We start from the raw sequence: 56,065 nt of genomic DNA on the forward strand, positions 1-56,065 counted from the left end.
CTAATAAAAAAATATTATATATATAATATTATTTATTTCCAAGTCATAGGGTTTATTTGAACCCCGAGGCCTATGTGCCGCAGCCCTGATTAAGCCATTAATTTGAATTATGCATTTGAGGTTTTATTATTAATTCTGATTTAAAATTAAAGATTCAAATGAATGTGTATAAAATAAATTATATAACCGGTGTGCAAATAATATTTTCCTTAAAAGTAAGAATGGAAAGGAGCACTTAATATGAGTAGTTTTGGTCCTTTTGGATATTATTGATGCTTCTTTTTCAATTTCTTTTTCTTATTCACTAACAATTTCCTAACAAATTAGAAGAGATGACCTATATATACCGTCAACATGTGAGTAATGCCATGATTGTGTAAGTTTTGTGACATCACTCTCATGCCACTTGTATAAACTTGCATCCACACTATGATGTTTATGTTGAAAATGATAGAATTTGGAAACTAGTGGCATTCACTAACTTCCCACTAGTCTAAGACACCTGTGATTAGAGGGGAAAAAAATGAAGGGGTGGGGAAGGTTTTTTTGTTTGTTTTCTTCAATTTTTGAAGTTATCTTATGGTCCAAATAAGTAATTTTCCTAAAATTAATGGCATACATGACCACAATTGATCATGGCTATGACACAAATTAACTATATGCTATTAAAAGTGTAAGACATAAAGTTTTGGTAAGCATAGGGAAAATGTTGATAAGTTTGTTATGGACAGCGTTTTTTACAATTTGTTGAAATAGTTAGTTGTGAGTGATAAACAATTACTTTCCCATTAACTCGTTACTAGCAACACTTTTATTTTCCACAACTCACAAACTATCACTTCACTATATGTATTATTTGGACAAGTATTAGAATATCAACAGTTCAATCGAGGGCCCTTGCTTTAAATGGATTTCATGCATCAATTTTTCAACTGTTCAAACACTATTTTTACTGCATTAGTGATTTTTTTTATATAATAATAATCCCCTCATTAGTGAATTGGTTGATGTTGACAAGATTTTTGTAGCTTAATTGACACTTGCTAGTGTCTCCAATTGAGATATGCAAGGTTCAATTCCTCCTTCCTCTAACTATAAAATTATAAAAAATTATAACTTTATCAAGAAGATAGAATAAGAAAAATTCTATCTTGATCAGGAAAAAAAATAAAGAAGTTTTAACACACAAACAAGTGGCCTAAAGAAATTGGTGAACACTGAACACTATGCTTCTAGAGCTACTATATTTGTAATTCGAAACCAAAAATTGACAAGGCTTGATGGGGATGGAAACCTACTGGCCAAATATGAGGACTTTTGGATAAAAGTCATAAAACTTAACCAAGAAGAAGGAAATAAGAGAACAAACATGGTTTGGTTAAGAAATTGGATAAATATGGACTCAGTTAACTAATTAAATAGTTTAAAATTATTGTCAAAGTTTGTCACCGACAATAGGTGCTTAAAATTCATGTAGTTTGAAAACCATGTCCTGAGTTCGATACGCAGCAATTGTCACAAAGACAAGTAGCACATTTGTCGTGTTTTTTTTTTTTTTTTTTTTTTTTTTTTGAGAAGGGTCTTAAAGTTTATTTGGTAGACAATAATGTACCACAAAAATTTACCTTTTTCTATTCTTTTATAATTCCAACATTCTTTTATAATAGTTGGAATTATAAAAGAATAGACAAAGGTAAAAGAGAACATAATTGGCTCTGAATTAGAGGGTGGCTAAAAAGTTTCAAGATTCTTCATTGAAGGTTCTACATCTTGGGGAATGATTAATACTCATGTTGCCTACATTGATTATATTAAGGAAGCAAAGATAAAGAAAAAATTAAACACTTTTTCTTTGTCTCTCTTTTTCTCTCCAAAAGAAAGGAAATGAAAAAGCAAAATACTTTAGTAAATTCAACTTTTTTGGGCTATAATAGTCTTCTTTTTCATATTAAATTGAATACCAAGAAAATGGTAAAATAGTGAACAAGCTTAAAAAGTTGGGTTGGGGTTTGATTAGGCTTAAGTGTTCTATAGGGGTTTGGGCTTCCATAATCTTAAATCTTGACCAAATAATGCATGTGATGATGGTTCGTGAACCAAACAAAAGAAAAGGAAAGGTCCTAAAAACAATGCGTTTGGAATCATCGGCAGCTATAACCACCACTCCCAAGTCAAAGTAGGTGCTTATATTATTGAAAGTTTAAATCAGCTAAATGGTCGACCTTAATTTCCACCGACACAATGATATTTAGGAAAAAGAATCTTCCAACTAATTTTAACTTTTCCAATTCCCAATTCAGATATACGGATATCATAAGAAGAGGAGAGTTCCTGGATTTGCTGTTGGATTCAATATTCATTAAATGAAGGTTTTATTTTTCATTTAAAAAAAACATTTAAAAAATTCACAAAAAATTCATTTTAAATTTTAATGTGCAAACCAATAAATTAATAATAATAAGTGTTCTTAAAAAAAAAAAACAGATCATAATAAAATAATACTACAACAAAAAAATCAAGAAAAAAAAAAACTTATACAACTAATGGTTTGTCCACACAATTTATTTTGATCATATGATTCTTTTGAAATATTTGTACAATTTAACTGTATCTTTTGAAAAATGTCTAAAATATTATTTAACAGACTATCAAATACATTTCAATTTGTGTAGTTAGAGCACTCGTTAACAAAAATTATAAAAAAAAAATATTATTTTTAATAGATATTAAGTAAACCTTAACTTGTGTACTTAGAGTGTGTTTGGATACTGCTTATTTTGTTGAAAACTGAAAACTAAAAATATTGTAGCAAAATAATTTTTAAATGTGTGAATAATACAATACAGCTCATAAATCAAAATCTCTTATATTAAGGTGGACTTCAAGTGTGTGTGTTTCTCAAAAAAAAAAAAAAGTAGACTTCACGTGTGGATCATACATATGAGATCCATATTTATGTGAGAAAAAGATGTATACGAAGTACGTATACCAAAATATTCTCCTCAATAATAGTACTTGTTTTGAAATATGATATTTTCAAATTTTACATCATTTATTTTTAATGTCCGTTTTATAAAATTCATTTTTGTAAAAAAATATCATTTAATTTATTGTCTTTCAAATCTATCCTTCTTAATCTAAACTCACATAAAAGATATTGAAAAAGAAGTATTGAAGTTTTAAATATAAAGTCAGAGTAAATTATGAATTCTTTTCGTAAATAGTTAAAAGTAAGGTTTTTTTACAAGCTTATTAGTTTTAAAAACTTTAATAGAAAAAGAGCTACAGTTGTTCTTTTTTATTAAAAGCTCTAAATAAAGCAGAAAAAAAAAGAAAAAAAAAAGAACAACTGTAGCTCTTTTTCTATTAAAGTTTTTAAAACCAATAAGCTTTGTGCAATATAGTGAACTTGGGCTGGGGTTTTGGTCTACACGTAGAAATCACTCCAAACCTCGCTTTTCTAGCTGTGGCCTCAATTGTTTCCTTGCTTGTGGAATGGGTTTTTAGGATTGCCCACTTTTCCAAAGTCAGCAAAGCAAGTAATGAATTCGGACGCTTCAATAGCAAAATTTCCACAACTCTCTCTCTTTCTCTCTTTCTCTCTCTCCATATTTTAATTCCCAAAAACCTAAAGGCTATGGTTAGGTGTAGAATTTTAAGTCCAGTACTTGACCATACTTAACCAAAGCCACATGCACACAGACAAAAAAATAAAAGCCCTCTGGAATATAAAATGCAACTAATTGTAATTGGTACGACCTTTATTGAGATGTGGAAGATGCTTATGGTTATCGTTTAAGGGCATTGTAGTATTTAATTCTTCTTTTTGACAGGTGTAGTATTTAATTCTCTGACTTTGAAGGGATCCAAATGATGAAACATTTTACATTGCATTAATTGGTAGGTAGTATATTCAGAGTAATACTAAAGCAAATATATAAAAATTAAGGGAAATACTAACGGGTACCTTTAGGGTAATATATGACTAACAACCTATTTAAAGAAAGTTCTTATAAAAAAAAAAAATAATAATATTAATGTTTTGACAGTGTTTTTCATTTTTCATAAAAGTTGTGTCAAAACTTTCTTAAAATAGATTGTTAACCATTGTTCTAAGGACACTCGTTAGCATGACCCATTAATGCGACATCAATCATTTTTTATTTATGTTATTGACTTGACATCAATCTTATTAATTATTACATTATTTCATAAACTTTGTGTAGTAAAAATTAATATTAATTTTAGCATTTTACAGATAGTTCTCCTGCTCTTTTCATGGAGCTTAGTAGCCTAATAATTTTGACTCAGCAGTGTATAATGTAAATTCATAGACGAAATATAGGGCTGCCTAATGAGAAAACAAGTAGTGGATTTATTGAGTCTTTCAAAATGCATTTGATGGGGTATGCAAAACAGTTGTCAAGATCCAAGACAGCATTGTTACACATTGACTTCCAACTAATGTAGGGCTGCTTGAAAGAGAAGTAATTAGCATTCTCTTTCTTTTACGCATTTGTTTTAAGGATGGGACAGAAGTATAATCGAAGAGTTAATCAACTAAAATTGGGCCAACTTTTGTCACTTTAGAAGATAATTCATGAAAACTTGTTGCAATAATGATCATTATTATTTATTAGGTTCTTATAATTATCAAAGGAAATCATCATTAGGATTCATATTTGTTCCTCATAAAGGAACATCACCTGTGAAAATGAAAGGGGAACCAAGTTCCATAAATATGCGATATTCTAAGCATCAAGATCATGGTTGCACTTAGCCACTTACAAATTGTCATGATCTAGTTCATTCTAGCTTGACACTACAATTACCAGTGAATCGAGTTATGAAGTCCAAGTTACAAAAAATAAAAGTATTTAACTATGATTGTGGACATACAAAAGCATCAAATTGTGTAAGAGCTCCCCACCTCACATATAGATATAATCCATAAGAAATCAAATTCAAATCTCTGTTTTTGGAAGGAGGAGACATAAACCAATGAGTTACGCTATACAGGAACAATACAATCACAAATTCAATTTAAGAGTGAGGATTTCAAGTGAAAAACTTGTATTTCGAATTAGACCTATGTAATGTTATTTGCCATGATTTTACCAATAATTCAGGTTCAATGAAGTAAAAATTTGTCAATGATTTCTAGTTTCAACTCCAAAACTTTACATAGCTAATTTAGGCATTTGATAGTCTCTTAAGTCTTTAGCTTTAGATGGACCTGTAACTTTTTTTTTTTTTATAAAAAAAAAAATCTTTTTTGTCACAAGAGTAAGGTTCAGCAGAGTAGGGTTCACGTTTGTCCTATTTGTTTTCTTTGTATGACTCGGTATATGCACCACAACCACAGTATGTGCAATTACTGTAATGCTCCCTTATACATACACATTATTACAATAAGTTTAGCCAAAGTATATACTTATTCTAGTGAGACTTCAGGACCAAGTTTCAATACGCATGTTGGACAAATGTGCCCACTTGGAGATCGCAATTAAGTCGTTTAAAAGTTCATTAGTAGATAGGACTTTATTTTCCTATCCTTCCTATATCACTTGGCCCTTGGTTCTTACTTTGAGTAAGGACAGAACACCTAATAAAAGTCTTATAATATCAACTCTCCCACTCTACTTACCCACTTCATTTGCTCTCTCACCCCTCCTTTCCCTTCATGCCATGGCAACAAACTCAAACCAAGTTCTACTCTCCACCCTCTTCTTGGCCTTAATCTTTCTCAATTTTCCGGCAGCCATAAGGCCCGACAACGCGTGCCCGTATCCGTGTTATCCCCCGCCCACCGGCCCTGGCAACACCCCGACAACTCCGGTGGCCACAACAGCGCCGCCACCCCCATCACAAATAGAGTCGTACCCACCTCCAGCTGGATACAACCCTACTACACCACCAGGGAATTTTCCATATTACACTCCACCACCACCTTCCGGTTCTAATTTACTTGGTGCCCCTCCCCCTCCTGACCCTATATTGCCCTACTTCCCATTCTATTTCAAAGAACCTCTTCATGGGGAGGCTCAGTCATCAGCTACTACACTTGGAAGACCAATATGGGTTATGATGGCCATGGCCAATCTTCTTGTTTTTATTTTTCTTTTATCTTCCTATGTATAACTCATTAAAAATTTGGATGTAACTAGTTAAGTTAGCTATTGTTGCCTATGAGTAAGAACTATTTGGCAAAAGTGCACTGGTTACGACTTTTTCATATGAAAAAGAATTGGCTAGAAATAGTTATGTTATATTTTTAGTTGCAGAAATGTGAAGCAATGGTTAAAAACTCAGAGAAGAGCTTTTGATAAAGAGGATGATGGCCCAAGAGCTTGACTTTATTGTTTGGTAATGTAAAGGAATCTAGTGTTTCTTTTATGTGTCTTTCCTACACTTTCTTTTTCTTTTGTCTTAATACTTTTCATTGCGATTTTCTAACCACTCCATCAACTTTTTTGGACCACAATAGGGATTGAATTGTAGCTGGAAACTCCTTGATTCCAGCTCTTGGTATTCTTTATTTTTTTTCCCCTGCCATGGAGGGAACTAAGACAATAAAATTTGGGTACAATTAGAAACTATTTTATTTATAATTAAAAGGGAAAATTACAATTTACCCATTTGTGGTTTTAGTTGAAATTTAAGTTTCTTAAATGTGGTTTAAAATTTGACACTTTGTCCACCTGAGATTTAACCAAAAATTAAGTTGCTTACGCAATTCGAAATTTCATGATGCAAATGTTCCAATGGATAGTTTTTTATCTTATTTGATATTATATTTTGTATGTTTTTTTTGTGTTTTTAGAGGAGAGAGACATAAAAATGGAGCAAAAATACATATTTAGTTCTGCTTTTAATAGAGATGTGTCATAAAAATTTAACTGAGCTAACTTCAAGTAGATAAAATGTCGAATTTCAAACTATAGATAAACAACTTAAATTTTAGGCAAACTTCATATGAGAAAATTGTAATTTACCCTAATTAAAAAGTATTAGGTTGTAAATAACATTTTGTTAATAGTATCGATATAGTTCACTAGAAATTGTCCTTAAATGTAAGAGAGATATAAAGGGTTTCAAGAAGTTTAATGTAGCTCTGCCTTTGTGAACTCTGCACCTTTTCTTCCTACTTTTCAAAAAGAAAAAGTAAATTTCAAATTCAAATTAATTAAGTAGTCTCTCTTGTCTAATAGTTGTGGGGAATGGAGTAGCACGGCGCCAGGGCCCCAAGTTTTCATGTAAAAAGGACCTGCAATAGATATATTTTACTTGATTTTTAGTATATTTTATATATGAAGCATGATTTTTGTGTTGTATTTTTAAATGAATGTCAAGCATGCTTCACATGATTGATACTTTTGAGTTAATGCTCATATCAGCGTGATTTTATTATTGTCATATAAAAATTAGTTTGCAAAGAAATGAGTACAATATTTTATTTATTTTAAAATTTTAAAACAAACTTTGAACTGCTTTAAAGAAAAACAATTATGTTTCTTTACCAATTGGTACTGCAAGATTGTAATTTTACTTTGAAGAGTATAAATTTGGGTACTTAGGTGTTAAAAATAGCCCCTTTGAGAAGTCTATGCTTGAAATGTTGAAACAAAATGATAATTTGTATCTTCCTTTTTAGTTTGCAATAAGAATTGATAAAAAAATGGCCACAAATTTTCATTAGTCTTCTTGAACAAATTAGTTTTTGACTTCTATTATAAACTTTGGCAAATTAAATTATGTAACCCTCCCAACAATGGAGATAGTTATCAATAAAATCCTAAAGAAACGAAAAATTATATCTACACCCTGGTTTTGGACATGTTTTGCAAGTAATTGCTTTGGAAAACCATAGATCTTCCCTTAGCCTCAAGGAACCTTTCTCCTTAGTCCTCACCATTAGTTTACTCCATGCTCAATATGGATTGGATTGGTGTCAATCAAGGCCTTTAGAAAACTAGTATTTTCTTAAGAATCTTCCTTTAATAACTTTTTTGACTAAATTGTTAGAAGCCTCCACCCCAATTTAGCCAACAAAGGAAAGATTAAGACTTTCCAACTCCCTATATTTATTCCAACCAATCCAACCTTTAACTTGAAATAGCAAAGAAAGAAAGCAAGGATTGAAGTAATTGCCTTGATAACAACCTCTTTACCTACTTGTGATAGGAGTTTTCCTTTCCGTTGCTTATTATTAATTCAATCTAGTCTCTAATAAATGCAAAACAGCTTCAATATACATCTTCTAATAACTAAAGCAACCTCAAATGTTTGTTTTCGCTAATCTGAGCTATCTATTCAAAACATTTTATGTGAAAAAGCTTTTGGAATGTTCTTCCTTCAGCAATTGTAGATTTTTTTCGATTGAGGAGGGATCAATGCATCATTTACTATGGTATTGTTTCTTTACAGAACAAGTATGGATTCATTCACAAAATTTGTTCCAAGACTGGAGAAACATAATGAAAAATAAATAAATAAGGATACCGCATAAATACATTACAAAATGTGTTATCTTCCTTAAAAATAATTGAATTCAACATATGGCTCGTTATCATGCAATCATAATTTTGAATTAATTTAAGATTTTAATGTGTAACAACACTTAAGGAACTATATTTGTGCTTTGAGACAAAAGAGGGAAACCACAAAAGAAAGAATTTGGATTTAAAGTCCATTAACAAGAGCATGGGAGCCTTATCTGTCTGCCTTCCAACCCAAACAAAATGGGCCTATAGTACTAGCAGAAACATTCAGCCTTCTTTGGAGTCAGTCTCGACAATTCTGTTGAAACATTCAGCCTTAGCAATCTGGATAGCCCATTGAATGGCATTTGCCTTGGCTACTATTTGTGAATTGTGGTCAAGGTTGAACAATTTTCGATGCACAGTAAGTTCACATTAGCTTTAATTTTTTAACTTTTATGTACAGTTTTTAAAAACTTCAATTTTCTCTTTATTTATTTTCTTCACATTTTCAAATTTTTTCAAGTACAAATATACTTTGTTGTACTTTTATTAAAAAAAAATTCAGCAAAAAGGTAAATAAGCTATTCCTAAACAGATATATTCTAGAGGCTTTTCCTCTTAGTTTCTAATCATGAATGCCAAGCAAGCTGCTTTTGTATTCATTTCTAGTACTCCGTTATCAAGTTTGCCCCAGTGGTGAGTCTGGAGATGATTGTGCTATTGATGCTACTGCTGCCTTCTATTCGAGTGGCTTTCAAATTTGACACTCAGCCTCTACACAAAAACCCCAGTGATAGCTAATCACATTGCTTTTGCCCAAACATACCACTGAAACAAGTGTAGGCTTAATTCCTTCTCTAAACCACAACAAGAAATACACTTCCTTAGTCTTTAGACTTTAGTCTTTTGTTTTCACAGCTTCCTCTACAAATCACTCGTATTGTGATCAAACCCGTCTGCTTGACTATACCAGTATGCTGACTTTAAAGTGACAACCATTTTTTGAGCCAATCCACACTAATTTATCAGGTCTGGGGGACTGATCTTAATGGAATTTTAGAATAGCTTTGCAAGATTCATCATTGGAATATGGTTCTTTATTCTGTTTACATAATCACATCACATCCAAGGCTTGGCATTGAGACTTTATTATACTCGCTAACAAGATTGGATCAGCACTAACACGGCTGTCCATGGGCTTGGGTAACAGGCACAAGCATTTTGAAATTCGCAAGCAGATAGTACCATGAAGATATTAGAGAAATTGTTAACGTGGTTTGGCGCTGTGGCCTACATGTATAGGACAAGTACAAAGGACCACATTTTATACACCGTTCTTAATTAATTGTACATTAAAATGGAATTAAAATTATAATGGAGATGACACATAAAAGTCATAATTTAAATTTGAATTAGAATTGATTGCCACAATCCCAAAACTTTCCCTAACAATCAACCGTTGATTTGTTAAACAATCCCATAATTTTTTATGGCAATCAATGTCTTCATTTACGCTCCGTTTGTTTCAATGGAAAACCTTGTGTAAAGATAGTTTTCCTTGTTTTCCAGTGTTTGGTAGCATAAAAAAATATGAGTCAAAGGAAAATTATCTTTGGTCAACATAAAATGTATGGCTTATTTTTGGAGATTGTTTTCCATTAAATTTTTTTGGAAAACAACTCTATCTCACAGCAAGCTAAATAAGGGAAGTTATGATATTGTTTTTCAACTCATTTAAAGTTGCTACCAAACATTGAAAAATGAGATAGTTTTATAGAAAATGTTTTTTAGAAAATAACTCATTTTCTAGAAAACATCATTGCTGAAACAAACAGAGCGTTAGTCTTCACTTTCATGGAAAGAGAATTGTATTTTGCGACAGGAGAGGTGCTACGTCCACAATATTTTTACAACAAATCATAGGTGGTTAGTTGTTATTGGTTCAAATTTGAACCTAACACTAAGATTACTTTTTTGCCCCAACAATAACAACCAGTAACATCCTGCCACTTAGGATTTGTTGTAAAAATGTTGTAAAAATGTTGTGGACATATCATTTCTCTTTGCGACAGATATGGATACCAGGTGGTTGATGCCTTGATGGTATGGATACCACCAATACTAATGGTCTGTTTGGAAGTTTAAAGAAGGAGGTTTCTACCTTGTTTGGATGTTTTTAAAATTAGTAAGGGGGAAGATGGTAATTAACTCTTCCTCTTGTTTGGATGTTTTAAAAATTAGGATGGAAATGAGAGGAAATGATTTAAATAGACCAATTTATCCCTATTTAAAAATGGACTTGCAACATTGGTTTATGATTAATTTATTAGATTAATTAATTATTTAATCAACATTCTCATTCCATCAAATACCACTAATAAAAGTATAAAACTACTATTAACTATTATAAAATAATTTTTATTACCTCAAAAATAAATTATAACAAAAATAAAAATAAATTATGTGTCCAACTCTTCCAGTAACAAAGAAACACACACACACACACACACACAAACTCTGTTCAAATCAAATCTCACTCCATTTTCCATTTCCTTCTTCAACATATTATCGAAGTCTTTATCATCACCATTGTCGTCGTCATTGAAATCGGAGGCATGTTGCTTCGGGGTGCGGAGGGAGAAGAAGTAATGCGAGCGGTCAAGCTTGACGGCAGCTTCGTCTTTCACCAGAGGCCATTGGATCTCATCAGTGACACGGGTGAGGACGGCGACTACGTCATTGCCCTGGCGGAGATGGACGACAATGAGATCGCCACAAGCGAGCTTGACACTATAGTGCTTGTCGATGAGGTTGAGAATGGCGCCAGGGATCTTGATGAGGACCTCTTCGATGGCCTTTTGTGGCTCGATCTGGCCTCACCAGTCTCTCCCCTGAGAACTCGTGGCTCAGTGGCCAATGGTGCACTCACTTCAAGCTCAAGCTCTAGCTCTTCTAGCTCAACTTCGGCCAAGAATAGCAACAACACCCAGTTGGCAAGTAGATCCAAAACCAAATCAAACAACCACTTTGGAGAGCTCTCAGGCTTGTCCGAAACCAGCCCAATTGCCCAAGACCCTCATCGATCCAGTAATTCTAAACTGGGTCATATTACTTGTTTGGTTGCCTAGAAAGTTGTGAGCAATAAAATTCAAAAATTTCAAGTTATTTAGTTGATTTTTTATTATTTATTTTTCATTTTCGTGGTCTTTCAATGGTTTTCAGCGAAAATGTCAGGATTGTTTAGCTTCAGTGTCAGTGAAATAGTGAGATTCAAATTTTTTTTTCATTCACCTTAAATTTCTCTCAGGACACAAACAGAGATTATTTCTATAATTGGTTTGTAATTTTGTTAATTTAGAAAGGGTAAATTGGAGAATTCATTTGGTTAATAATTTATACACTCTACTCTCCCTCCAAATCTCTCCAATTTGAGGAAATTAAAAATGAGGGGTTAGAGGTAGTAGAAACTCCTTCAAACCCCTCCAAACCCCTCTCCCTCCTTTCTTAAAAAACTTCCAAACAAGGTAATTGAATTACTCTCCCTCCCTTTACTCTACTCCCCCTCCTTTTTTAAACTTCCAAATATGCCATAAGAGATGATAAAAGTATGCATTGGCTAAAAAACATTTCCTTTGATGGCAAGAGCCTAGGTGGTTGAGGGTATGGCTTTTAGTGAGTCTTTTCTTTCACAAAAGCAATTTCTTTGTAGGGGAAGATGCTCAAGTCATTGTAGTGGCTATCATTGAAAGAGAGATCTTCCTATTAATATAAGTTATTATTCATCACATTTTCCACTGCATCAAGTCTCCATTATATGTCTACGGAGTCTCACTGAGGCTACTCAATTAGTTGCACTAAATATGCATTTAGGATTGAAGATTTGCAAATTTGGTTAGATGGGCCACCAGTATGATTGGAAATCACAGCTAATCAGTCTGAGGATCACGTGAAAAAAATATAATTAAAATTTAAAGGACCAATTTCAAGAAATGGGCTCCGCATCTCTAATCAAGAGCCTCTGCATTTTCATTGCAAACAAATTAATACCCTCTTATTGTTTGCCTCAAAATATGACTTTGATTCTGCAGCAGTTCTATTAACTTTTTTGTTACTTACTAGTTACTACAACCTGATTAATAAAGATTTCCTTGAACTTCACGATGGTGTGAAATGTGAATACTTCTGAAGTTCTAACTAAGAAACATAAAACTAATCGTATAAGTATTGGTCAAAATTCATGTTTTTTCTTTCTCTACATTTTCTCCTAGTCTTTCCAATAGTAATTCATAAACATTTCAGACAGCCTTTTTTTAATTTTAGATGGCTCTATGCCTGTTTCAGTTCATAATTCATAAACATTTCATCAGTTGTCGTGTCATCTGCTGTTAATTTTTGGACGAGTTTGATATCTATATTTTTTTTAATTAATTTGGATTTAGAATAAGTACTCTCAACTCAAAATTGTCTTTTACCATTAGTAAGTGCCTCGAAATGGACCAAAGTGGATTGAAATAGACTGAAGTTGACCAAACAGACCAAAGTGGACCAAAATAGAGCGAAGTGGAAGGAAAAGACCGAACTAGACCGAGTGGACCAAAATGATATGCTTATGTGGCTCAATTAGTATAGCAATAATGAATGCTACGTTTCAGCTTTTAGATATAACTAGCGTTTAACCAGCGCAATGCGCGGGGTCATTTTATGTAATAGAAAACAATCAACACAACATAAAATTCGTCAAATGCATGTTGTACAACCCCTTATTTGTCCTATACTTGCAATAATTCTATCTATAAAATACAATACAAAATATCATTCCCTTCATATGTTACAATAGTTTTCATCTAGAAACAAAATATCAAGCACATGATATATATATCAAGCAAACTAACCACAAACTAAAGTTTTTTTTTTTTTTCTTTTCTTTTAATAAGCCTTGGGTTTATAGAGACAAAACATAACCTTAATTCACGGCACATACTTTGAAAACATTTTTTTTTTTTACTCTTCATTCTCCAATGACAATTGCTCTTTTGGTTTCCACGTTAATATGTGAAGCTTATCACACCAATACTTGTGTGATCCAAGCTCATTTAAGTAAATCAACTTCAAATTGTTAATTACAATGGACAGAGTTAGAACCAATCAATCAATAAATAAACAAAACCAGTAATAAGATTTTTGATGAAAAATATGGAACAATTCTCACAAAATCTAAAGTTATATATTACAATGTCCTCAAATAAAATTTTAAAAAAATAATAATAATTTAAAAAAACATACACAAAATAAAATAATAGTTGCAAGAAACCATTGTTTGCAAGGGACTAAACTTAATTTTGTGGTGGGTATATATTACAAAGCAATTTGTTGGGAATTTTCTTGCATTCAACTCTACATACCTACAAATAAAAATACAGCCTAAATAAAATCACATATTTTCATGCAACAATAATTGCACAGTTCCAATGCTACTTTTTTTTTTTCTTATATATAAAAAAAACACACACCAAATAGAAAGGAGGAAACCAAAAAATTAAAACAATAATAAATAAAAAACAAATAGACATTCTCTCGCTTCCCCACTCCGTATGTACTGAATCTAATTTAAGGAGATGAGAGACATCATCAACTAATTTGCCACCAACAACAATTGTTTCAAAGGGGAACCCAATCTAGAATTCTTTGAAATTATTTTTAGCATTGCCAGTAATTAGCTAATATCAGTCAATTACTTTCAAACTAACTAAATTCATACATGTACTAAAAAATTAAACCTAGTATGTAAACATTATAAACTTAAAAATCAATGTGTATATAAATAATCTCAACGGGAAATACTTGTGAACTAAAGTATCTCTTAATTAGGACAGACAATTCAAAGAACTCAAAATTCCATTTATACACTTCTTTGATTATGGGAGTAAACATAGGGCATGAAAAAAAAAAAAAACACTTGTTTTGAAAATGACAAACTTGGCATCAACACATGATTTAGAAAAAATGACATTTGAAATCTCATAAGTTATAACCAATGCAGATTTGGTTCAAGGTTTTTTTGAAGGTTGTGGTTTGAAAGAATATAGTTATTGATCTTCAAGAAGCTTACATGATAGTAACGATTACATTGTCCTTATCAGCTTTAATATGAATATCAAGATCAACATACTATTGTAAAAGCTCAAGCTCATCAACTTTGAGAACCGACAGCTTGTCTAAAGGCATTGCTTGCGTTGTTGTGACATAATAAACCACATTTTGGAATGATCAAAATCATCTAACTCAAAATTAACTTTAACATTCTAGATTATTGATTTTTTTCCCTCAATTTATGACAAAGTTCAATGCTAGGGGATAACCATAAGCACCAGCCCCTTTTAAACCCAAGCAGTTTTTAATAATGCCTGGCCTTTGCTCTACCAGTTGCACTATTTGGACTATAACCACAATAGCCAAGTATCAAAATAATCTGGAAAAATACATCTAGGCAAATATCATTCATCCACCAATCTTAAAAAAAAATGACAGATATATACATGCCTGATAAGCTCCAAAACGAACGGCTCGTCCTTTGTTTCTGCACAAATAAATAACCCAATTTCTATTATATGAAGAAATAAATTCCGTTTTGCAATCAGCCATTGTACAACCTTGGTCTATCCTACGTAAAAATTAGAGAAAGACAACTACAATATAAGCAGCATGTTTCAACAAATAGTAATATAATATAAGAGCTTGTGCCTTTTTAAATAGGCAAACAATGTCTCAAAAATAAGGCAATCGAAATGCAATACTATTAACCTTTTTTTCCTAGAAGAACACCCACCTTTATTTGTGTGATATACGTTACATAATAAAGACAAAATTGGCTATATATTTACTATCTTAGGCATTGCAAATCTGATCAGTGCTTTCAATATAAAAAACATAACAATCTCAATTTAAAAAAAAAAAAAAACAAATACTAATCGCAATGAATTTCATAAACAATCAGTCAAAACCAAATCTAACTCAAATAACTAAATCTGAATCTAAACCAATCCAACCAACAAATTCAAACCTAAATCATATTCAATCCCCAAATTTGAAAACGAAAAAGAAAAAGAAGACAATAACCAAAACAATAACTTTACTGATTATGGGGTAATGGGTATGCAGCCTATCTCTCTGTGCCTTCCAAACTATATCTTTGCGTATGAAGATTTAAACAATTCTTTGTTTCTTTCTCTTTAATTGTACATTAGGATTTCAATCTTAGGAATTCCTATTCTTCATAGGAAATATTACATTAGTAAATGTAAAATATCAATTAAATTAAATTAAAATTAAAATAGAATTCCAATCCTTAACATCTCAGATATCTAATAAATGTTAAAATATCAATTTCTAACAAATGAAGGACATCTGCCTTCAGGTTCTCCATATATCAATATCTGATAGTTCTGCGAAGAAGCATCCAACCTGATAAAACATAAGATCCTAACTTCAGGGACCATTCCAATAAAGAGAAGAAAGAAATTAATAAAATTAAGGACAGAAAAAATCATTAGAATGATAAGAAATGAAATGGAACATCACCCCAGTTCATCAACCACCTAAAAGAACAAAAGATACACCTAAGCCACTCCATATAACTACCTTTTCAAAAGACATAAGAAAGACGTGGAGAATAACATCCCTTAACTGAAATAATTACTTTCTCAACCTCTGAATATTTGGAAAATGGGTTAATCTGCCAGGTTCACCATTTTGTAAAATAAAACCAAAGACAATCTTTTCTGTTATTGAGTTTTAGGTCCAGTTCAGGTTATGTCTAAGCAGTAGTCCACCAAAGTACTTAAGTCATACTATTAAATTTTGCAGAACAGAGACATTATCAGCTGCAATAAGTTTTGCTACCTGACATGGACCATTAATTACAGGGGACACACATGATGTAAAGTCCACTTACATGGAAGATCCAGGTTCATGCAATCTCCACAGTAATTGTAGAAAAATATGCACTATGCAGAGCTAATGTTAAACTGAACTGTTGAACAAACTTTACCTATTTTTTACTTCAAATATTTTGAGTACAGATTTAGTTCTGCCAATTTTAAAGCAACTATACCTTTTGTAGGCACAGTCACGGTTGCACATATATATATGCATCTTTATGTAGGAATAATAGTAAGATATTCACGTACACATACATAATATAGTCAAAGAAAATCTTGTACCAGAGACATTCCTTTTCTGAAATCAGTACACATCCCATACTCACGTTAAGGTATTAGATTCACTTAACAACAACAACCAAGCTTGAGACCTAAAATTTTGGCATCAACTATGGATGCTTGAGTCCATTTAGATTACCATGTTACTTAGAAATAATTAATTGGTCAAGAAAAAAAAAATTTACAAAGTTTAATAATGACCCCAGCTATCTAACAATACATTAAAATTCAAAATTCGTCAAGGGCATGTTGTACAGCCCCTCATTTGTCCTACTTTCAGGAATGCTATCTATAAAATGCAGTATCACTCCATTTAAAATCAACTCCAATTATCTTTTATAGAATTTAAAAAATATATATCATATGTTACAATGGTGTCCATCTAGAAACAAAATACCAAGCACATAGTGAGCATCATATGTCGTTGAAAACACACAGGCACCAACCCAAAGCAAATTAACCACAAACTAAAGCCCTTTCATGTTGGGGTGATTTTTTTTTTTAAATGATAAGTTTTGGGTTTATAGAGATAAAACGTAGCCTTAACTCACAACACATTGAAAACAATTTGTTTTTTCACTCTTCAATTTCCAATGACAATTACTCTGTTGGTTTCCCATGTTAATATCTCAAGCTTACCACACCAATGAGCCAAGCTCATCTAAGTAAAAAAACTTCAAATTGTTAACTGCATGCTAGATCCAAACGCAATGGACAGAGTCAGAACTTAGATTTAGTGGAGTCAACGCCAAAAGTGAACTCTAGAACAAATGTAAACTACTTATGCAAATTGAATCAAGATGTAACTAAGCAAATGAATTAATAAGTGGTTTGAAACTGAAGCATTAGCAACAATTAACTTTAAAAACCAACCCCAAATAGCAAGCCCACCCAAAAACTGAATGCACAATTCAATATACTTGTATAAAATTAAAAATACAAAAATAAAAATCTATAAACATTCCTAACACCAGCCTCACCAATTACATCAATTGGCATACCAATCAAAATGTGCATAACCAAGCATTCTAGCCATAACAACTGGGACAATGCACTTCATCTTCATTTCAGGCCTCATCATACCCATCAACACCACACCAATACCATTATTGATTGTCCCATAAGTAGCTCTCATACCTAAAAAGCCCAAAAATTTAACCCAAAACAGGCTAAAAAATAACACAATCCCTTCCAAAAACAAAGCAGCTACTTCTTTTTTCTCTCCCTAACTCTTGCATTTTTGTGGTTCTATTAGTCTAACTTAAACAACCTAAGATTGAAAATTGCATTAAGATTGAAAATAGTATGACACAAAACATAGAAATTAGCAGAGATCAAAATACTTGCAGCAAGTATGCTATTTAATAGAATTTGCAAATTAAAAAATTTCTCAAATGAGCATTAAAACCAAATTATGCTCAAGTAGAAATTGTCCATCAAAAGAATAATGCCTGCTACAAAAAAGCTTACCATAGATATAGGATGGCAAAATGCAAAGAAATAAGTTTCAAAGAACAAAATGCCCATTGTTCCTAATTTACTTGTCCCTGCAATACAGGAAAATAGAAGAGATTATCAGCATAAGAAAGAAGCAGATTTCAATGATACTAAGCAAGGAGGTAAAGGGAAAAAAAAAAAAAATAAAAGGCAAGAAGATAGGTAAGCACCATGTTTCTGGACCATTAAACTTGTTATATCAAGAACTTTCTGCTCTTTTGAGATTATATACAGGATAGGGGGGATTAACAAAAATGACGACATACAATAAGTTGTGTAAAGAAGCATCAAAAATAGGGGGTGAAAAAGAACTAATTAAGCATATTAATAAAAAAAAATTCAAATGGGGTCTACCAAGTACTCCAACCAACCACAAAAATCAGTAATAGCTCGCTAGGTGTCTCTTATTAAAGAAAGAATTTAATTCTGTTTTAGGGGAAAAAATACTGATCAAGCACCAAAAAAGAAAAAAAGAAACTTGAGGAATATTAAGAGGAACAAACTACTTCCCATTCTTCTTAAATAGCATTTAAATTTACATATCCATAAATTGGGTTTTATGAAAATACTCCAGAATATGTATAAAAAAATACACAAATTCAATAATTAATTATTTCACTCAAACAGCAAAACGCAACAATACCCATTTGGGACATACTTATACCTGTTGGAGAATAAGTCATGGGAAACCTAGTAAGCATTCCGTTTCTTTATAGTGAAATCCCAATTTTTTTTTTAATTGTAGTAATCTATAAAACATAACAAAAGCAAATATAATTTAATAGACTTATTGTAAATTAAATCGAGAAAGACAGATTTAGAGAGATGAAAAAATCAAATCATATTTCATACCCAGATTTAAGAAAGAAAGGGGAAACAAAATAAAAAAATAAAAAACCCTTTACCCGTGGTAGCTCAAATTCACACTCCCTCTCACTTTGTCATCACACCACTAACCAATACTCACACCGAAATGAAAACAACACAGCAATGTCAAATTCCAATGTATAAAATGAAAGGTTTTCATAGAAGCATACACTGATACACAGCTCTAGGAACTATATTAAATCTTTCATGCTATGACTAATTATGTATCTTTAATAATAAAAAGAAAGAAGAGTAGAATTGATTTTTTTTTTTTTGAATACTCATTTGATTTTTCTTCTTTTGTTCCCATACAGATAAATCTTCTGTTGTGGAGCTTTTAATGCTATAAACTAATAAAAGAGAATCGCAAGCAGCTTATGCAGTTAGAACAAATCAAAAAAACCCAATATGGTTAGTGACAATTATTTTTAAAAGAGAACATACCAGTTTGACAGGTTAGTTGAATACAGTATAAGAATCAATTGAATGCAAATATTTATTTTTTTGAAGAGAAAGCTGGCTAAAATATGCAAATCAAAGCCAATTCAAACACAAATGCACTAATGGACAAAATCTAATACAAAGTATGAGATAGACAAAGAGAAAATCAGGTTGTCCTTGCCTATCAGTTTGTTCCAGCAACTCTTCTTGTAAATTACCCAAGTGTTGTGCTTGGCAAAGAACTAAGCAAACCTATATTTCAACAAAATGATAGGGTCAGAATTTTTTTCAAATTACAGGAGAGAAAGATGAAAGAGAGACTACAAAAGAAAAGTTTGATTCATCAAAAATTACAATAAATTACACTTGTGAACTAAAGAGACATTGGAATTTCAAGAGCACTCTCAAAGAAAAATCTTGCAAGGATCTTAGTTAAAAACTAAGTTTTGAACTTTACTCTAAAAAATCCTTCACAAATTCAATGCCTTGCTTTTAGTAAGTTAGCTCCATACAAAGCACCATGTACCTCAAGCAGCAGATATAAGTTAGTCACAACTTCACCTTATAAAAATTAAGTATAAGCATTCCTTCTAAACCAAGCTTGCTAAAGCCATCTATTAGAACCTTTGTCACAATACAGGAGAGAAAGATGAGAGAGAGACAACAGAAGAAGCTAAAGAAAATATTGTAAATGGTATGGATATTGTAAATATGTGAAAGTGTGTTTCCATATAAAAGGTAGTTCAACAATTCAACAAAATCTGAATCTACGAATTAAAGTGTAAACCATACAACCATATTTCAGAATTATCCCTTAATATTCAATGACACAGTATTCGTGGTTAATTATTTGTTTATTTCTATTTAAAAAACACAACAAATAATCCAGGAAACCATAATTTCACTCTTAAAAAATTATAAATTATCCTTACACTGTAATCTGTGAAATTTAAAAGCAGCAAAGGTGAACAATGACAATTAAAATCAGGAATGGAAATCCCTAATGTTACCCAAACCAAAATACAGAGACCATAAACTATCAGATTTAAAAGCAGCAAAAGGTGAAAGTTAACTATTTATATCAAGAGCGAAAATCCCTAATTCAAAAACATAGCACATAATCCAAGAAACCATAATTCCACTTAGAAAAAATTATAAATTATCCTACACTGTAAAGTGTCAAATTTAAAAGCAGCAAAGGTGAAAATCCCAAAAGCGAAAATCCCTAAAGTTACCCAAACCAAAATACATAGATGATAATTTGATACAAAACATCCAAAGAAAGAGAATAAACCCATCTATCCTTCAATAGGGATCAAAGGAAAACCCTAGACAATTCAACAGGAGGGAGGGAAAATTTTTAGATAAAGAAATTCAAATAGGAAAACACCGGTGAGAATAAATTCAACTGACTCATGACTATTCTTGGAATTCATCATCTTATTCTTTATAGGACCTAGATTAAGGAAATATCAAAGCCTGATCAAAATTTCAAACTGAAAAGCGAAAAGAAAAACTTAATTTGAATACCAAAATCGAAACCAATCCAAACAAACTTAAATTGAAGATTAAAATAAAAATAAAAATAAAAAAAACTCACTGGTAGCGGTTTCGGCCTCTCTATCTTCCCCTGCGTGAGAGAGCGGCGATGGGGTAAGGTTTAGGTGGTTTTGATAATTGAGAGAGGCAGAGAAAATGGCTTCAATCGATGCAGAATCGTGTTAAGAGTTCATTACCTTTCTCTATTTCTTTCTCCGTGTCCCAGTCTCATCCTCTATTTCATCGTCTCTCTCTTTCTCTGCTTCTCTCCCCGTTTCCTCGTTGCCTCTCTCCGTCTTTCATCGCCTCTCTCTCTTTCATTGCCTCTATTTCTATTTCCGTGTATTATTTTATTTTAACATGGGGCAAACTGCAAAGCAAATCGGCAAGGAAGGATTTGCTTGTGTTTGACGAATGGAAACAGCGAATGCTTTTTTTTGTCTAACGTTTGGTTTGAGCCCATTATTTTTTTTATTTACAGTGGGATGCTTTCAAACAGTGTTGTAGAAGTAAAAGTTAAAATTTTAAGGTTATTGAAATGATGCAACGTGGTAGGGTTTAAAAAGCCAAGCATTGTAACGTACGACTATTTTTTTTAAAACCGTATACATGTCTAAATTTTAAATAGGCAGTTATTCTATTTGTCAACACATCCTTAAATGCAGGAACCAACTTTCTCTCAGCTTTGTCTATTATATATATATATATATATATATATATATATATAGATATATGAAAGCTCGAATTTGTGCTAAAACATAAGAGCTTATTCAGGCCCTCAATTAAAAATTACGGCTAGATAGCTTTTACTCTAACTTATACAAAGTGCGAAACAAGAGTAAATGAGCTCAATGAACTGATAACACTACCCTAGTGCATAAAAATGAATAACAAACAATAAATGTAAAGTACAAGAGTAAGGGAAGAGATGCAACCACAAGATAACACTAAGGCGTGTTATCGAAGAGGAAACCGAAGAATTCGGCGACAAACCTCTCTGCGACTCTCCAAGTCGAAATCAATCCACTAATGAATAAGTTGGAGTATATGAATAACAAAAGACCCTTCAAGCCCAATCTACCCAATGTACTCGAGCCCTCCAAACTCCTGCTACCAACGGACTTCTCGGAGTCTTATTTTCACTAGCTTTTCAGATCCAGCAATACACCCGATTGCATTCATCAATCCTCACTGGATTTTTTTGGCAAATTCCTAAAGCTTCCCAAGCTCCAAAATACTTTCTATACTCTAAATAGGTGTGAGTTGTGTTTGGGTATAAATCTTCTCTCAAGGTATGACAATGGGAGAGGGAAGAAGAAGAGGCTACAATGATTTCTCAGTAAGGATGAGTAGCCCTCTCTCTAAAAGATGGGTGTGTGTGTGTGTATTGTAGAAAACCTATCTAAAGTTTTTCTCTTTAAATAGCCTCTCTTGCTTTTGTGGGTAATTAGAGTATATATAGTATGGGTGAAGAATAAGAAAGTCATACTAAAAATCCTCTAGGCAAAAGTGTTTTGCGGGTATCTCGCAGGTTGGCCCTTCTTAACTCGCGAAACTGAAAGTCTGACATGACTCTTTAGCTTCCAGCATGTGCTTCTCACGTGGCCTTTTCGCAGGTTACTCTTCTCGCAAACTTCTTGTGAGCTAGTTGTGAAACTGCACTGATTCTTCAATTCATGCTTGATTTTTCACCAATTTAATACTAAACCCAATACAATAAAATCCCACAAAATACAAGAAACAAAATTAATGTAATTACAACACTTTTTGTCATAAAATAAAGTCAACATAAAATACAGTTGTAAATTACAACTTTACAATATAGATATAAATTCCAAAAGACAAATGGTGTTTGGATTGATGAATACTGAATTATATAACTTAGTTTTCAATGGAGGCCCCATTCATTTAATGCACAGATTTGAGTTTTAAACATGAGATGTGCATCCAAGATATAAAACCAAACAAATATTTTCTGGAGTTAGTGAAAAAGTAGGGTTAGAGATAAATATGAGTTAAGAAAATTAAGTTTGAGTTATGAGTGATGCTCAAACCAAAGATAGCTTCCAATGAATAAAATCAGTATATGGTTATTTTTGCCAACCCACTACTTGACTATTTATAAGATATTTTTCTTTGGCTTGATCACTAGGCTAAGAATAATTTTAGTGAATCAAAGATACCTTTCAGAAAACAAGGATTTATAAAGAAATTCTTAGATTTTTGTCAAAATGAAAAGCAAAGTAAACATGTGCGTAGTGGTAGCTTGGGACAATGGAGAATAAGCTTGTTTTTGGCAGGATCACTAGGCTAAGCACAATTTTAGTGAATCAAATATAGCATTCAGCAAACAGTGATTTAAAGAAACGCTTACATATTTATCACATTGAAAAGCATGGCCAATCCCAGAAAAAGTTTTTCTTTCCAAACTAATTTAAAGAGAAACTCTTCAAATTCATAGTAAAAAATTAACATGGTTATATATTTTGAAAATCGTTGAATTGCATGTTTTTTATGTTCAAAACATGTATGTTAAATTTTGTTTGAATCGGATGTTAATTAATATTCCATCCATAAACGTATATTTTATGCATAATTTAAGACTACAAAAACTTAACATTTAAATATTTAATTGATGATATAATAAGAAAATGCAATTTAATGGTAGATTTTTCAAAATTCCATCCGATAAAAATATATAAGAGAGATTTGAAGCATTCCAATTTGTCCTTCAATCCTAGGACTAGAGAAAAGGCTAGAACAGACTAATGGCAAAATCTTAAATAAATCGAAACCATTTCAAAAATGATATGAATCATACATGATAAGTCTTCTATTGCTCTTTCTTGCCCTAACAATTCAAATTTTGATCCAACTGCCTTTCTCTCTCTGCTATGTGCAGCAATCGCTAGTGTTAGCATCGCCTCGTTTGCATTGGTCATCAACTACAGGTAAGCTGAACCTGAACCCAACTCCAAGAGTGAGTTTCTATGTATTTCGTAATTTCGCACTTTGGGTTATCAGATTTTTGGTGAATAATGGAGTTTGTTATTTGGGAATACTTCCATTGGATTTTAAAATTGATTAGTTGTTCCTAAAAGTTTTTACTTTTGTTGGAATCTCATGCATTTGGCTAATATGTTGGGGATATTACACAAAGTAATATGGAAGAACAAGGTTAACACATAAGACAAATAAAAAATAGATAACTTAGAGGAACTATATCGCTTTCCTTAGACAATATTTGCCCCCCCCCCCCACACTATTGTTGCTAAAGGATTGTCGCAAATTTGTTCCTAGGATACAACCAAGATGTTGGGTTTTACAGATAGTAATTCTAGAGAATGACCACAGGATTTCTTGTGTTTCTCTTTAACTTACTATTTTGTGAAGTTATATTTCATCAAAAGGCACGTATAGAGAGTTAAAATGTTTCATAGAAAATTCTGCAAAAAATCCTGTTTCACGATTTTCGATCTATCGAATAGGAATAGAACAACAATTGAGACATCCAGAAACTCCAGAATTATTTTCTTACCATTTTCGATCGACAGAGCCAAAGCTTCAACCGATCAAAAATGTTGTATTTCAAATTTTTACTTAGAAAATTTTAGAACATGAATTTTCACTTTATGAAACCATATTCTTTAAACTCAAACATCATTATTACAACCTATTCTTGTATATACCTCTATATACAACATGATAGTTCCTTCAAATTTCCTACTCTATCTTTTCAGAAACTTGTAATGGCATAGTAACGTTGAGCAATAGAGAAACCTCTCGTTACAGTGTCACTATTAATTTGATAAAGTGCAAAATGAAAGCAAGATCTATGAAACCTTTTTTCATATGTTCTGTTATTATTATGGCTGGTTAGTAAATTGAGGATTGTTTGATTCACACAGGTTGAGGTTGGGCAAGAATGTGGGGGTGTTTACATGTGTGTATAAATAACAAGATAAAATTCATACATTTACTGCATCTTTATTTCTTGAGCGCGCATTTGGATTAGTTTTTTTTGCTTATTTACTAATTTACTGATAGTTGGTAATGTTGTACCTAGAAAAAGTGAGTTTTTAAAATTTCCGACTCACTTTTCAGGAACTTGCATTTCCGTGAGTTTAATATTTAGATTGAGATCGAGATCTTTGGATATCAAGCTTATTGCGAGATTGAGATCAAGATCTTAGGATATCAAGCTTATGTACTACCTACTTGCTCAGAACATGTTTCTTCTCATTCATTGATTGAAAATTATGCTTGTGACTGGAGGACTTTGGCAATGTCTTGAATGAGCAGTAAAGGGGTTTATGTTACAGCTGCTGTATGTAGGCTGGTTTCTATTGGATTTAAGTCTGTTTGAAATCCAAGCGGTGATTTACAAATAAATTGTAGTGGATTTAAGTTTGTTTGTAGTTGGAATCTACAGAGTTTGCTAGATGACTTAATTTCTAACTTTTGTTGGTTGCAATGATTCTACGTTGTGCTGTCAAGTTAGTTTAGTGAAACTTAACATATTGCATGAATAGCAAACATGATTTGAAATGCTAGTCATTGATGTCAAATTTTTATAACGTAAATTTTTTATGCACCTTATCTTACATTACGTTATGTTTGTTTTGAAGTAAAATATATTTTGAAAAATGTTTTTACATTTTTAGGTGTTTGTTTGCAAGTAAATTATAGTCAAACTTATAAAATATTTTCCCCATAAAATCCTTAATAAAAAGTTGTAGAATGTTTTATATTTGAAAATTTGGTAAAATATTTTCCAAAAACACACAGTGGCTGGAGCAGTGGCCTGGCAACTAGATAGGGAGGAGCTGCATCAGGGCAACTTAGTATAATTGTAATTATAGCAACTGATAGGGATACAATTTTTTTTCACAACTTTTTTTTTTACTATTATTGCCTTAATTTATTGTGATCAAAGCAACATAATTTTTACATAGGTCAAACATTGACAATACTTTTTTGTACTACTCAATCATAATGGATCACGTCAGCAGTTATATCAAATGTTATGTTTACAGACTCTTATAATGACTCATAGACAATCAAATGAAATAATGTGATAGGAAAAGCGGTAATAGTGGTGTTACAAAAGGGTCAATGGAATGACAATTATAATGGCACTAAGAAAACTAATGGGCTAGGAGGGCTGTGATAGGGGTAGTTGGTAAAGTGGTAGTGATGTTGGTACTATTAACAATAGGGGTGGGGTAAGTAATGCTGGTTGGGGGGACTATATATATTTGGTACCTCTACAAATGTTGGTTGGGGAGCTAGTGGTGCCATTTTTGGCAAAAAGGGTGTACGGAATGAAAATTGGGGCAATAAGAAAACAATTGGCTGGGAGGGCTGTACTATAGTGATGCTGGTGTGGTTGGGGTAAGTAATGCTGGATGGGGTGCTAATTCTGGATGGAAGTAAAATAGTTTTGGGGTGGTGAAATCATGTGCACAGAGAGTTAACAGTACTGAGATCCTCTTTAATTGTTTTTACCCTCGTGACCAAATATCATTTGTTGATTTGTTTAATTTTTGTTTTCCATTTTCAAGATTGTAATATTTGTTTGTCTTAGCTGTATAATTCCTGCTTCAATTACAAATTCTATTGACGGAGTGCATTCGTATTGCATGTCATATTGAACACTTAAGATTAACGTCATTCGTATAGAAATAGTAGAAGGAATAATTGATAAGTTGTGTTGGAAACTTGTGATAGCAAGGATAAATCTATTCAGTTGTGATAACAGGGAAAAAAGAAAGAAAAAAAACAGGGAAGAGGAAAAAAAAAAAAAAAGACGCTATAGCCGCGTTTTTTATAAACGCGGCTATAGTTCTAGGCTTCTCAGCTGACAAAGTGCTATAGCCGCATTTTTTATAAACGCGGCTATAGTCCGCAGCCTATAACCGCGTTAATAACCGCGGCTCCATCGGGTCTATAGCCGCGTTTTTTAAAAACGCGGCTATAGACCTGAAGCCTATAGCCGTGGTTCAAAAACGCGGCTTCAGGCTTGAGCTGTAGCCGCGGTTATAAAAACGCGGCTACAGACCCGCAGGGTCTATTGCTGCGCCGCTTAGGCCTGGGTTGTAAACGCGGCCATAGAAAACAAGGCTAGAGGTTATAGTCGCGTTTTCGGGGTCTATAGCCGCGTTTTTGAAACACGGCTATAGACCCCTTTTTTGTAGTGATATAATAGATTTTCTCCTCCCTACCAGTTCCTAGCTATGGTAAATTTGGTATGTTTCTTCAGACAAAGCAACCATTAAGTCGTCTCTCAAAAACAAGAAAAATAGCAACCATTATATAGGGTTTCATATATAATTTGGTGTGCAGTATGTGCCAAAAATGATGATTTTTATTGTATCTTCATTATGAGAAATATTAATCCAGGTTTATATACATCATCATTGTCTTCCATAGTCATTAGAAGAGAAATGATCATCTCTTGTTAATATATGAGGATGAATTTTTTGATTCACAATAGTAAACAACAATAGGCAACCATATGAAAATCATTTCAAGATGCTAGACACAAATCTTGCTTACGAAATTATAAAAAATTAAGAACAAATGCGGTTATTACAAATAATTATTTCATTAAACTAATCATTCGTGTTGTTATACCTCATACATGATGGTAAAAGGGTTTTCTGATTTTAAGAGATCCCTCGTTCAATTTCACCATCATTATCTATTTCAGCTACATGTTATTTTACACGTTGCATACATTAAAATATAAAATAACGCTAAGGGAAAGTGATAGTCAAATGCTAACCTCAAAATTCAGCTTTCATGATACATCTGTGCTATGGAGAGAAGCATGACGTCGCACATGCTTCTTACCTGGTAACTTAAGATCACTTTATGCTTTTTTATTCATCATGCATGGTGATGAACATGTGATTACAAACGAGAAATTTCAGTGCTATAAACTTTTCCATAATTTTGCCACAACTTTATTACATGACGAATTGTAAGAAAATAGTAGGTATATGATTTTACCACTTACGAATTGCCACGTAGCAAAGTTGTAATAAAGTTATGGAAAATTTGGTGGCACTAGACCTACTCAATTTCAAACATGTGATGGTTGCATAGGGAAAAGGAGAATATATGGGGAGAAGGGTCTTTTTTTTGTTCAAGAGGCAACACCAACTGTTAGATGACCCATTCCAGAACTGCTACCAATGCCAATGCTTTTCATGTCCTTCCTTGCCATCTCATTGCTACTTCTCCGGGCTCCCACTTTCTGTTTCCTATCAACTCTCTGACTTTTTGTCACCTTATGAGTTTCTGATACACGATGTTTATGCAAACTAGTATCCTTCTCCTTTCCTTGCTCTTTACTCCCTGTGACCTCATTTCTAGTTGTAGCTTCTGGGGGAAAACTTTGGTTGGTATATGCAGTCTGCAAGATTTCACTGCCTCCAGAATGCTATGTCAATGGGAAGTTGGTCTCCTCTGAGGCATCAAGTGGTTCAGATGTGTCAACAGATTCACTGGTAGAGGGAGCTTGATCATTTCCTGCCTTAAAATATGATTTTGATCCTGCAACAACTCTACTCCCTGGACTTGTAGACTTACTTCGTGCTTTGTTAACTTTATTGTTGGTACTTAATACGACCTAATAAATAAAAATTTCCTTCAGAATCAGGTTGGTTTTGGCTTATTTGTTGCCAAATTAACATCTGAAAGGCTTTATCAGACACATAAATGAAAGAACAAACTAATTATAATTTAGGAGAACAATCCAAAACATTGGACAACAAAGGCTAAACATCAAAATATGACAGGGAAGCATGTTATAGAGGTAGATACAATGGTTATAATGATATTCACATGCTCAAAATGACAAATTTACATGGGTAAACTCAAAATATGCCTTTCTTAAAAGTACTTCCTAAAACTAAATTCAGAATGAATTGCTTTAAGGGCTCTTCCTCTTCCCTATGGATAAGATATCATGCCATGTTATTTCACACAACACTGAACAGGTAAAAACTTAACTATCAGATATTATTGCTCATGAAATTTCTACAATTATTTTGGGTGACAAATTGGAGCTCACGCCTTAAGTCATGTTTTCTCTCAATTGACTAGATTTCCACAAAGCAATTCTTCACTTGCATACAAAGCCGTTTGTTATAGTCACAATTCTTGCAATTTATTTCCATAGATGTTCTCCAAGTCTTTCCAGCAGTAACTCATAAACATATCAGATAGATTTTTTTGCAGTTTTCCCTATCTTACCTCTGAGATTGGAATTCTGTGCACAGAACGTGTAGTTGGAGTGCTAGTTTTTGATGAATTCTTTTCTTTATTTGTTCTTGGTGAACTCACTCTTTCCCTTCTACTTGGATTCTTTGCAGGGCCTTTAGATGCAGCACCAAAAATGTCTCTCTGGACTCGAAGAACATTGGCTTGAGACTTCACTCTGGGCTTCAAAGGTTTCGTTCCCGTTGCAGCCTTCAACTTGAGTTAGAACATCAAGGATTTTAACCCCAAAGAAAATATGTGGGAAAAAGCTTAAATAAATGCATGCATAACAACCTAGTGCTCATTTTAATGTACTTTATGTATTATTTTAATGTGTCCTTTTAGAACTTAATTGTAATTTGGTACTGTGAACATAGTTGTTAAAACATGAATTGTACCATGAATCGCATTTTGATTTTTTTTTTTTATACCATGTATTGTATTATATCATGTATTATAAGATACACAAACATCTAATAAAATTATAAATATTTGTAAATATACATACATACATACATACATATATATAAGGTATATTTATTATAAATTTAGAATATATTCAAATAATGACCAATTTAAACATAACTTATGTAATAATATTTAACAAAATGAACTAAATAAATCAAATTAACTTATGTTTATAACATACACATTCAAATTTATTAAATTCAAAAGTGATAATACATGAAATATGAGCCAAAATAATAATTTATTTTCATCTTCTTGCCTAATCAACTTTATCTAAGTCAACGTTATCATCATATTCATCATCTCGAAAAAAAAAAAAATTTATTGACATTTTTTTTTCAATATTATCTACATTTACTATTTTTTTCTAATAATTTTTTCTCAGTATTCTAGCTTTTTAGACTTATAACAATAATAAAAAATTTTAAAAAATAATTATATTTTCATTTAATACATATTCATAGCATAGAAAAGAGATTTGCAAATTTGAAAGTGAAGTGTCATTTGTATTAGTCCAAACTTTGTAGGAGAAGGAGAAGAGGGAGATAAAACATCTATGGACATGCTATTTTATTAGACTCAATTAAGTTTCCTAATAATATTGTGTTAAAAAAATCTAACAACTTGCTTGAATCAAATAAAACTACAATTTTTAACCCAAAAAAATATATCATTTTAAACTCATATGTCTATGTATCATATAATACATATAATTCACCAATATGATATGATTCATAAGATACACACTTACGATACACTCTTACAATACATAGCTTTTTGTACAGGGTACGATACATATCGCATATCGTACGATACTAATGACAATGCCTATGGAAGGATGATATCAAGGACAATTTTCTTATGTTGTAGGAATATTTTGGTGCTTGAAGAACTTGGGAAACTCTCATTAGTTAAAAAATATAACAAAAATGAATATTGGGTTTTGAATCATGCCATAACACCCTAACCCCAAAGAAAAAAGAAATTAAGATGAATGTTAAAACTTCTTATTTTATTTTTATTTTTTTCTATTTATTTGAGTCATTCTAATTAAATTGACATTTCTCTGGGACAAATTGCATCAAACTTGCTCCAACATCAAACAAGAATCGATAATCTTGCTGCTGAACTGCCCCTAGAATGTTTACATCTTGTACAGCAGAAGATCTGATAAACATGCAATAAATATTATCTACGATTGATTTGAAGACGCGATGGGAACCAAGCTCAAGGTGTGCTCCAACAAAAGCAATTCCTAGTGATGGAAATTTTTGATTTTCAGTTGGCTGGACAATATAGCAAAGGTCAAAGGGTAGGCCCGTATTCTCCATAGGATTCCAATCATATGCTTCTTCTAAGTATCTAAGTACTTCATTTCTGACAACGCTATACGCACTCGGAACAAGATAAGTTACTACTGATCCTGAATCAATAGTAAACCCACCACTTGAATCCTCTCTCAATTGAAGGTCTCTTGGATTTATTGGAAGCAAATTTCCATTCATTGTAATACCCAACACTTCCAAATAGTAACCATCTTCGAGGGGTAATAATGATGTTGTTTGTACCATTGCTTGATCGTTTCCTATAATTTGCGCATCATCACCAAAATGTAAATATGTGTAGGTCTCACGTCCACTAGTGAAATCAAAAAGGCAATATGAGAAACGTAGGTGGGTGTGCCTTTCTAGTTGCCTTAGGATTGATCGTGGTCCACTTGCTAGACCAAATACCCCTCCTATCACATTTCTATCACTCATAAATGGCTTTTCTGAATTTTCCATGCCAACCCCAAAAATTACATTTTCATAGGTCACATAATCATCCTCACGCATAGGAAATTTGAATGTTTCAAATGAAAGATAACCGTTAGAGGAATCATCATCCTCATAGGTAATACTATAATGGCACACGTTATTAATACATATTCTAGGATTACAAAGGACATGATCACAAGACACCATAGAATATGTCTGGGAATTTTTGTACTCAAAATTTTCATAAATTAGATCGAAACATTTGCTACATCCTTCACCTTGAACCCATGTTTCATCGGAACCAGTATCCACTAACAATAGTACATTGTATGGTGGTGTGCCAATTGCGACCTCAGCTACATAGAATCTAGAATATAATCGTACAGACGGTTGTAGTGCTTTAATGCCTTGCTTTGTTGAGTTGATCGCATTTGCAAAATTCAAGGATTGAAAATGAAGAGCTCGAGTTTTAGAAAGTTCAACTAATCTATTTTGTTTTTCCTGTTGACTTAAATTTTTGGGGAAGAGCACTGAATCAATGGAATATTTTGGGATGAGCTTGATGCTGAAGCCATTTGTTCCAAGACGAGTATGCATGTGAATAAGCAAGGTCAATAAGGACCAAAATACAGTTGGTACATCATAAAGGCTTCTAGTACCCATTGTTTGGCTCATTCGTTATGTGTTTAAAATGTGCCATATGCTATATATATATATATAAGTGAAAGTTGAAATTGTGAGTTAAATTGGTGCATGAACTTCATAAATTTTTGCATTTACTTGGCAATAATGGTTCTCTCTTTAAAAGGAAATTTATTTAACGGTTTGTTGGAGGGTGCAAGCTTCTAATGGAATAAGATTCCCAATCCCATTTGATGAGTTTTCCATGTTATTAATTATTCTTTAATAATTGTAATATACATAGTACTCTCTCTCTCTCTCTCCACTGGGCAATGCAAGGATGGGTTTATACTTTTTAGACCCACTCCTCCCTGCATTGATAAATGTTATAATTGTAACTTTTTCATACCTTAAAATCCTAATTTTTAAAAAATATATCAATATTAGCTTATTTTATTCTACCTAACATGACTTTTTGCCTTTATTTTGTTATTTGTTATACTATGAGATTTTTGTTTTTGTTGTAATATTATCTTTTTAAACACTTGGATAATATTGTTCAATTTCTGCTAAAAATTAGTTTGATTTGATGGGATAAATTTAGTTGTAATTTCAAGTATATTTTTATTAATGAAACATGTTATATTTAAGAAAAAAAATATTGTAATAGTTGCAGGGTAAATTACCAAAAAAAATAGAGTTTTACTCGGCGGGTGAGGGTAGAGCAAAACAAAACCATACAAGGCGGGGTGAAGACCCCATCTTTTGCCCCTGCCCTATTGCCATCCCTAGGGTGGCTTTTATTTTTATTACAAGGAATAATTATTCCTTAGAAATAACTATTTCTTAAGTTAAGGAATAGTTATTTATCCATGTAACGACAATAATAACTATCACTTACTAGGTTTAATAATTGTTAAAATTAAATATTTATAAAAATACTAACTTTCCATGCGCACATAAAAGTTTTAAATATAAAAAATAATTTAAAAATATCTCTCTTTTCATATGCATAAAATTTCCATATATAAATGGAATAATTATTCCTTAATATTAGTAATTCCTTAATTTGTATTTCTAAAAATACAAATTTTCTATATACACACAACAATTTTTAAAAAGTAACAATTCATAAAAACATAATCTCTCTCTCTCTCTCTTTCCATATGCATAAACTTTCTACATATACCTAAAAATTCTTTTTTTTTTTTTTTACAGGCATAAGAATTAATTTTATTCTAACTTTACAACCAAACATTTCTATATAATAATATCTAATAGCTTAAAAGATTGGAGACACCACCTTTAGACCATTGTAATTTAGGATGTGCAACAATGTATATGGCATGCTTTTATAGGTAGATCTAATAATAAGTGCTCTAATCTGGATTATGTAAAATTAAGTAGATGTGATAATCGCTTTTGGGAAGTGTGAATTCAAAATTACAAATTTTATTAAAAAAATTAGTCGGGTTTAGTATTTAATCCAAGGTCTCATTTTTAGTAACGTTTCCTTAACTACTGAAAATGGGAGTGACCCTTGTTGATACTGAATTTTTTCCCCCCAAATTTTGGTTGAAATTTGAACCTCAAATTAAGGGGTTTTGTGAGTTTAATGGTTAAACCCCTTTTTTGTTGTTGATTTCAATCAATTTTATAGGGTTAACCAATTTTAAATTAAAGACCATGAATTTCCCTTCGAATTAACTGTTCACTAGACAAAATTAGGTTTAAGGCAAGTGAAATATCATTAAATTCTTATTTTATAAAAATTGATTTAGTTTAGCGAATAGGCAGTGTTTTATAAAATTTTATTTAGTTTCCCATGAGCTTTTCGAAGATATTTCTATGATTATGCAGTAGTCACAGTTTCCTACACTATAGGAATAGTTCAGTGCTCAAAGATCTTAGGATTCCCTTATTAGAGAAAAAAAATGAATTTTTACTTTGAATCTTACTTTAACACAACCATACCCCTAAAGAGAAAAGAAATTACAATGCATGGAAAAACTTCTATGACTTTTTTTTATTTAATTTAGTTGAGCCCTTTAATTGAAATGATATTTCTTTGGAACAAAAGACATTGTAGATACTCCAACATCAAACAAGAGTTAGTATGTCATGGACTCATCTCCTCTCTTCCCCTTTACTCACTTTTGATACCCATTTTTGCGACACATTTTCTACAAGCCCGATTCAACCAAGCCCAACTTTCTTGTGGGCTCAATTCATGTATTATATTATATTTTATTCTTTTAATAGCATGGCCCAAGCCTATGCGACTTATTGGGGGAAATTGAGGAAGTGTGGTTTGGAGGGTATGGGTCAATTTCTTTCGGATTTTTTGCATGAGCCCAGCCCATGCATGCTACCAAGTGGGCAAGTAACACTGGTAGCACCTCAGGCTCATGGAGGAGGTCTTGTATCCAAAATTTCCACCCCAAAACAGCTTTTATACTCTGGGTGAATGTGGCCCAAAGTTTCTACCCAAACTTTTTTTTTTTTCCCCTTTAAACATAGTTGGCTCCCATTGGCCAACTCCATCTGCTAGCCCTCACTTAGGTGAGCCTCCCAATGGTCTGAAATTTCTGACCAAAGGCAACCAATTAAAGAAAACCCACTTTATTTCCAAAATCATGCTAAAAGTATACAAAACTCTTCCCTAAACAAAAGCAACCCAAGCCAAAACACCAAAATAGTATCATAGGGGATAAAAGTCTCTTCTACCACTCAAAAACCAGTCAAGAGCAACACCCCAAACTCTATATAAAACTCTCTCTTTAGCTCATAAACAAACCAACCACGTTCTACCTAGAGACCTGAAACTTCAGAGCAAAAGCTCATTCATCCAATCAACAATCTCACAATTCTGAACCTTAGGGGTGGAAATATAGGTACAGGGGAACCTTCCCTCTGTTCCTCACAACCTCTCTCAATTTCCTCTTCTGGGTGACTGTGGGTCGAAATTTTAGTCCTGTTGAACCACGTTTTCCCTATAGAGCTGAAACTTGAGAGCAAAAACCCACTGAATCAAGAAACATTCTCACAATTCTGAACCTTAGGGGTGGAAATATGGGTACAGGGGAACCTTCCCTCTCTTCCTCACAACCTCTCTCATTTTCCTCTTCTCGGTGACTGTGGGTCAAAGTTTCAGACCTGTTATGTTTTTATACTTTTTCTACACTTTTGTTATTAGCATTTTGATTTTCTCTTGTAAAAGCACCATTAGCCTTTTGCTCATTATACATTTGGAATTTTGGGCTTGATTCTCCACAATAAAACTTCTAAATAACCCAATGGGAGATTTGGGTCATTCTCACATTTTTGGCCCTTGTCGCAAAACGTCCCCGACACTCACCAACGCTACTCCTCCTCTAACTATGCCAGCCCCTCTCACTTCTGGATTTTGATTTTCATGGGTTGGATTTCATTATAAATTGGATTGACCTGTTATTAGGTTTTGCCATTTTTTGGATTGGAGTTTTGTAAATTTGAAGATTTGGGTGATACTATTAAGAGCAAAAGTTTTGGTATTTTGTTCTTCGAGGGCATGCTCAAGTCGACTTTTCAAACGAGGGAGAGAACGTTGGTGGTGATATGGTAGTTGAGGATGGGTTTCCATCAAGGAGGAGTGGAGGTTGGAGAAAGACGGTGCTAGAGTTTTTTCTCTTCTCAATGGACCAAAAAATTTGACAGGGTTAAAGATGAGTTAACACCATCTGTGCTTACGTGGATAAACTAACCATGTGTCGTAATTTAATTGTGGAAACTAAAGAAACACACTTAAAAAACTGTGCCTAAGGTTTGCCCTAAAAAATGTTTCGCAACTATTGAGGTGGCAAGTTTTGTTGGTAGGTGAAAATGTGGGGTCAATGGCCCTGCCTAGGGCCAGCTCAATATAATTGGGGGCCTAAGGCGATATTTTTATGTGGAGCCTTTTTATTTAAATATTAATTAAATAAATTTATTTAATACTAATGAAACTAAGTTTAATTTCATGGATCAAAAAAATAATTTTATGAATCTCTACTAACCAAATTAAAGTTAATTTCATATAGAGAATTAAATATCACGTAGCCATTTGAAAGAAAAGGTAGGTATAATGTTGATATTTATTGTGTATAGTATTGGCTTACAAAAAATTAAAGTATCAAAATAATTATATTTCCTCAAAAAGTTTGTGGTTTCAATTGGGTTGAGTTTTGTTGGTATAATATCTTGGAGTTAGGAAAATTTAACCATTTACTATCATATAACCTCTATAATTTACTACAAACCTTACTACATAAAAATTCTTCTAAAAAACAAATTTCACTACATAAAACACACAAATTGATGTAGGAATAAATATGATTTGATGTGATAATGGATGTGATTGGTAGATTTAAATCACCTAATAATGAATGTTTAAATATTTTTTATGATTGGTGACATACAAAATCAAAATATCTCTAACATCATTCTACAATTTTGGGCATTTCCATTATAAAATGGGACCTTTTTTTAGGGTAAAATAATTTTAAGGGGGCCTTAAAATTATTCTATAGCATTATTTAATATTATTATGAAAATAATTGTCTATATTCTATAACATTATTTAAAATTTCATATTAATCAAACATAGGACTTTCAAATCGGGTCATTTTCAATACTAGTATGTTTTAAAATGGATTGGGGTTTAAATCGAGAAACTTTTAGATGTCGAGGTTTGATTCAAGAGAAATGAAATTATAGGCTTTAGTCTTAAACTTTTATAGGGCTTAATTTGGATCTTTTTAAATTATAGGAATTGATGGAAAACTATCCATAAAATTGAGGGATTAAAGTGCAACTGCCATTTCTTTGTGTGTGTGTGTGTGTGTGTGTGTGTGTTTGTGTTTCATTTGTTAAAACTTTAAGGTTTCCTTATTAAAATTTCCATCCTTTTTGGGTATCTTAAAATATTGCATTTGTAGACACTGCATTTTGTACCCTTTACAACTTGGACCCCTGTTCCTCAATGATGCTTGAACTTTAAGGCCCAAGGCTAGTTTAGAGGCCAATCAGATATTAAATTGACTTAAAGAGTGTTAAAATGGAAAATATAACGTCTTAAATGAGCAATAATCTATTTTTAAAAATTAAATGACTAAAATGGCCATCGGCCTACGTACATGGGTTGCGGCCTGTGTACGCAGGCCAGTGTATGTGCACACAGGCACATTCCTGCATACGTAACTAGGAGTTCAGAAGCATAAGAAAGAAAATTTTTTTGCAATAATGGTTGAGGTTTGGAATGAATCCCACATCGTTTGGGAGCCATTCCAAACCCCTTTTTCTCAATTATAAAAAGTCTTACATGGTACATTTTTAAAACATACAGAAATTTCACAGAAAAAACCTAAAATTTACTAGAAAATAGTGAATCAAAAGGAAGTTTTTCACATAACACCCTCAAGTCCTTTTTATTTGATTAGGACCTTTTCTGTTCCCAATCCTTTGAGTTTAAAGCTTCTAATCACTACTTTATTGAATTCTGATAGATTTAACTAAGGGGAACGGTAAAAAATCAAACCTAGGAGCTTTTGCTTTAAGGTATTCTTTTTATCTTTTCTCTTTCATTTCCAGCTTTTCATTCTGTCTTTATTCTTGTTTCTTTGCTTAGTTTATGTTGTTTTATGTTTTTTTTTTTTTAGTTTAGTTTTATGTTTGTTCGTTGTTTGTAAGCATGCTAGTTTATTAGAATTAGGTTTTTGTTTATGCTTTGCTTTCTATTTCAGGTTTTTGGGTTAGGGTTCTTGAACAAGTCTCACGCACGAATGTCATGAGCATGCGTAAGTAGGTTAAATCCTATGTATGCAAGCCTCTGGCTGCGTACGTAGGCACTTGCCCAAAAATCCTAATCCAAATTCCTCATGTTGTCTCCTGGTTTATTTCACATGCTTTTCCCCCTTTTCTTAAAGTATGTTCACATGTTTATACATGCTTATACCTCTGCCTCATATGCTTGTTTGCTATCACATGCTAGATCAGGGTTTTCTTCTGATACCATGCCATTCATTCACATGCCCATTCATCAATGTCATAGGTGTTGTGTTGCTGAGAGGTAAGAAAAGGTAAATCAGGCTTCTGAAATGTCCATGCATTTGTGTTTTGTTTTTTTTTTTTTTTTTTTTGATAATATGATGAAACATGCTTAGTTGCATGATTAGGGTTTTTAATGTATTAATGCCTGGTTTATGATATGTGTTGTGTTTGATGATATGCTTGCTGCCTTGTTTTAGATGTATGATAGGGTTTTCACATGTTAGATGAATGCTAGGGTTTCGTTTGTACGTTTGGCTATTTTTGTTTGGTGGATAGATAAGTATGTTTGTTTGGGATGAAAGATGTCATATTGTATGCTAGATGCATATTAGTGTGTGTGTGTGTGTGTGAGTGTGAGTTTAGGATATAAGTGTTGAGTTAGTTTTTAATAAAGTTAAGGTATAAGACATAATGATGGGAGGCCAATCTTAGGGTTAGGCGATCTTGGGTTCCTAACACCTTCCCAAGAGCATACATAAACTTCGAACCCATAATCTAGTAGTAAGATCAAAAGGTCCTTCCTCAAAAGGACACTATATATATGGTTCCTAGACTATTGCAAAAACTAGGTGGCAACTCCCCCCTTGTGTCCAGCATTTCTTGTGTGTGTTTTTATATATGTTGCAATTGTTGTAATTTTGTTTTCTATTTTTTACTTTGTTATAAGTAAAGTGATTGGACATATAATTGCAAGAAGAGTCCTATAAATGTGAAACAAATTAAGGCAAATGGTTGGGTTTTTTTTTTTTTTTTTGCTAAATGCTAATGGTTGGGTTTTTAAGTGCATATGGCCAGTGGGTTGTCATAAAAGATGTACTTTGTGGATGTTGATGTGAAATGCAGTGTTGTTTGTAACATAGGAACTTACCTTATGATTTGGATGTGTGTTAATAGAGATGTTTTTTTATAATTAATATTAATGTTGTTATAGTAATTATACATGGTTCTAGTTAATGGTTATAGATGGGTCCAATGTATTCAATTTCATGCTTAAAATAGCTTATATATATGTGCATGGTAATTAAATTCGAATCAACCCGGCCGGTTTGACCGCTAGCCCAATAACTAAGTCGGTCCATTTCGTTATTGGACCACTTATGCAATTGAACTGATAAAACCAAACAAGTTTCTTGCAACCTTTACAACTTGGACGAGCCATTTTCACGATTTTAAATGGGACACTTAAAATAGAAAATAAGATTTTTTTGGTTATGTTATATAGTGACCACACGTATAGGGATGGCAATGGGGTAGGGCGAGGCCGAAGGATGGGGTCTTCGTCCCCGGCCCGCAAGGTTTTGTCTTGCCCCATCTCCGCCCCACCCCGCATGACGGGGAAAACTTTCTCACCCCATCCCTGCCCCTTGTGGCCCCACGAAGCCCCGCTCCACCCCGTAAAACTCTACTTTTTGTTAATTTTTCCTACAACTAGTATAATTTTTTTAATGAAACTTATATCATTAATAAAAATAGAGTTGAAATTACAACTAAATTTATCCCATCAAATCAAATCAATTTTTAGAAAAAATTGAATAATATATCCAATTGTATAACAAGACAATCATAAATAAAAAATAAAAAAATCTCATAGTATAACACATAACAAAATAAAGGCAGAAAATCACATTGGGTAGAATAAAATAAGCTAATATTGATATGTTTGTTTAACATAGTAGGGTTTTATGGTATAAAAAATTTACAATTATAATACTTAACAACGCGGAGGGGCGGGGCGGGGCGGGAACGGGGAGGGTCTAAAAATTCTAAACCCATCCCCGCCCTGCCTCGTGGTACGGGGCTAAAATCTTGCCCCATTTCCGTCCCACCACTTTTGCCGGGCGGGAAAAACCCACGAGGGGCGAAATAGGGAGGGGCGGGTTAAGCAAGGCGGGAAAAAATTGTCATCCCTACACACATGTAGTCCTAATTGAACAAGAGTGCTTTTTGTCCTAATGTTTTAAGAACCACAAGGATTATCGGTCAAATTAGATTTTCTTTTTTTAAAAAAAAAGGTTACCTTTGTTAACTACACAAATTCAAAACTATTTTTGGTTAAATTACTAACTTGGTCCTTCAACTAAAGGGTAATGTTTAATATAGTCCCTCAATTATATGTTGTGTCAATTTGGTCATTCAACTATCAATTGTGCCAACATAGTCTCTCAATTTTTTTTTTTTTTTTTTTTTGTGGGTAATTACACTCCCTTCCCTTAAGGTATGGGGAAATGATACTCTACCGCAAACCTAAAAGGAAAAAACATTTTCACCTCTTGACATCTGTTTGACCAAAATAAACTTAAATTAAAAATGTAAAGTTTAGAAATATTGTGTATCGACTTGCCCTTTGTTCAAGGGTAGATTTCCAATATTACCCTTGATTTTAGAATTAAAATCTGCTATTTTAAATATTTAATTAAAGTGTATTTTAAAATATTAAGTTTGATTTTTTCTTCTTTTTTTCTTTTTTCCTTTTTTCAACGAATTGTAAAGAGATTTTCTATTGCAAATCTTTTGGTGCTTGATAACAATTTTATTTTATTCCAAATTTATCAATTATAAGGACTTTAATAGCTATTACTTACTAGATGTAATAACTTTAGAAATTGAATATTTCTAAAAATACAAACTTTCCGTATGCAAATAACAATTTAAAGTAAAAAAAAAATTCAAATAAACGTAATCTCTCTCTTTCCAAATGCAAAAACTTTCTACACTCATACTAACCACATTAGCATAGCATTTCGTTCAATTTTGGTCCATTTTGGTCTACTTCAGTCCCTTCAATCCATTTACGTCCATTATGATCCATTTCAATGCACCTTGGTTACAATTATCCCCCTTCACTCACAAAATATTGTTACTACTTTCAATTTTTAACTTTAACTTCTTCTACTCTTTTTTCACTTTTTTTATTCAATAGTTGAGATTAAAAACCATTGAGAGTTATTGCATTAGGTGCAATACCTTGAACCTATGTAACCTTGTTTTTTTAAGAAACAATATATAACCTTGCCTGACACTTTCTTGCGAGTGTTTTTTTTACCCCTTCCCATATAGTGGTCGACTCCAATTAATGCTTAATTTCTTGACAAAAGTCATAACTCATTGAAAACAAAAACAGAAACCAGATTACATAACAAAGGACTAGAGAATCTTATCATATTAGACGGAATCTCTTTGACGCAAGCCCAAGTGATTTCTCAGCTGTGGTAGCAAACTCAGCATCCACTGGGCGATCACAGCTGGAGTGGCATTGAAATGTTTCGTTTCTTTCTTGCTCTTGGTTAGTGTCTTATTAGTGGTAATAAGTCTGTTTTGGTTTATATTTTGAAGTAAATTACTATCATTATCACATGGAGATAATAGATTACTCGTACTAGAGTCTACGTCTTTTACCTAAACAAATTAACCTAAAGCCAAAAGGAATGCCTCCCTACCAAGGTGGTATTACATTTATCAGATACATAATAGATTTTCTCCTTCCTACCAATTCTTAGCTTCGGTAATTCAGTATGTTTCTTGTTACAAGCACCATCAAGTGGTCTCTCAAAAACAAGAAAAATAGCTACCATTAATTAAATAGGATCTCATATTTAAATGGGCATGCAGTATGTGCCCAAAATGATGATTTTTATTGTATCTTGATTATGAGAAATACTCATCCAGGTTTATATACATCATCATTGTCTTCCATAGTCATTGGAAGAGAAATGATCATCTCTTGTTATTATATGAAGATGAATTTTTTGAGTCACAATAGTAAACAACAATAGGCAACCATATGAAAATCATTTCAAGATGCTAGATACAAATCTTGCTTACGAAATTATAAAAAATTAAGAACAAATGTTGTTATTACAAATAATTATTTCATTAAACTAATCATTTGTATTGGTATACCTCATACATGGTGGTAAAAGGGTCTTCTGATTTTAAGAGATTCCTCATACAATTTCACCATTATTATCTATTCCAGCTACATCTAATGTTACATGTTGCATACATGAAAATATAAAATAACGTTAAGGGAAAGTGATAATGAAATGCTAACCTCAACATTCAGCTTTTATGATACATCACATCTGTGTTATGGAGAGAAGCATGACGTCGTACATGCTTCTTACAGGGTAACTTAAGATCACTTTATGCTTTTTATTCATTCCGCATGGTGGCAAACATGTGATTACAAACATGTGATGGTAGCTTGGGGAAAAGGAGAATGTATGGGGAGAAGGTTCTTTTTTGTTCAAGAGGCAACACCAACTGTTAGATGACCCATTCCAGAACTGCTACCAATGCCAATGTTTTTCATGTCCTTCCTTGCCATCTCATTGCTACTTCTCCGGGCTCCCACTTTCTGTTTCCTATCAACTCTTTGACTTTTTGTCACCTTATGAGTTTCTGATACACGATGTTTATGCAAACTAGTATCCTTCTCCTTTCCTCGCTCTTTCCTCCCTGTGACCTCATTTCTAGTTGTAGCTTCTGGGGGAAAACTTTGGTTGGTATATGCAGTCTGCAAGATTTCACTGCCTCCAGAATGCTCAGTCAATGGGAAGATGGTCTCCTCTGAGGCATCAAGTGGTTCAGATGTGTCAACAGATTCACTGGTAGAGGGAGCTTGATCATTTCCTGCCTTAAAATATGATTTTGATCCTGCAACAGCTCTACTCCCTGGACTTGTAGACTTACTTCGTGCTTTATTAACTTTATTGTTGGTACTTAATACGACCTAATAAATAAAAATTTCGTTCAGAATCAGGATGGTTTTGGCTTATTTGTTGCCAAATTAACATCTGAAAGGCTTTATCAGACACATAAATGAAAGAACAAACTAATTATAATTTAGGAGAACAATCCAAAACATAGGACAACAAAGGCTAAACATCAAAATATGACAGGGAAGCATGTTATAGATGTAGTTTAAATGGTTAAATGATATTCACATGCTTAAAATGACAAATTTACATGGGTATGCCTTTCTTAAAAATACTTCCTAAAACTAAATTCAGAATGAATCGCCTTAAGGGCTCTTCATCTTCCCTATGGATAAGAAATCATGCCATGTTATTTCACACAACACTGAACAAGAGAAACCTAACTATCAGATATTATTGCTCATAAAATTTCTACAATTATTTTGGGTGATAAATTGAAGCTCACACATTAAGTCATGTTTTCTCTCAATTGGCTGGATTTCCACAAAGCAATTCTTCATTTGCATAAAAAGCTTTTTGTTATATATGAATGAGGCAGTTACTGGGGAACTACTAGGCCTTCAACAAACACATTGAAAGTGAAAAGAAAATTTAATTTTGAAGGAAAAATATTATGTGACTAGTATGGAAAATATTTGGAAATAAGAATGATATCACTGTAAGATGGTGTGAAAACTTTTGAATTTCTAATTAAAAAAAAATAAACTAATGGGATAAGTATTGATCACAATTCTAGTAATTTCTTTCTCTGGATGTTCTCCAAGTCTTTCCAGCAGTAATACATTTCAGATAGATTTTTATTGCAGTTTTGCCTATCAAGCTCCAGCTTTGGTTCAATGATTTTCTTAAGCTTGATATTGTTTCATCAGTTTATTGTCATGTCATCTCTGCATGTAAATTACATAAATTCCAAATCCATTATCGATCTTATGACCCCTTAAAATCACAAGCGCTGGCTGAAAGCCAATTTTCCTCTAATTTCACATGCTTGTGGGTAGCCCACTGGGAGGGTCCAATGTCAGATGTGAAGAATCTGATTCCTCTATTTATATAAAATGGATTTCTTTAGTCAAATAACCATGCAAAGTGGTCATAGAAAAACTATCTACATACCTGCTTCCCATCTGACCCTGATGGCATAGCTACATGATAAAAAGAAGGCATAGGCGTTGCCTTGAAGTTTAGGCTTTTCCGGAATTGTTTGATCTCAGCTTCTGTCTTCTCCTGCAGAACAACTGAACCCATTAAGTTTCATTTTTTATGCTTCAATTGTTATAACAAGAGGGGGAAGGGGCTTTGAACCTTGGTTCCCCTGATAAGGAAGACCAAGCAATGCCGCTAAGGAACAAGGCTCTTGGTTGAACTGGTTAAGTTTCTTACAACCACATGTATTGAACATCAACGTAATTTACAACACAACCAACTTTAAGAAGGTGCTATTTAATCCATATCTACTACATCCTTGTTTAAGAAATGAAATAAGACGAACCTTACTAGAAAATTTTCAAGTAAAGAATATGGAATGTTTCTAACCATACCCACATTTAAAAAGAAAGAGAACCAAGACCAAAAATAATACTAATAATAGTAACAAATCTACAGCTTTTATAATTTTTATCATCAAATCTCCAGCCAGTAGCATAAGAGCCTAGGTTTTGAATATCACTATTGTTTCATTATCCCAAGTATCGAGAGCATAGCGATACTTTGGATGATGTCATTATCTCTTTTAGAGTTAAGCAGCATGCGGTGAAATTCCAAATAATTTTCAATTAGGGTCCGTTTGGGAACAATTTATTTAGCTGAAACTGAAAACTTTTTACTAAAAGTACTGTAAATAAAGATAAAAATTAGCTGAAATAGTACAGTGGGATCCATGAATACTACCAAAAAATGCAGTAGAACCCATGAATAATAGCAAAAATAAGCTAAATAGTAAAAAATTATTAATTTGATAATTCGGCATACCTGTGTTTTTGCTTGAATTTGATTTATCTCAGCCTCCTTAGCATGCATTTTCTCCTCCAACTTCATATAGAACTGAGTCAGATGAGTCACAGGAGCAAAGGGGTAAGCCATTCAAACCTAATCCCCAAAATCAAAGCACAATTGAAATCAAAGTTACAGCATGCTCACTTACCTCTTTCCTCCTTTCTGCTCGTTCGTCGCTTTTGAAACTGAAAGTTGCAGCACCTGGCCTTGCATCTTCATTTGTCGAATTCACAGTGCGATGAAGCCTATAATGAATGAAAATGAAAATTTAGAGGGTAAAAAGATTAAACAGAAAGAGCAATCCTCATTGTGTTTTCAATAAACCTGTTTGCTGTTAGATGTCCTCCTGATTCAGCCTTCATTGAAGAGGGTTGAGATTCACCAACTTTCTTTCTCCTTGATCCCTTTTCACCAATACTACAACAAAAGAATCAAACTTGTGGTCCAAATTAAGCATATAGGTTTACCACTACCAAGATTCCAAGAAACAATAAGTACCTTTTATTGTCATGAATTAATTTTGCCTTCTGACTTCTAGAATCCTGTGCCAAAAAGAACAAGCAATAATAGAAAACAGAACACACTTAGTATTTACGTACAGTGTTAATGAATCTTATTATAATGAACGGCCAACTGACAAGAATGTTACTGATAAGGCACCTTGAATCGACTTCTCAATATGTTGGCATTGTTAATTGCTTACCTCTGAGATTGGAGTTCTGTGCACAGCACGTGTAGTTGGAAAGCTAGTTTTTGACGAATTCTTTTCTGTATTTGTTCTTGGTGAACTCTCTCTTTCCCTTCTACTTGGATTCTTTGCAGGGTCTTTAGATGCAGCACCAGAAATGTCTCTCTGGACTCGAAAAACTCTGGGCTTCAAAGGTTTGGTTCCCGTTGCAGCCTTCAACTAGAGTTAGAACATCAAGGAGTTTAAGCCACAAAGTAAAATATGTGGAAAAAGCTTAAAGAAATGCAGGCATAACAATCTAGTGTTCATTGCAAATGGAACACACTTCCAGAGCATGTTTCCAGTTGCTACTTTCTTATCTTCACTTCAAATTATAGTTGCCATAGAACATACAGTGATTGCTTTGAAAAATAAGGAACTATAGACAAAAAAGTATGAGTTGTTACTGTGATAATATTCTTGTAAATCCACACCTTTGGAGAAGGGGTTCGCAAATGTTCCAAGCTAGTTTTGTCAACTTTCGCAGCAGGTCCAGTCTTGGGAGATTGGTCAATGCCTTTTGGTGATTTATCGGCATTTACTGCATTGCAATGAAGGTTCTGATTTACCTCAATATCTAGTTTGTCATGAACTTGGGCTTTACATGATTCATCAGCATTCACATCATCACCATTAAGATTATGATTTCCTCTTATCTCTGGTTCATCATTAACTGAACGAAACTTGTCACACCCAGATTCAGCTTGATGTGTTTCCCCAGCATTAACATCCGCAGCATTACCATCTATTGAATTATCAGCATTGTTCAAAACGGATTCCATCCGAGGAGCAGAGTAGGAAACCCCTGGCTTCACCATGCCACATCCTGTTACTTCGGATTCTGCATGATGCTCTGAACCCTCAGGGCTCTCATGAAAGTGAGCATAGTGGCTACCTTCATTTACATGTTCAAATTCTTCTCTGCTCTCCAAGATATCATTTTCACTAGTTTGATATTCAGACCCACTATAGCACTCGGATGAATTTGGAAGAAGAAGACCCTTCTTCTTGAAATGAGCTTCAAAATAAGCTTTCTTCTCAATAACTGAACCCGGTTTCGAGCATTTTTCAACCTCCTCAAGGTACCTATTATGTGAGAAAGATGACCTCCTTTCCCAAGATAATGGTTCTTTTTCAAACCTTCCAAATGATATAGATCCAGAATGTAGAGAATCTGCCTGCTTGTGTGATGAAAGTAGCTGTTAGAAAGAGAATAAGTGGAAAAAGACACCCATGAGAGAAAAAGTGAAAAGTATGCTTTGCAATTCAGCCAGCTTTCCACTGATGCAAAATTTCCAAATACTTTGGCAACAGCCTCAACTTCACTCAATTCATTAGCACATGTGGAAGGTAGTTGAGTGCTCAATGAAGTAAACATTTGTGGTTTAATTTTATTTTTAGTCAGCGTGTTTTGCTGTATTTTCACTAAAACAATAGAAGTTCTACAACAACGTGCAACTTTTGAATTGCATTACTGATATAGAAAATGGTTACTGAAAGATCCAGGAATCATCAATCATATATACAACGATTACTTTCAACAAGCTTATGGGGTTGGAGATTTATTCTTAAACTCTGGGAAGAGGCAAGGGAAATTCTGAGTGATAAAGTAAGGGATGGAAGCAAGATACTCCTATGGCATGATTCAAGGCACCCTGATGTCATATTCAGGCAAAAGTTGCTTCAGTCCAACTGAATAGAATATGTACCTGGAGGCTTGCTAGATCAGATCATCTTGTAAGCATCCAGAGCAAGCTTCCTTTAAATAGTTGAAAGATGAAGACAGAGCCTTATGGTCTGCCTCTCACAAGTTTGATTGTGCTGACACTTGGAATGAAGTTCGAGCTAAAGGTAACAATGTAGAATGGTGGAATCTGGTGTGGTTTAGCCTAGCTATCCCTTGGTACTCTTTTGTTGGCTGGATGGCTATCCTAAACAAGTTCCAAGGACGGAATGATACAATGGGTTCTTGATGTGGACAACGTGCATATGATCTGCAGGTCAAGTAATGAAGAGAGAGATCACCTCCTTTTTTGCAATGCTCCTTCACTAGGAGGATCTGGGATGATACAATGGGTCTGGATTTAGTGTCAGATGCCAAGACCAACTGGAAGGAGTTAGAAAAATGGGGTGCTACTCAAAGAAATTTAGAACCACCCTCTGCAAGCTGGCTTGGTGGCTACTGTCTACCAATTGTGGAAGCAAAGGAATGCTACTCTACATGCAAGGAAAATCTATACTGAAGAGCAACGTATTGGCATTATTAAAAAAAGGATGCTAAAAGAATGGAAAGCAAGAATAAGTACAGCTATAACTCAATATTAAATAGAGTACTCTGCTGTAATTGGGGATTCAATCCAGCCTTGCTCTTTTCTGTCCCTTGATTTTTTATTCATTTGAGTTGAGCTGAGTGGTGCTGAGTTTGTACAGTTGACTCTAGGTAGTTGAGTTTTACTTGCCTAAAGTAGCTGTTGCTAGATGGGGTAAGTCTGTTGTGGCTTTATGCTTTTCTCAAACATTGCTGTACTGTGTTTATTGTTTAGCAGTTCTGGTTCTGCAGTACATGTTCTGCTGAATCTCAAGCCTACTGCTCTTGAATCAATGTTTTTGATTTGTTAAATAATATTCTAACTGATCCATCTACCCAAAAAATATATACTGTTGACAACATCAATTGTAAGTTTCCATTTAATTGCAAAATGACATCACATAATTCTATTTTTTCAACAAGCAATGCTTTTTATCCATTCCCAGAACCTGACTAATTCCTGTGATACGCAAATGCATATCCAAGCACAAAAACTTGTTTATAGTACTTCAAAACATGTTCTTGCCAATTGGATAATCTGTAAAGTAATTAGCCCCCAAAAAAACAAAGAAGATCTAATAAAGATAAGCTTGTTTTTGGCATGATCACTAGGCTAAGAACAGTTTTAGTGAATCAAAGATAGAATTCAGCAAGCAGGGATTAAAAGAATTGCTTACATTTTTATCACATTGAAAAGCAAGGTATAGATCATAAATTACAAATAGCAAATCACTACATTCTTTGCTGTACTTTCAAGAAAGTTTGGATTAAAAAGCTCCAATTCACTTTGATATTTTCTGATTACAATCAGTAAAACACACGTATGTGCTAAGTAATCTACGGACTATCAGCCTTGACCCTGTAGATGAATACTTCTTATAACACGATACACACCAGACACGCTCGAACGCCTTTTTTTTTTCTTCTTACAACAAGTGGAGATGGGAGATTCAAATCCAGAGTCTCCCCACTGAGCCACAAGGATAGGTTCTAAAAAATGTCCTTTTTTTTCTTTCTTTTTTTCTTTTTTGGCAAACCAATCAATACACATTATGCATATGAACAAAGTATGTACTCAAGACGAAAGGCCGGAAAAATCAAATTAGACTAGTAGAGCCGATTACAAATGCAGATCCTTTCACCATTATATCTAAATTTCTAAAAATAGAAAAGTAAATCGTATATTATGGTCAAATGAGTCAAACTCTCTTTTTTTTCCTCAATTTCTTTTAGCAATTATTAAAACCTCAAATTCCTACTACTAAGACTAACAATTATCAAAACCTCAAATTTAAGCACCAGTTCTTAAAAATAACTTAAGTAAATCAAACAACATTAGAGATTTAACAATGTAATTAACAAAGATTTATAATAAATAAAAAAAAGAATACCTGAAAGCTAAAATTATAGGATTCTTCAACCTCTCCAGCCATGATCAGCAAAAATCAAGCATTAAAACACTACCTAATCACCACTCATCAAAAAAAAAAAAACACAGTCATTAAATCTAATTAAACTCAAACTACAATAACATCTAAATTAACACATAATCAAAAACAGACAGAGAGCTTTTAATGATTAATACCTTAAAAACGCATTTTCCAGAGAGACAAATAAATAAAATAAAAAACGCTTTGTGATTTCAAATGGAACAGTTTTGGTTTGAATTAAATGGAGGCAAAAAGCTTGTGATTCATCAATGAATCTAAAAAAAGAGTGAGAATAATAAGCAAGCGTGTCTTAGAGTGAAAGCACAGAACAAAAACAAAAAAGAATGAAATCACTGTGTTTTGTTTCTCTTTTTGAGTTTTGAGATCTTGTTGTTGTTGTTGTTGTTGTTGTTGTGTGAAAGAGAGAGAGTGAGAGAGGCTTTTGTGACACACTCTTTTTTAGAATAAGTGAGCTTTAAGTGTGTGTTTGGTTATTGAACTGTAAAATCTTAAAAGACGGTTTGCTTAGAAAGCTTTGTCAATCACAATCAGTCATCATGTGAAGCTTGTCTTTTTGCTTTTTGTCCTTTTGCTCTCTCTCTCTCTCTCTCTAAACTCTGTTCCTCCGTCACTCGGATCGCTTGAGGTGCCGTTAAACTCGCAAACATAGACAATGTTCTGGATTTTCCAGTGGTTTGACTAAAAGAGCATTAGTGCTCAAAAGAATCTAGCTTTTATTAGTAACTTAAAAAGAATCATTTATCTATTTTAACACTCTGCTGTATAATACATCAAATATCAAATTTTTTTTAATCACTTTATTTAAATATTTTTTCTTTATTCTTTTTTTTTATACTTTCTTTAATAGTTTTACCACTCAAGTCTCTCTCTAACTTTCATTTAAATAATGTTTTTTTTTTTTTTGTGTTTAACACCTAATTATAGTAAATTGCTAAAAAAAAATTGACTTTTAACACCTTTGATGTAACGGGGTTTTTAGTATTTTATGTGCTAAAATAACATTTTAGTTATTGTAGCACATTTGATATGAATGCTCTAACCAAAGTCTTAAATGAGTCGAGTTAAGTTGAGTATTAACAATATTCTCGTTCAGATAATAGTTCAAGATTTCTCATTTAATTTTATTTTAAAAACGAGACAAGCTTGAGTTCATCAATAAATTAGTGTTTGTTTAAGGAATTACTTATTTTCGATAGCTTATTTTTATAATGTGAAACAAAAAAAGTTAAAAGATTGCTTATTTTCTAGAAGATGAAAGTTAGATTACTTATTTTTGTGTTTAATACCTAATTACAGTAAACTGCCAAAGAAATTTGACTGTTGATACCTTTGATATAATGGGTTTTTTTAGTGTTTTTGGTGCTAAAATAATATTTTAGTTATTGTAGCACATTTGATGGGAATGCTCTAACCAAGGTCTTAAACGAGTCGAGTCAAGTCGAGTATTAACCAGGAAAGGAGCCAGGACTTTGAGTTGGGGGTGATTTTATTGTTAGTTATATGCAATAGTTTCGACTTTCGGTTCCATTGCTTAGCCGGCAAAGGTTTTCTTTTATTATTATTTTTTTTCATGTGTATGTAGAGTGTGTCTTTTGTTGGCAAGGACAAAATTATTTTGTTTAAATTTTTTTAAAGTGCTAAGTTGTTTGTTTTTGGTAAAATTGGTTGATTAGTCTCAAAGTTTTTTTTTTTTTTTTTTTAGCTTTGCTATTGCCTATTGATACTTTTTGTTGTTGGGCTATTATTTTGGGCTTGTGTGTGTGTGTGTGTATATATATATATACACAAATTTTTGTTGTGATTAGTGGTTATTAGTAAGTAAAAAAGTGATGTCAGTGGTGGACTCAAATGCAAACTAGTAAAAATTTGTTATCTCAATAGTTTGTTAAAATGTTGTAAAAAAGTTTGTAGTTGTAGCATTTCTCTTATAATGATCAATAAAGGGGACAAAATGTAATTTTATTGAATGAAATTGCTAAAATTAGTACCTAAATATATAGTTATATAATTATATTATTTTTTAAAAAATTAGGGGGGGCGGTGGGGGGCATTGCTTCCCCTAGTCCATGAATGGCTCCGTTCATGGTATTAACAAAAATCTCATTGAGATAGTAGTTCAAGGTTGCTCATTTAATTTTATTTTTAAAATGAGACAAGCTCGGATTCTATAATAAAGTAGTGTATGTTTAAAGAATAATTTATTTTCGGTAGCTTATCTATATATCTATATATTATTATATAATAATAGGTGAAACTGAAAGAAACTCAAATTAGAATTCCAATTTTGTGTCATGTGTCCTAAATTATTTATTCTTAAATAGTTTTATTTATTAATTTTAGAAATAAATGTCGGACCACATCATAAATATTCATCCAAGTGAGTTATTAAGTACAAAAATCAAAGAGTTTAGAGTAAATGAATAGTAAAAAAAAAGTGCTTCGTAATAATAAAAATAAATAAATAACATGGACAATTTAAATTTTCTACCTAATAATATCCTTACAAAATTTTTTTAAAGAGTTAACAAAATATAAAAAAGACTATCGATAATATTTAAATTATATTATGCATCTCATTGTATATGTTTTAAGTGTATCCATGCATATGCATGGAGTTACAAGCTAGTTTTTATAATGTAAGACAAAAAAAACTTAAAAGTTAGTTTATTTTCTAAAAGTTGAAAGGTAGATTATTTGAAATAAAACTGAGACAAAAAAAATAATGTAGGATTTATTAACTGTGGATAATTTAAGCAAAAAAGCTAACTTATAATCATTGTCAAACACACACATATATCACATGTTTAGACTTATTCAATTTATTGTTGGATAAATTTGACTTTATTCATAAGTTAGTTGATTAATTTATTCTTCTTTTATGTATATATATAATAAATACAACCACTAATTTTTTTTATTCATAAAATATATGTTAGTAATAACTAATAAATAAATTGTAGTTAAAATTATATTTTTTGAGTTACTTAAATAGATTGATTTTCGTTTATGAACCTATAAGAATAAGTTTAACCAATCTTCTATTGTTAAAAATTATATGATATTTATTACAAAATTTACTGTTTATTTTATCAATAAATTACAAACTTCTAAAAAACATATTTACAATCTTACACAATCCCTTAAAAACAAAAACAAAAATTACACAACCCAAACTCATATTTACGATTTTTTTTGCTCCCTAAAATATGAACATGTTGGAAATTTACTCATTTAATAGTTGAACTAAAATTTAGACTTCAATTTATGTTGTTCGCTAATTAAAAAAAAAACATAAATAAGTTTTTTCATGCGTGGAGCCCAACTATTAGATAACAGTTTAAAGATACGTTTGGTAAAAAATTTATAGTAACGTTATTTAAATATTATAAAAATATGTGTAGAGTGAAAAAATATTATAAAAATACGTATTGTAATATTTAATCGACAAAAAATTATTATTTTAACAACAGTGCCAAATATGTGGAGACTCATTTAACGCTAGTTGTAACGGAAGAGCAGACTGAAACTGACGATAGATTAGAGCTTAGAAGCTAGAAAGGGGTTGGAGCAATAGGGTGCGGCTACGTGTCAACTTCATGCACTATTGAGTAGAGAGGTTCCAGCTAAGATGAAAGGAGGGGTTGGGTGTGGTAGAGTTTCCTGTAACCGTAACCGATTCATTAATTTTTTTTTTTTTTAAGTTCGGTATTGACTTGGGATACGGTTTTTCACGTGGGTCCTTTGGCTATCCATTCATAATTTCATATATTGGATCACAGGTGATGAAAATCACAATGCACCATCTCGTGGCTCCACCTCTACTTGATGTTCCTCACTAAAAAATTCTTGATATTCATCGTCCGAAAATTTTGTTTTAGTAATATTATTTGTAAAAATACGTGTGCGTAAAATAAGGCCTATTGAATAATAGATACAATTGCTTAAGGCTCTCAAATAAAAAAGGCTTTCATTTGTAAAAAAAAAAATCATATATATAATATATTTATCTATATATTTTAATTATAAAAAAAATTTAAGTACTTTTATTGGTCAATAAAATACATTAAAAATGCCACATTATATCTTAAAATACAGAATACTGCACAATAACAAGGCACACAACTTGATAGGACAAAACTGCACAAGGTACACTATGCAGTCTTGTTCACAAGCCCAACACATCACAAGGCTTAAGCTAAGCTGCCCCCCACACGGCCCCACACTAATTATTAAGTTATCACATTTTTTTTAATGCAAACTTTTACTTTATCAATTATTATAAATTATCACATCAGTTAATAATTTGATGTATATTATATCAACTCATTTGTAATATAGTGATACTAATTTATTAAACCATGTAATAAATTAATTTTTATTTGTGCAGGTTTAGACTTTAAAGTTTAAAAAAGAATCCACTTAAAATTTTCGCCTAAGACCCCAAAAATTATTGAGCCGGCCTTAAAGTGAAAAAGTATATAGAAATACGTATAATATTGTTTAAAAACTGAAAAGTGTTGCGTAAATTACCATACCAAACCAATCGGCTCCTTAATTTCTAGAGCTAGAACCTCTCTCTCTCTCTCTCTCTCTCTCTCTCTCTCTCTCTCTCTCTCTCTCTCTCTCTCTCTCTCTCTCTCTCTCTGAAGCTCTCTTGTTTTTTTTTAAGGAAAATAAATATTAATATGTATTACATTTTTAAAAAACTGTTTTGACTTTTGACCAATATGTGGTCTTTTTTTTTTTTTTTTTTTGAGAGAATGACCAATATGTGGTTTAAATACTCTTTTATTTTTATTTTTTTTTTTTGCTTAATACTACACATCAGAACCAAAAGTGCATGCAATCAATACTCTTATACAATGGAAAAACTTTATTTTGATCAAGTTGAATAATTTCTTTTTTAATAGGTTAAATAAACAAATTTATTATGAATATTCATGTATTTTAACGGCACATATCAGATTTTAAATCTAAAACAACTAATTTGGTAATAACTAAAATAAAAAACTAAGAAACCATTGTAGGGTCGAAAATCCAATTCTTTTAGAAAATCCATTATAAATTATTAATTACTATATGCTATACTCACAAAACCTTTGCAATCATAATCTTTGTATATAACATATGTGAAGTTTTTCTCCAAAAAAAAAAAAATTGAAGTTGTGAATGCCCAATTGCTTTTCTTTTGTAGAAGTTTCAAAAACTTTAGAATCCTTCTATTACGGGCTTCATCATGAACGAATATTGCCCTTATGAATCAAAACCCCTATACTCAAAGGAAGTCCTCAAATATTTGCAGCAACAATACGCTCACTAGGAGCCCTGCATCAAATGGTTTATATAATATAAGTGTATATAGTAGGAGTCAAAACCAAGCAACAACCCCCAATTCTAGCCGAATTCGAAATTTGGAACCCGGAGATTTCACTCAAGCAAAAAACAAGCAAGTTATTAACGAATCTTGAGAACAACGTAATGTGCCAATTTCTAACAATTATCTCACTCATTTCAATTTCAAATTCAAATTAAGTTAAATTTTAAATTATACTACAACAATCAACGTGATGAAAACTCTATCCATTTTTTTTAAGCGCCACATGATAAGAGTTGTGAGTTATTTATCTTTTACTTTAACCTCTGAGGAGGGAGAGGTTATTACAGTGCGTTCAGATCAGCGTGAGAAGATTCTCAAGGAGTGCAGCCTTAGTCGTATTGGCCGTTTCTTTACAACAAGATCCATTAATCTTCGTGCGGCAAAGAACCTTTTAAGGTCTGTTTGGAAGTTTGGTTAGGATCTGAAGATTACTGATGTTGGATGGGCTTATTCAGTTTAAGTTTGCTATGGAGAGCCAATTATTATGGGTTATCAACAATGGGCCATGGAGTTTTGATAATTACACACTGCTTCTTAGATGCTGGGAAAAAGGGATGACGACATTTTCAGTCCAGTTTCTGCACATTCCCATATGGGTTCAGGTATGGGGACTTGATAACGCCTTAAAATGTATACTTGTTATATAGTTATATGGGCGTTATCTCCTTATTACTATGCTTAATTTGTATAAATTAAGCCATGATTTGCATTAGTCCCTATTATTTATCTTTACATAATTTCTTGAATAGAATGTCATTCATTGTGTGTAATTTTCTACTTTCAGGAAATCATGTGAGAAAGATGAGTTTACAGAAATTTGTGAGAGAAAGGGGCCAAACTAGAATTAAGTTGAGCTAACGGACCATGCTTAAATGTCTAAGGAGGTGTAGCTGGAGTGCTTAGATCGTCTACTCTGATTGGAAGCTTCAAATAAGGAAAGAAACCAAAGAGGCAGAATCTGAAAAGGAAAAATCTGATTTGAGTACTGATCAGTATTTTGGGCGTATCTCACTCATAAAAAATCCAATTGACACAAGGACGAATGGGTTGGAACCGTGAATTAATTATCTACAACTTTCTAGTTTTGAGTTTTTCGTAATTCTCAAGTTTTGAAGGCTAAAATTAACTCACAAGTTACCGCTGTAAACTTGGACAGAAATTAAAATAGAAAAAGTTTTATTTTCTTTGGACACTTAGATGTTAGGGTTTTGAAGGGAGGCTATGAGAACGAATTTTGGGCAGAGAAAACCTTGTATTTTCCTTTTTCTA

At 32.6% G+C, this 56,065-nt stretch overlaps 3 protein-coding genes across 4 annotated transcripts; 1 reads left to right on the plus strand and 2 right to left on the minus strand.

The window, feature by feature from the left end:
• Positions 1-5,540: 5,540 nt before the first annotated feature.
• On the plus strand, positions 5,541-6,409 carry LOC142606772 (uncharacterized). The gene has a single exon (XM_075778108.1). It carries the CDS (start codon positions 5,689-5,691, stop codon positions 6,139-6,141), a length of 453 nt encoding a protein of 150 aa, XP_075634223.1. The 5' UTR covers positions 5,541-5,688; the 3' UTR covers positions 6,142-6,409.
• A 24,416-nt stretch (positions 6,410-30,825) lies between these two features.
• LOC142606576 (aspartic proteinase nepenthesin-2-like) lies at positions 30,826-32,199 on the minus strand. Its single transcript, XM_075777891.1, has one exon. The coding sequence runs from the start codon at positions 32,197-32,199 to the stop codon at positions 30,826-30,828; it is 1,374 nt and encodes a 457-aa protein (XP_075634006.1).
• A 9,873-nt stretch (positions 32,200-42,072) lies between these two features.
• On the minus strand, positions 42,073-49,864 carry LOC142608365 (protein WVD2-like 7). Of its 2 annotated transcripts, none has more exons than XM_075780126.1 (10): positions 49,554-49,864; positions 49,360-49,432; positions 46,095-46,838; positions 45,637-45,840; positions 45,432-45,475; positions 45,258-45,350; positions 45,082-45,178; positions 44,910-44,969; positions 44,055-44,165; positions 42,073-42,955 (listed from the first exon to the last, which is right to left on the minus strand). In XM_075780126.1, the coding sequence occupies exons 2-10, from the start codon at positions 49,399-49,401 to the stop codon at positions 42,470-42,472; spliced, it is 1,881 nt and encodes a 626-aa protein (XP_075636241.1). In that variant the 5' UTR covers positions 49,402-49,432; positions 49,554-49,864; the 3' UTR covers positions 42,073-42,469. The 2 variants fall into 2 exon arrangements, with proteins under 2 accessions (XP_075636241.1, XP_075636240.1); XM_075780125.1 differs by having other exon boundaries at positions 44,910-44,981.
• Positions 49,865-56,065: the final 6,201 nt, after the last annotated feature.

Source organism: Castanea sativa, chromosome 8, assembly GCF_040712315.1.
Source record: "Castanea sativa cultivar Marrone di Chiusa Pesio chromosome 8, ASM4071231v1".
Taxonomy (NCBI): domain Eukaryota; kingdom Viridiplantae; phylum Streptophyta; class Magnoliopsida; order Fagales; family Fagaceae; genus Castanea; species Castanea sativa.

What these genes read in the sequence shown, in the direction of transcription:
- LOC142606772 (XM_075778108.1), top strand. Translation starts at nt 5,689, where the DNA reads ATGGCAACAAACTCAAACCAAGTTCTACTCTCCACCCTCTTCTTGGCC.
- LOC142606576 (XM_075777891.1), bottom strand. Translation starts at nt 32,199, where the DNA reads ATGGGTACTAGAAGCCTTTATGATGTACCAACTGTATTTTGGTCCTTA.
- LOC142608365 (XM_075780125.1), bottom strand. Translation starts at nt 49,401, where the DNA reads ATGGCTGGAGAGGTTGAAGAATCCTATAATTTTAGCTTTCAG. An exon ending in ACAGAACTCCAATCTCAGAG is followed by an intron (nt 45,476 to 45,636) that starts GTAAGCAATTAA and finishes TTTTTGGCACAG; the next exon opens with GATTCTAGAAGTCAGAAGGC. An exon ending in AAATTCAAGCAAAAACACAG is followed by an intron (nt 44,166 to 44,909) that starts GTATGCCGAATT and finishes GTTGTTCTGCAG; the next exon opens with GAGAAGACAGAAGCTGAGAT.